The 69,671-nt window shown below is 36.5% G+C and overlaps 7 protein-coding genes, 1 long non-coding RNA gene, 1 other non-coding gene and 1 pseudogene across 17 annotated transcripts in view; 5 read left to right on the top strand and 5 right to left on the bottom strand.

Moving 5' to 3' along the window:
- Nucleotides 1-7,056, bottom strand: part of LOC147279799 (regulator of nonsense transcripts UPF3-like) — an 8,493-nt gene extending 1,437 nt beyond the window's left edge. Inside the window, exons 1-10 of the mRNA XM_086251656.1 lie at nt 6,653-7,056; nt 5,739-5,845; nt 5,314-5,409; nt 5,088-5,186; nt 4,852-4,931; nt 4,567-4,680; nt 2,115-2,262; nt 1,772-1,848; nt 311-755; nt 72-184 (exon numbers count right to left, since the gene is read on the bottom strand). Of these exons, the coding sequence (XP_086107782.1) occupies nt 72-184; nt 311-755; nt 1,772-1,848; nt 2,115-2,262; nt 4,567-4,680; nt 4,852-4,931; nt 5,088-5,186; nt 5,314-5,409; nt 5,739-5,845; nt 6,653-6,795 (1,422 nt within the window). The 5' untranslated portion in view covers nt 6,796-7,056. The remainder of the gene's footprint in view (nt 1-71; nt 185-310; nt 756-1,771; nt 1,849-2,114; nt 2,263-4,566; nt 4,681-4,851; nt 4,932-5,087; nt 5,187-5,313; nt 5,410-5,738; nt 5,846-6,652) is intronic.
- A 1,999-nt stretch (nt 7,057-9,055) lies between these two features.
- Nucleotides 9,056-18,697, top strand: LOC147279798 (RNA-binding KH domain-containing protein). 6 transcript variants are annotated; one of them, XM_086250392.1, is made up of 9 exons: nt 9,056-9,203; nt 9,435-9,545; nt 12,626-12,711; nt 13,483-13,622; nt 14,249-14,383; nt 14,466-14,582; nt 14,863-14,901; nt 17,876-18,019; nt 18,098-18,697. In XM_086250392.1, exons 2-9 carry the CDS (start codon nt 9,448-9,450, stop codon nt 18,254-18,256), a joined length of 918 nt encoding a protein of 305 aa, XP_086106518.1. In that variant the 5' UTR covers nt 9,056-9,203; nt 9,435-9,447; the 3' UTR covers nt 18,257-18,697. The 6 variants fall into 6 exon arrangements, with proteins under 6 accessions (XP_086106518.1, XP_086106521.1, XP_086106517.1 ...); XM_086250391.1 differs by having other exon boundaries at nt 9,084-9,319; XM_086250395.1 differs by lacking the exon at nt 12,626-12,711.
- Nucleotides 18,698-20,922: 2,225 nt separating this feature from the next.
- Nucleotides 20,923-29,765, bottom strand: LOC147279796 (uncharacterized). 2 transcript variants are annotated; one of them, XM_086252269.1, is made up of 3 exons: nt 29,592-29,765; nt 28,376-28,643; nt 20,923-21,199 (listed from the first exon to the last, which is right to left on the bottom strand). In XM_086252269.1, exons 1-2 carry the CDS (start codon nt 29,605-29,607, stop codon nt 28,402-28,404), a joined length of 258 nt encoding a protein of 85 aa, XP_086108395.1. In that variant the 5' UTR covers nt 29,608-29,765; the 3' UTR covers nt 20,923-21,199; nt 28,376-28,401. The 2 variants fall into 2 exon arrangements, with proteins under 2 accessions (XP_086108395.1, XP_086108394.1); XM_086252268.1 differs by having other exon boundaries at nt 29,532-29,744.
- Nucleotides 22,998-23,835, top strand: LOC147279797 (uncharacterized). Its single transcript, XM_086252073.1, has 2 exons — nt 22,998-23,730; nt 23,780-23,835. The coding sequence occupies exons 1-2, from the start codon at nt 22,998-23,000 to the stop codon at nt 23,833-23,835; spliced, it is 789 nt and encodes a 262-aa protein (XP_086108199.1).
- Nucleotides 29,766-31,618: 1,853 nt separating the features above from the next.
- On the bottom strand, nt 31,619-35,194 carry LOC147279795 (elongation factor 1-gamma). Its single transcript, XM_086249802.1, has 8 exons — nt 35,143-35,194; nt 34,970-35,007; nt 34,380-34,529; nt 34,237-34,297; nt 34,109-34,161; nt 33,856-33,957; nt 32,618-33,134; nt 31,619-32,196 (listed from the first exon to the last, which is right to left on the bottom strand). Exons 2-8 carry the CDS (start codon nt 34,976-34,978, stop codon nt 31,817-31,819), a joined length of 1,272 nt encoding a protein of 423 aa, XP_086105928.1. The 5' UTR covers nt 34,979-35,007; nt 35,143-35,194; the 3' UTR covers nt 31,619-31,816.
- Nucleotides 35,195-44,941: 9,747 nt separating this feature from the next.
- On the bottom strand, nt 44,942-45,047 carry LOC147279794 (small nucleolar RNA R71). Its single transcript, XR_015123722.1, has one exon. It is a non-coding gene; the product is annotated as a small nucleolar RNA R71 (small nucleolar RNA).
- Nucleotides 45,048-47,070: 2,023 nt separating this feature from the next.
- Nucleotides 47,071-50,721, top strand: LOC147279793 (elongation factor 1-gamma-like). Its single transcript, XM_086249612.1, has 8 exons — nt 47,071-47,186; nt 47,284-47,328; nt 47,857-48,006; nt 48,089-48,149; nt 48,223-48,275; nt 48,437-48,538; nt 49,300-49,813; nt 50,203-50,721. The coding sequence occupies exons 2-8, from the start codon at nt 47,320-47,322 to the stop codon at nt 50,580-50,582; spliced, it is 1,269 nt and encodes a 422-aa protein (XP_086105738.1). The 5' UTR covers nt 47,071-47,186; nt 47,284-47,319; the 3' UTR covers nt 50,583-50,721.
- Nucleotides 50,722-51,588: 867 nt separating this feature from the next.
- LOC147279792 (putative xyloglucan galactosyltransferase GT14 pseudogene) lies at nt 51,589-54,014 on the bottom strand (annotated as a pseudogene).
- Nucleotides 54,015-59,174: 5,160 nt separating this feature from the next.
- LOC147279791 (uncharacterized) lies at nt 59,175-60,994 on the top strand. The gene is made up of 4 exons (XR_015123564.1): nt 59,175-59,381; nt 59,469-59,514; nt 59,968-60,039; nt 60,666-60,994. It is a non-coding gene; the product is annotated as an uncharacterized LOC147279791 (long non-coding RNA).
- Nucleotides 60,995-66,169: 5,175 nt separating this feature from the next.
- NAGK (N-acetyl-l-glutamate kinase) lies at nt 66,170-69,099 on the top strand. Of its 3 annotated transcripts, XM_086250358.1 has the most exons (4): nt 66,170-66,489; nt 67,220-67,271; nt 67,437-68,705; nt 68,788-69,099. In XM_086250358.1, exon 3 carries the CDS (start codon nt 67,653-67,655, stop codon nt 68,682-68,684), a length of 1,032 nt encoding a protein of 343 aa, XP_086106484.1. In that variant the 5' UTR covers nt 66,170-66,489; nt 67,220-67,271; nt 67,437-67,652; the 3' UTR covers nt 68,685-68,705; nt 68,788-69,099. The 3 variants fall into 3 exon arrangements, with proteins under 3 accessions (XP_086106484.1, XP_086106483.1, XP_086106485.1); XM_086250357.1 differs by having other exon boundaries at nt 67,437-69,099; XM_086250359.1 differs by having other exon boundaries at nt 67,220-67,285; nt 67,437-69,099.
- The last annotated feature ends 572 nt before the right edge of the window (nt 69,100-69,671 follow it).

Below are 69,671 nucleotides of genomic sequence, written 5' to 3'. Positions count from 1 at the left end.
TTTCACTGCTTAGAGCACAATGAGTAGAAAATAAGATACCAATTGTGCAAGTTAGAAACAAGTCCAAGCACCTCATGGGAGCCATAGCCTCTCTTCGAATGTTTTCCTTCACTTGAAGCTGGTGAGCCATCAAGATCCTTAACACCATGTGTTGCTCCACGGCGACCATGATGTTTATGGGAGCCTACATAAATTATAAGCATTGTCTAAACAATTACTACATCTGGAAAAATGCACCAAGCATTGTGGTACTGAATTGTTATACTACAAAAGCACATATATATATATATATATTGAATAATAGTTGCACCTTCTGAAGAATCTAACTGTGACTGCATAGGCTGAAAAGCAGATGACAAAGACTCGTCACTTGCAGATGATCCATCTAAACGATGAAGTGGAGTCCATACACCACGATCAGGTCTGTCCCTATTCCTTGTTCGTTTCTCCTGCTTCTCACTACAAATACCATGAAAGTCATTCCCAACAATCTTAAAATCTGGAGCCCCATTTGTATCCTTTAAAATCAATTGCACATGGGACCGCGGAGGTCGCTTGTCCCTATCTGAATTAGAAGTCTGGATTTGCTGCCCAGAATAAATCCCAGAATGACTCTGACGTGCATCCTTATTTAGAAGTATGCTTCTTATAATCCGCCCACTATCTGGACGACGCTGGTTCTGTTTCAGGGCAATTGAACCACCCATGTTTTTAGAAAATGTTGAACTCTGCTGCTGTAACATGTTGGCCGACCCCTGAACAAGGATTATAGACATGAGGAGATGCCAAAAGAGGCCAATTCTCTTAGAGTGCAAGGCCTTCAGCCAATCTAAATATATAAACAAAAAAATTGTTCTTTGCCATATTTAATAGATGAACATATTTTCTGCAGGATCTAATAGATGATTTAATTAATTAAATGTTTAAATAATTACATATTGATGTTGCATATTAATGCACCTAGACTAAAATGAAGATAATAAATAACTTCATGCAAGCTAAGTGCACTGCTTGTTTATACAACCCAATCAATGATAGTAATTTCACATATCAACTCAAACTGCAGTGAACAATAGTCAGCCTTCACACCAACAGAGCAGTTTATGGATAGCTGTGATCTAGCGTAGAGCTATATATCACTACTAGAACATATACAAAACCTCAATGCCAATTTAGTGATGCAAACTTGGGGAAAATGTTTCTAGACGACCATTTAACTAACATAAGTTTTCAAATAAGGTGCTGCTAGATTAATAAAGATAGTAATATTCCCTATTAATAAAGCCCTCTAGGCTCAAAGTGGAAATGTTCTAGTGAGACAACATTTCTCTCAGGGAATACATAAGATTGAAATAAGGACAGGTGGGGCAATGACTTAAACAAGAAACCACCAAGAACTATGAACTCAGGATGCTAGATTGACCCCCCCCCCCCCCCCCCTCCTTTCGTCTCCCAGCCCAAAAGAAGGGAAAAGTAGAGAAAAATGTTGAAACCTAGTCATCCACGCTCACTATATCCAACTTAAGAGCATATACTCCAGTCCAGCCAAGAGCTTTGTACATGTCTTCATGGCTACAGTCTTTATGGCCACTATTTTCCACATTCACATCTGAATCTAGCACCAAATTATATCACCATGCACACAAACAAGATAAAGTTCACTAGTATGGATATCTTTAACTCATCTTCTATGCGAATACATGGAAAGTAAATATATACAACAAAAAGTGAACCATTATAAATGAGATGGGGCAGGAAGAAAGAGGTTTACGTGAGATATCTCCCCCCTCTCTTTCCCTTTCAGAAGGAGGACTTTCTTTTTCCCAGCATCATTAATGCCAGAAACTCCTGAAATAAAAGAATAGGTGGTAAACAAATTTAAAGAAAAACACAACAATAAAAACTTACTGGTAGAAAAGAATAGGCAATTCCAGAAAGCAGAAAATATCAAGTACATAAAAAATGAAAAGTTCAATAAAAGACAACTACTATAACAATTCAGTACCACAAAAGCCCAAACACAAGTGCATGAGTTCTAGCGTGTGCAAGTCATATGCAGGGCAGTTAAATCCTAGCCATCAGAAAGAACTTTAAAAACCAAACCTATACCGTACCACTTTCCTCTTCCAAAACTTCAGTTCCAGCTGCAGAAGCTGAAGTGAGAGACTTTTCAGAAGGCTGCAGATCATCACGCTTGGGAACCAGAATGCATGTTGACTTCTCTTTGGCACTGCTGTTTTTTCTAGCATCCTTTAAAACATACTGCAATCAGACATGACATATTAACTACCTTAAACCCACAATTTTGGCTAGTAATCAATTAGTCTTATAGATACCCAAATCTTTGAATGGAACTAGGAATTGGGAAAAAATGAAAACCCAAGAAAATATTGAACGCCTCATGGGCCTGACACCTACGAGAAAAATAAAATAATGCAAAGCCCATGATTAAGATGAAAACTTTCTGCATGAAGAGGATAACACATGAATTTCTACATTGGTACAATATCTTCCAGTTTCACCCATAATTCTCGCACCATTGTAGATCCATCTTACATTAATCAAATCGAGAAACAGTCATATACACAAAATCTAAATTCAATAAGCACTCTCTTATCTGGACTGCCTTTTTTAAGTTGAAACTTGAAACATCTCTAAAAAACACCACAATAAACCTATATACAAACATTTCAAATCTTACTCTTGGATTGAGTATTCTTTCCTAGAATTCATTGCACAGTATGACTCAAACATTTGATACTACTGATGCAGTAGCATCAGCTTGGTTAGAAAACAAATATCATGTGGAAGCCCAAGCCCAAGCCTAAGCCCTTTAGCCCAAGTATAAGTGTCTAAGTGTAACAATAAGGCATTCTGGTCCAAAGAGAATTGCGCATGGTGGTGTAAGAGACAGGTCAAAAAACTAATAAATGAATAAGTCAAAGAGTCAATCTAGGAGTTCAAGTCTTATTAAGAAAATGTATTTAGATCCTAGAAAGACTCAATGTCATTTTAAGTTTTCTAAGAGTCTACTGTTATTTAATGATTCATTTAGTTCTTTTCTTTTTTATAGGAAACACATCTTGTATATAGATGTGAAAGAACCATTACAAGTAGAGACTGCAGAGTGAACCAGTAGTCCACAATAACAAAGATTCTCAAACAAGGCTAGGAAAGTAAGCTACAGAGTGTCGCCAAAAAAACCACAAACCAAGCAACAAACTAATCAAGGTACATCCAAACAAAACACAAAATCCTAAGAAATAGCAACCAAAGCGAGGCCCAACATCTGGTCTTGTCCCACAAGAAATCCACTTCCATCCCAACTTTTCCCTCAAAAGTTAAACTGTTTCTTCCGTACCAAACCACCCAGAAAATTTGTAACACGCCTCCACAACACCTTACCCCACCCACCACCACCAAAAGCATAATAGCTCTCCACAAATAAAGAAGCAAAAGATTATGGCACCACCCAACTCACTCTAGCGACCTGAAGAAGTTTATACCACAATCTCAGCAGTCAGTACCACTGGACAAACAATGAAGAAAAAGGTGATCAATATTTTCGGTTGTCCCTTTACACATGATGCAGCACTGTGGGGAAAAGCATGCAAAAGGCCATTTCCATTGTAGGACCTCACAGATTTTACTCCTGTGAGCAACAATCCAAGTAATAAATTGTGCCTTCAGAGGTACTTTGGTGTTCCATATCATCAAGAATGGAACAGCAGTGCGGACAGTGTGGTCATCAGCTAATCAACTGAAAAAAGATATACACGAAAAAATACCTGAAGACTGGATATGCTGACTTATTATTTAATGTGTGTATTTCTAAGAGGCTTTGGGGTCCTATTTCAAGCCTTAATAAAAGGATATCTCTAGTAAAGCAAATCAGATTTTAGATTAATGAAAATTATGTGTTGTTGAAAGTCTTGTTTCCTTCAGGCTTGATTCTTGACATCTCCTTTTCTTTCTCTTCTACTCCCTATTGTTCTCCATCTCTCTAATTTCTCTAAAATATTATTTTTCTCTAAACCACTTATGATTACTAAAGTTCGACCATCTAAAGCCCAGCATAATCCTGAAACAACCCACCTAGTGTTTTCTTGTATCTAGCCATATATGTTTCCACTTCAACATCACTTTTGTTAGAACATCTGGTGGATGCTTGCTCACCTCTAATGTAAATTTAACCATTTTGCATTAATAGAATATTTATCTATTTCTTATCCAAAATTTTCTATACAATTTACTTACAATTAGAGAGGTTGTAGTTATTCTTTAACATTTCATTGGAGACTAGTTCAGGTGTGTCAGGTACAAGACCGTTAAATTTATCTTACCAAATTGGGTCGTACGACATAGTTAAATTTACATGATATTGTTTTACCAAATGAGCTAAAAATTCGAAAACTGCTTAAAAGCATTATTCCAACTTAAATTCCATCAAAGCTAAGGTCACTCAACCAGTTAATGTGTTTCAGAGAAAAGCAACAGAACATATAATCATGACTTCATAAACTGACTTTCGCTTACATGAACTTCATATGCATAAAAAAATAGTACCATTGTTGCAGAATTCCTTTTCCTCTCAGAACCTCGTTTGGTTATAGGTAAACTAGGACTGCGAGCTGATGATCCACCAGCTCTTCTGCTCGTTTTACCATTAGACAGTGACCTCTGTCATCAAACATGGAAGCATGTTTAGAAACTCATAGATTATTATCACCCAAACTCGAATTATAACAGCTTCTGACAGCACTATGAAATTAAATACAATAATAGCATGTAATACTGAAATCACACATAAATTTTTAAACTCAATTATATCTCCAAATCTTAAAAAAATACCCGAGATCCAGCCTTGGAAGCCCTTTTCTGACGAACAAAGTCCATTAAAGGCGTAACTATAGGAGTCTCCTTTCCAGAACCTGTAAAAGAAAATAAGTAGAGAAGAAGGTGAATCAATTAATATAATGCACTAAATGAAAATTTCAATCTAAATGTTCTAGATGTATTGTTTTTCATTGACATTTGCTAATACTATATGAGTGCCAAGGGTAAATAAAGTGATCTGTATAACTAACCAACTCGTTCTGCTTCTCTTCTCTCCAATTGTATCTCTGCACTAGGAAGATTCTCAGCAGGCTTTGCAAGAAATTCAAGAAACTCCAGATATTCGGGATCTAGATGTTCATCAAGTAAATACTTGTACTTACTAACAGGAAAATGATTGCATAGATAAGTCCACATGCAACAAAACATAGATGTTCAATTTTACTTTAAAGGAAAAACATGTTAAATAATTAGTACCTCTGAATATAGTTCCTTCACGAACATCCTTCTTAGACCAATGTTTTGGAACACGTTGTGAAGGAGCATACTCAACAATAGTTTTAAACTGACTGCCTGAAAAAGAAAAAGAAACACTTTCAGAATTCCATGTCTCATATAAAATTGTGGAAGGTTCCTGCTTTAAATAGAAAATAAATGAAGAACAAACATGAGAATCCCAGTTAAGTCTTTCAAAAAGACTCAACAGTTCATATATTTTCTGAGCTGCAAGTAAATTACAAGAAAAAACTTCATTACCCACCCTCAGTTAGAAGTGTATCTTAGCAGAAGAAAATAAATTACAACAAAAATAAAACATATATAAGTATGGGTAAAATATAAGATTTCTTGCAAGATAATTGATGTGCCTAATCAATCTCTTCAAAGGCATGCTCAAAAATTACCCTTCTCATTAACAAACAGATGCCCATCAAAGAATTCAGCAAACTCGACAACATCCTCTGGCCTCTTCAAATCAATGTAGGCTCTAGAATAGGACTGGTTCTTTTGGCTGAAATATTAATTCAAGAAAAAAGAAATTAGATAATCTTCTATCTTACAGAACTTACTTTAAGCATTTATTTAAAAGAATTGACTTACTTTAAACACTTCTTTGCTAAGCTATGACAAGAAAAATTTGCATACCATTATTTGATTACAAAGTTAAGCCATAAAAGGAAGATTGTTAGGACAGGGTTCCCTGCAAATGCACTTGAATAGCTATTTATAAAAGTTAAAAATATTCCCCCCGAAAACAAGCAGCACTGGGGTAAATGATTCTTGAGATACCATAATAAAGTGAGAACTATAACTGGAAACAATCCCTAAGAATATAAATAAATGCAAGAACTTGGAGTTGTCAAAACCCCAGTAGCAATGAAGCAGTATAAATCATGCAACCTGAAATGTGAAAATACTTCACTTAGTGATGCCAAATATAACATGTTTTTTTTTTTCCAATATAAATAAATTTGTCAAATTTTCCAAATAAAAGATGTTATTCTTTACAACACGTATTGCATTTGCAAAAATGTTGCTGCAGATCATGGGAGCAAACAGAACAACCCACCCAACACTCCCATCCGATACAAAGTCAACATTCCAAGTAGCACGAACCTATAGTACTAACAAACCATGACTTGATAGAACTAAAGCAAACCCACAAACACATACATTCCCAATTTTACTCTCTTTACAGCAGATTTACGCAAACCCATCAACAAAAATCTGAAAACAAAGCCACAGCGGCGAATAGAACAGCAAATAAGTCTAAATTCAAGTAAAAGCAGACAAAATATTTGTTATAAAGAGCCCTAACCTTCTCTTTCCAGGACGGAAAGCGACCCAGTTGTAGCGACTAGCAAACACAGCGTCGATTTGTTCCACAAGTGAGGCTTGCGAAATCGAAGGCGGCAAGTGCCGTAGCACCACCTTGGTTCGATCCAACTGGCCTTTCATCATTTCGCCCCCAAAACGAAAAACCCTAGAAACCAACTAAAGCTTCGTAGATTCGAACGGTTTTCGCAAATAGCTTAAAAAAAAACACACAAAAAGTCTCCTTTAAATTACATCTTCTCGGCATGTGAAGGCATCGATCGAGGTCGATCCGAACCCTATTTCTCAATCGAACCCCCATTCGCCAATCGCCATGCATGAAAAGCTATAGACGCAGAGTGAGTACTAAATCGGTTGCGTCTTGTGCTTTTCAAGACTCACTCTTTCTCTCTTGGTTTTTGAGTACGAACATTGATACAGTGGGAGTGTATATGTATGCATACGTGGGTTTGTTACTAAACGACATCTGGCGGTAGCGTACTACGCATCGTTTTGACTTTTGATTCCAAACCGTTTAACTTGCATTAAAGATAAGGAAGTGTTTGGTATGGTACTATTGAATGAACAAAAACTGCTGCAATTACTTCTTTTTCTTTGGGATTAATTATAGCAGTGATGTTTTAATTATACAACGATTCTTGCTTAGGTCTTTTAATTCAATTTCATATTCTAGGGTATTTTCAATTTGGCGTCTAAAATTTTGACGGGTTCCAATTTGTTATACTTGCATGAAAAAAAATTAAGACCCATGTTTAATGACATTTCTAATTAAATATTACTAAAAATGACATTTTAAAAAAATGTGTCTTTGAATATAACATTTAACTAATTAATAGTGGTATTTTAGAAAAATGTGTCATTGAAATTGTTACTAATGATTAACATTTCTCAAACCTTTAATGTTGTTGACTTGTTCGAATTTCACGCCAATAATGAGCCATGTATTCTGAAGAAAATTTGAGGACGAATTTTTTTGAAGAAAGGGGACTGATGTAGAACGAGACGTAGCTGGAGCTTAGCCGAATGAAGGTGGGTGCTTGTTAGAGCAAGATTATCCTGCAAGTTTGGTTTGTATTTTGGTTAAGTCTAAATTTATTTATTTATTCTTTATTTTTCCAAATTTCAATAGGATTCATTCTTTTTAAGTTTAAAAGTTTTATGTTTCCTAGTTAATTAAGACTTTCTATATAAACCAAAGCTTATGATTGTTTTAGGGACTTATTTTATTAATAAAATAAGAGAGTTTTTCTCTTCTATGATGGACTTTTGAATTTGGCTTCTAGGGTTTTACGCTTGTGAACCCTTTCTTTTAGCTTTCAGTGCATCAACATAAATTTAACATGTTGATACAATTCGATTTTATGAGTTATACTATCAAAAAGGAAAAAAAAATCTATAAATACATAATAAAACAAGCTTATTAGGGTGTGTGGAAGCCCCATTTTCCACTCGACTCTTTGGTCTTAAGCTTAAGAATGCTGATTTTAAGAATGAGTGATTATCTTTCTCCGACCTTTATTGCCCAATGCGGTCCACTTATTAAACACGATTCTATGGTTGGTCCGCAACCCGTAGATGCCAAAGGCATTCTTGGGGTGATCTCGTAGTTCGTACGGGGTGAAGACAATGGGGTCGGTCTATGGATTTTTCTTCTTTTTGCCACATTTCGCTCAAAGAGTTGAAGGGAGATAGTGCATCAAGCTATTCATGCATAAGGGCCAACTTGATTCTCTTCCCCAGGGATCCCAAATGAGGGAACCCTAGGAGAGCCGCCAACTCCAACTATCGTCCATGTACGATCCATACTAGATCTGACCAACTGCCCATTCTACCTCCTCTACGTTCTTGACAGCCTATCTTTGTCTCAGTAGAGTATTTTAGTAGCATATTTCGGTCCTCTTCCCCATTACTTAGAAAAAGTGAGTCACCATTTCAGGTACAAGATACTATCATTACTGCATAGACAATTAGACATCCAACCCATACTCGCAACGACCCAATTGCAAAAGCGGAGCTCTACCAACTGAGCTATATCCCCCCACCCCCGAGCCAAGTGGAGCATGCATGAAGGAGTCAAATGCTTCTTCTATTCTTTTTCTAGACGTAGCAGTACCATCTAGAACTTGAACCTAACTCGTGCCGAAAAGTTAATATGGTACCAAAAAAAGTAATAAATAACGGTTTCGTGACATATTGATCAACTTATTACTATAAATATAAAATGCAAAAACAATGTCTAGTCCAACAAAAAAGAAAAAAAAAAGAAAAAGATAATGATCCAGAAAAAAAGAAAAGAATGAGAAAAAAGAAAGAAGGTTCAATACTCAATAGAGTGAGTGGTAGTTACCCTCTCTAGAAAAATGAGTGATTTGATTGAATATAAATACAGCGAAGGGATCCATAAGGCTCGTATTGTAGTAGGGCTTTTGTCTCTCTGTTCACTTCTCTCGCATAGACTTCCCACTTCCAATAAGGGGCAGAATAGATTTGAATCTCTCTGCCCCCACCTCCCTCCTCTCTCTCCTCCCCATCCGGTAGGCCTCTCTAGACTGACTTTATATATTGGTTGCCTTCTGTTGCTGGGTTCTGTTTTTTTGTGTGTTTTCTTCAAAGTGGGTTCTGTTTGCTTGTGATCATATTGCATTTATCGGTATTTTTCTCAACTGGGGTTTGTTCATTTCACCTACATAATGTTACGGTATTTTGTGTGTTTTTTTTTCTGAAGTGGTTTGGTCATTTTGTTGTTTGGTTTATTTATCATACAGTAGTGCTTGTGTGATGGGAGAGAGAATCCCCCCTGGGAGTTACTTCCAGTACCCACCTCCTGGAGTCCCTGCTTCTCCACACAGGTCTTCTCTCCATGTGGATCGAGAAAGGTCAGTCCAGCGCTTAATTTTGACGTTTCTATCTCCTTTTGGTTCCTTTTTAATGGGTTTTCAATGATATGTGTATTTGGTGCTTCCATACTTGATGTTTGCTGTCAGTGGGTCAGGGCGCTTTTGCATTAATTTTCAGGAATACTTCTGTTTTTTTTTTTTTTTCAATTTGATATTCTTCTGAGAATTGATGTTTATTTTTCAATTTGATATACTTCCCGCTTGTGCATTTTATTTTTCAAGAATTGATGTGTTTGTCACATATATGCGTCTGTTCTATGCTTTTCTGATGTATTTGGGTTTCATTTTGCTAATCTTTCATTTGTTACCTTTGGAGATTGTTTCGCAGGCATTTCAGACTTTCTTTGAAATTAGACAATGTTTCTAAAATTCGACCAAAAAAAAAACTGTTTCTGAAATGCCATAAATAAGATCCATAAAGTCAATTTCTTTTACTGTTCAAGAAAAAAAAAAAAGGAAATGGAACAAAGTAATTCCTCAGGCACTTGTTAACATAGGTAAGCTTTAAAGGGCGAATAAATCCTGGTCTAATTTGAGTGCTTGCATATTGGGATGAAACCACAGAAGTTTGTATTTCACTTTATATGAACTGCTTTGAAATCGTGTTATGGTGCTACTATTTCCAAATATTGAATGGAAGCTTATATTAAAGAAGCTCTCTTTCTTCAGCGGGAATATGCTACTTAGTGGCAAACTCTTTTTGGCATAGCAGGTGAGGCCGATTTTGCAGCATACTGTCATGCTCACCTGCTTTGTTTCTGATCTTTTAAGTAGGAAAGAGAAGATAGAAAAAAGAGGTAAAAATTCAAAGAAGAGGCATCCAAGAGAGTTCGTATTTGCCTAGTTGGAACTCAAACTGCTCTTGTATTTGAACATCACTGCTGTTGATTGTTGTGCATTTTGCTGTTATTGTGTCAGATATTCATTCCCCTACGCCCCAGTGTCCATATTTTGTTGTGGAAAAAATGATAATTGAAGACATGAAGAAAATTTATGTCCTTCAGTAATTTTGTTTTTTGAACCAAAACTTGTTTTAACCTGATTTCAAATTGTTTGGCCTTAAAGTCTTTATTTACTTTTGCGTATCAACATTTTTTTATTTGTGCCCTTTTAAGTTTTCATACTTTGAAGGATATGTCAAACTGATTGGCTTCCTATGTTATGATTTCAATTTTGTAGTAAAATTGCTACACGTGGGATGTGGGGTAGAGAATTGACCATTGAAATATATGGGACTAATCTTTGGAGGGAATCCACGAGTAGTTTTTTTTTTTTGGGGATCTACCGGTGGAGAAGACATGGGAGGTTGGAAGAAAGCTTTGGTATCAAGGGACGATAGGTTTACTCTAATTCAATCAGCTTTGAGTAGTGTTATGATTTATTATTTGTCAGTCTGTAGAATTTTAAAAAAAGTGGCAACAAGGTAAAAAGGAATTGATGAAGAATTTTTCTTGGGATGTGTGGACAAAGGGATGAAGGAGCATTTATTTAGTTGGGACATAGTGTCTAGGATGAAAGAAAAAGGTGGTTTAGGGGTTGGGAAGTTGGTAAAAGGAATGAGACTTCGGAAATGGTTATGGAGATTTTTTTTGTAGAGGGATTCATGGCATGATCTCATTAGAAACAAATGCAATGGACAGGATTCGAAGGTAGTGGGTAGGTGTTCAAGTCGTTGCCCATGGAAAGATATTTCTCAAGGCATTAATTCCTTTGTGTCTTGTTGTTTCGAGGTGGGAAATATAGAAAGGTTGTTTATATTGTGAAGAAAATTGGTTTTTTTTTTTAAATTTTTTTTGGGGGGGGGGGGGGGAAGTTCTTTATTCATTTATTTTCTTGTTATTTAGACATTTCATAATGTTCATTGGTCAAAAAAAAAAAAGAAAAAAAAAATTCATAATGTTCCTATTGGTAGTATGTGTGTAAATCCTCATTTTCCAGCTAGTTGGGAGTTTGGTTTTCACAAAATTTAAATGACTGAAGTTGGGTAACTTTCTTCTTTGGTCTCCTTAGAAAATATCACTTGATTCCTTCTAGACCTGATATGAGGATTTGAAAGTTGGAGTTTTTACAAGTCCCTTGCAGGGAAATTGTATGACAACCCATCTCTTTCGCATTTCTACCTGTTTTCTATGATTTGGAAGGCTAGGGTATGAGTTCTTGCTTGGAGCATTGCTCGTGGTAAGGTTAAAACTTGTGACATGGTCCAAAGGAAAATACCTAATGCTAATCTTTCTCCCCACTGGTGTTTAATGTGCAAGGGAGGCAGAAAATACTGATCATTTGTTTCTTCATTGCCCAATTGTGTTAGATTTGTGGTGTTCATTGTTCAAGGAAGCTAATTTGAGTTGGGTTTTTGCCAGCAACTTCTGCTTTTGGAAAAGCTTAAGGTTTTTGGGAAGGCAAGAAGGGAGATGGAGTGATGGTGGTGTTTTTGTGATAAAAAGAAATAGAAGGATTTTTTAATAGTTATTTAGGGGAGGGAGAGAGTGCAGGTCTTTTGGGACAAAAGTTCAATTTTGGTCTTCTTTATGGACTTCAGTCTCTTCAGAGTTTAGGGAAATTTTTTTTTTGTTGCTACATTTTACTGATTGGAGGGCTGCTGTTATGTAGAAGGCAGTTTTAGTCATGCTAGTGCTCTTCTCTATTTTGTTAGCTTTTAGATTTGGCTTCCAGTGGACGTGCTGTCCTCTGTAAGCATGTTTGTTCTTTTACTCACTCAATAACCATAAAAAAAAAATGATAAAATGAAAAATTGCCTCATTAGACCTGCTTGCATGCACATATCACTTTGTGCATACAAGTGAAGATGTTTGAGCATGTTGCTCATGCCCTTGGAAATCATGGGCAGTTTCCAACAAAACTTCAATTTGAATTTGTAAAAACAGGAATTCAAAGCATAACAAGGTCAGGATGTCTGCATATAACTGTGAATATTCTGGTCTAAAATCATTAATTTAATTTGTACTTTTTGAACGCTAATCTAGTAGGAAACACTTTCATGCTACTGCTTTTTGGAGCATGCTAGGAATTGACACATGATTTGACTGGTATAATGGCAGATATTTGGCTGAACTGCTGGCAGAGAAGCAAAAGTTGGGACCATTCATGCAAGTTTTGCCCCTATGTAGCAGACTTCTAAATCACGGTTAATAAAATCTTTTGCCCCTATGTAGCAGACTTCTAAATTTTATTTCTCATTAAATCTTGTCCTCTCTTGTGAAATAAAAACATTCTTTTTTAGCTGGAAAAGTTTTGGCTGACCTTTTTCTAATGAAATAAAATAACTTCTACTTATTAAAAAAAAGGATTGGCTAACATATGATCAAGTTATTGTCCAGAACAGGTTTTTCATGTTTGCACAGTCAGTCATGTACTAACAAATCAGTTTGGAATTGAGTTCCTGACATATGTGCGAAGTTGGCTATATGTTGTTGCATTGGTTGTTCCATACTATTCAATAAAGAAAAAATGTTTCTTCTAATTATGGTGCCCCATGCATGTGCGACAACTACTGATACCAAATGTCTGACCAAAAGAAAAAAGTACTGATACCAAATGGTGTATTCACAAAAATTTAGAAAGAACACTAGAGTAAAGATGTCTTGTTCCTGGATGATCAAGCTGTAAATTATCTTATACCTATGCCAATGATTATAGTGTCTGTTTAGAACCATAGATGAACTACTTAGATGTCCTTGAAAAGGGTTTTTGGGTGCTGGTAACTGTAATTTATTTGCAATACGAACATCTATTGGAAAAAATTAGTGTCTGTGCGCTCTTATACTCAATGTTAAGTGTGTTGGTTGGGAACTGCATTTTCATGTAAAATTCTTAGCTATGTGTAGGCTACACTGTAAACCTTCTGATGTTTTGTGTTATGTGCTCAAGCATAATTTGTTCTTTAATGCCACTGCAGAGATCAGACGGGTATCAGTCTTCAATCAAACTCTTGCAGATCATGAAAGACATGAGCATGAGAGTCCATTTAGGTCATTAAGTCAACCTGCAAATGGCAGACCAATGGATTTGGAGGGATGGCCAGGAATGCAAATGGAGGTAATACTATTTGTAGTCGATGCTTATTTTGTATTTTGACTTTCTTTTTTCCATTGTTGTTGTTGCTTGAGTTTATTTATCACCGCTTATTTGTTTTCAAGAGTTCTAAAAGCTTATAAGGGGTATTCTTTACCTATTCATATTTGCCTACATTCATGACAGTATTACTTTATCATTTGGCAGGATGTAATGTAATATCAGGATGACATGTGTGTAATCTAATATGAGAGTTTTTATCTATTTATTTATCTTTTTATCTGTGTTTAACAAGCCTGTAGGACTGTATGCCACAGCCATAGTCCAGTTTGTAATGTTTTGGTGGCCCCATCCAAACCAAATTCTCATATGATACTGTTGATACCGCCCCACCATTTTTAGTTCAAGCACTGCTGCATATAGTGCCATTCGTTTGACCATGTAGGGGAGAATAATGGGGCAAGTACTTACCCCCTTATGCAAACACATGTACATCCATGCACACATGCTCATAACTGAATAAAACACTCTTGCATGGAGTATGACCTAAGCTTTTCAGAAGCTTGGTGGGAAGACATGGTCTGGGTATTGCTTCTGTCGTGTGTGGTTGTATGTGTGAACCTTCATTAATGAAAAATTTCATCCTGTAGGAAAATGGACATATCCCGAGAATGGCCCCAGTTCAAGCTCCCTCAATGGGTTGGCCTGGGGTGCAAGGAATTCCAACCACTCCTATTGTAAAGAGAGTTATTAGGCTTGACGTTCCCGCGGACAAATATCCACATGTAAGCAAGGGATTTTTGATTTATGTATAATAGATTTTGACCCTTTCCTTTAGTTAGCAATTTTTGACTCCAAGCTTGGCAGTACAATTTTGTTGGCCGAATTTTGGGGCCACGTGGGAACTCCCTAAAAAGAGTTGAAGCCATGACAGACTGTAGGGTGTACATCCGAGGCCGGGGCTCTGTGAAGGATTCTGTAAAGGTATCATTAATCTTTTTCTTTGTTCTTTACAACAAATTACTTGGTAGGACAATGTAATTAGGTTGAAGCATATTAGTTGGCATGGTTTAATGAAAATTTAAGTCAAAATTTTCTCAGCTACAATCTTTTTTAGAGGCACCAATACACTTATGCTACAAAATATATTGTTGTTTTCTGATTGTATGTTCGGGATTGGTCATAATTATTTCATAGGTATCCTATGTTTTTGTCCCATTTACCTCTTTATGTAATCTTCTAATAAGGAATTGTTAAATTGTAGGTGATGCCACAAATAGCTCTTGTACACGTTCATCTAGTGGTGATGTGCGCTTCCTTTTACATATTTATGTGAACTATGCTCTCAAATTTTCAAACATTAGAGTCCTAATTAATCAATTAGCTTTGACAAAAAAAAGTCAATTAGCAATTTAGAACCAATTTCTTATTTTAATCAAAGTTCTGTAGTATTACATATATTGGATTTGTTGTCTTAGTAGGTTAACAATAATCCTGCATGTTGCATTACCCAATGTTATTATGTTCTGGACTAGAAGAGGGGGGGAGAGGTTCAAGGCTTAGTTGAATTGTGATGGCGTAATAAATATAATTATTGTATTAATATAAAATATAATTGTTAAAATATTCACTTTGGTGAGCACTCCACTTTTTAATGCATAGTTTTATTATGTGATTTTTATCTTACAAAAGGACAACCATATTTAAATTAGATCTTCTTTCTAAATATTAGCAGGTTTGATTATTTTTTAATAACATAATTTTATCTTTTTCTTCTGAACCCTAGATAGCAGATAGTTTCGCTTTTTGGAATCTTTGGATCCTCAATTTTCACTGCCTTCCTACTTGTATATCTTTTGTTACTGTACTTACCTTCTACATATTTAGTCCTAGATCACTTATCGTACAGCCTTTTTTGTTTTTCTCTATATCTTTAATTTGGCATTTACCCTTGTTGGTGTTTCATCATTCAAACCAATAAATTTGGAAAAGACATACTTTTATTGTTGTCTTGTCTGTTCATTTATAATCAAGGCAAAAACACGACTTAGTGTTTATTTCTGATGTAAGTCTACTCTAATTGGATATTTGCTTGTCTATAGTCACAGCTCTATCATACATGTAATTTATCAACTTAGTATATCTATTCGTTTTCTCTCTCCTTTTCCAAGGTCCACCGTATTATATCCCTAGGTACCTTGTCATAAGCTTTCTCCAAAGATCATGTGAAGATCTTTCTTCTTCTCTCTATTTCTCCATTAGTTTCTCACTAAATAAATAGGTTACATTGTTGATCTCTGTGGCCTGAATCCAAATTGATTTTCAATATGATTGCTTCAGGTCCTGGTCGAAATTGACTTGTAAAAAAAAGAGTTGATGTTCATAGTGTGATTCATCAATCTAATTCTGGGGTTGTTTGTACAACTTTGGATATTCCCTTTAGTCTAAGGCTGGTATGGAACTTCCCAGAAGAATCAACCGAAAGGCTCCATGGGAACCAAAAAGACTCTGCAAGCCAAAATTCTTAAGGATCCCAAATGGGACTTCCACATTCTCAAAACATCTATTGTTTCTTTCCCTCCATATGCACGACTATATACACAAAGGTGGTCGTTCACTTAGTCATCATAGTCTTATTCAATAATTTGTTAGCTAAGAAATGCCCTCGCCTAAACACTTCCACCCCCCAATGGGAATACATCCTAATCCTACGAAAAAAGTTGCTTTTCTCTAATCTCACTAGGATTACTAGGTTCTTCTTACATACAATTCTCATTCAATAACTTCTCAAATAAACTTTTTTATCGTTCTCTTACTTCATCATCCTCTACTAAGACTCTTAGGTCATCACTGATCAAGCACTTAGCATGATTAAACTCTTTAGTTTTCTTCTCCCTTAACTTAAGCAAGTTTGTATATATTCCTCGCCCAACCTTCCATGCCCAATTTAGAGTAAAAATCATATATGTACTACACTTAGCGTCCCGTACTATTTTTCGTTCTTTGCATGTTTGTATTTTTCCATGCTTTCATCTTTTCTCCTTTAATTTTTGTGGAATTTTACATAACATACTTTTTGTTTTTACTACAGTTTGGACGTCTTCATCCCACTACCAAGCTTCCTTAGATAAAGGTCTGCTTCCTTTCAACTCTCCAAGAACCTCTTTTGATATTCTTCAGACCCATCCAGCCGACCTATTCCACATTACATTCGTTTCATCCACAAATGCCATGGTGCTTCTTGTAACATTTTATTCTGGAATAGTTCTAACTTCTCTCCTTTTAAATTCCATTGTCTAGTTCGTGGACTTCAAATATCCTTTCTCTTCCTCACAGAACCTTTAATACACATATCTAAAATCATCAATCTATGTTGTGATGCCTCCTGGTGTAACCTTACGATCTTTGTAGCTTAGTCAATGTGCTTTCTTGTTCTTAAAAAAAAAAAAAAAAAAAAACCATTTTGATTCCTATGTAGTCAACTTTTGAAGTAGTCATAGTTCATCTCCCTTTTCAATTAGGTATTCCCAGTGATAAGATCATACACCACTGTTAAGTCTAGGGTAGCCTCCTTAGCATGATTCCTAACTCCAAATTCTTGTTCTCATGCGCCGTGTCCTAACCTCCCCAGTCCTATGAATACTTCCTCTCTTTCATGTGTTCCTTGAATTACACCCTCCATCTGTTCCCATAATTGTAGCTTATCAGTATCATCTAGTCCTGTTTGGCGGTGCAGACACTGTCCAGGACAATTGTGATTAATATTATGTATGGTTAGAAAATGACCCAGAATGACATGTAGAGGTGATTAGGAGATAACTATGGTATATAATTTAGCTCTTAGGAGAAACCAATTCTTTTATCGACAGCTAGGAGATTTATAGTGTTTCCCCTTTCATATGACTATAGTAATCATATGACTTGGGCTTTACCTGATTATTCCTAAAGAACTTGTGTTGAATTCAACAGCTTGGCTAAGCTTTATGGTCAAATGCCTAACACATAAACTAGTATCTTTATTATTTTTGGTTCCAACATTTGAATGACAATGAAGTGGGCCTTTTCTGAATGGCACTGCGTGCTACAAATGGAAGGTTGAGTATTGATTTGCAAATGCTGTTTATTTTGGTTATAGTTTTGCAAACTTTGTTAGAGTTATTTTGTTTGAAAATAGTCATGGTTCCTAATCGTGTTCTCATTTTCTTTTATTTCATTTGGCTGCTTGCATATTTTACCTTTTTCCGATTCTCATGATGAGCCACTTATTTTACCTCTAGGAAGAGAAATTAAAAGAAAAGCCTGGATATGAACATCTTAATGAGCCGTTGCATGTGTTAGTGGAGGCTGAATTTCCAGAAGATATAATCAATGCGCGCTTGGATCATGCAGTGGCAATACTAGAGAACCTTCTGAAGCCTGTGGTATGAATAGGATTAATCATCATGGAGTTTTGACTCTTGTTCATTTTCTTTGGACAACTTGTAACCTATCTCTTGCAGGATGAGTCCTTTGATCACTATAAGAAGCAACAACTAAGGGAATTGGCTATGCTCAATGGTACATTGAGGGAAGAGAGCCCAAGTATGAGCCCGAGTATAAGCCCAAGCATGTCGCCCTTTAACAGTACAGGAATGAAACGAGCCAAGACTGGAAGATAACTCCTATAAGTATGCTGATGATTAATAACTGTTTAATCAAACAGTAGGCTCTGACTTGCTGAAGACGCTATTGAATGAATCTTGATAATGTTGACTGCCAGAACCTTGGGAGACATATGTTAACAAGCCGACGGTTGAATTAAGTTTGGATTCTTTGTTTGACGTCTCAGATGGATCAACTGCTCCTTTTCTCTGCAAAATGCTTCTACATCCAGTATGATATTCTTTCATGTGTTATCCCTTAGAACATCAAACACATTATTCTTTAGTTACTGTAACTTATAGCCTCTAGCTTATAGGCTCTCGTTTGATTAGTCTGATCTGCCAGATGCTTGTACTAGCAGAATCCTTGCATTGACGATTTAAGTGTTATGTTACATAACTTATATGCATATATGGTTACATGCTCATCATAAAATAAATAAATTAGTTTCAAACCAATTCTTGCTTTTGCCATTTTTTGGCTTGTATGTGGCAGTTTCACTGTTAGCTTCTTTTTATGACAGCCTAGTTAACCTGTTGTGAGGGATAGCGGCGGTGGTTGTGTTTTCACAGGTAAATCTCATGGATGGGGTGACTCATCTCTGAAACTTGAAGGGTCTTCAATTTACTCACCATCGCAATTTTCTCATGCACATAGGAGTGCATGAGGTATACACTGTTGGAATGCTAACGGCACATGCAAATTGTATACTGTTGGAAACTGAAGGCGTGTATTGTCATGCGTACTCCTATGTGCATAGGAGAACTACCCATACTAACCATCTTGATAATGTAAATCTTTGATGCTCCAGCTGCTAAGACTTAAGAATGGTTCATGCTTTTTGGTTGTGCACCTGTGTTTAGTTTAATACTTTCTCGGACCGAGTGGCCTGAGTTTCACAATGTTATGGGGCTCATTTTATAAGAGAATTGGTATGAATAGCATATCGATTGTCGCAGAAACATCCCAACAAGCCACTAGGCTAATTGCGAAACGCAGAAATTCTGCGCAGTTTCAATAGAAATTTAATTTTGAGAGCATGCATCACCTGTCTTGTGATGCAATGCTGTGATGGTCAATGCATCTCATGGCCCACATTCCTTTTTTGAGGTGCACAATAAGCATCATTTCAAAATACTTTTAACAAAAGAAGCATGGTTTGATACATTTTGCCAGTGCAACAAAAGTTATTTTCATTTGTGCTGTGTCCAAGTGCTGGAAAATTTTATAGTTTTGTTGGCTCTCCAGGGGCAACATGTCATAAATCTGCTAGGTCAAGGACTTAAAAGTCTTGGAGCATATACCTAATTCACTGACCCCTTTTCCTTTTTTAATCCTTCATTTTGGCTAAGGTGTTTTCCTCTTGTTCACTTCAGTCTTTTCATTTGCATTTCATATGTTGTAGGGTATCAATATACTTTGTAGTACCCTATTGCCCATTGCCTATTGCCTTGCCTTTAAAGTAAATCAAGATGGGAGGTGCCTATATCTAAGCGAGCTGGCTGATTTTGAACTTTTTTTAATTTTTTTTTTGGGTCCAAAACACTTACAATTACCCTTCTCAATGGTGCTAAAAGATGGACATTCCTAAGGCTACTATCAGTTCAAGAACCTCAATTGAAATGACCATTCCAAAAGTAATGGCCACATAGTTAAACATTTGGGTAAACTGCTAAAATACACAGCCTCTATTGCTTAATTCGAAAGTAATCAAATATATCTACATGATATATATTTGGTCCAAAGCTGCCTAATCATGGAAATTATAAAACGATCACACTGAAAGAGAAAACATGAATCTAGTGTGCAGCTAAATAATTTGTAAGTAATCAATTACATCTCTAAGATAAAGATTTACCCCAAATCTTGTAATATCAAAACTTTCCAAAAGTAAACACTCATTATGGATATCATAAAATGATCACCCTGGACGAGAAAGAAAAGAAACAGCTTTAAACCTTAGAACTGATTCTATTAAACAGGTTCAGCGAACCGAAAAATTATTATCCAACAGGTTCTTTATAACAACCACCTTTCTGTCCCTTTTTTATGGGATTTGGGGGGTGGGGAAGAATATCAGTCTCCAAAATCTCCACCCAATATTTTTCCAATTGACAGACATCCTGGACTGCCAAATTGTGCTGACCATCATTTTCAAATAACCTTCGGACTGAACTTTAAATTGTTCAACCAAAGCAAGAAAACCCTTAAAATTGTTTTACATTTTTAAAATAGGTGCATAAAGCAGTAGAGCCATGCCAAATTCAGAGAGACACCTTGGACTGCCAATTGTGCTGAACCCTTAAATTGTTGGACCCAGAAAAAAAAAAAAGAACCCTTAAATTGTTAACCATCAAATTTTTAAATAGTTGCATAAAACAGTAGAGTTCATGCCCATAACAATGATGTCTTAATAAAGACATTATAAATTTCCATATTTTACTCAAATGCCAAAGGCTTAGCTTTAAAACACTCAACCATACTTTTGATGACAGGTCTTACAGGCACAAACACACACAGGGCAGAATGATGGAACAATATTTCTATCAAGCACAAGTTTATGTCATCTTATTCATGCCAGCCAATGAAAAGCAGATGGTGTTGATGACTCAAAGTTGCCTCAAAGCATATTAAGATGGCTCTTCTTGGACCAAGCCTCAGATCACTTGTCAAGACTTTGATGTCATGTCAAACAAACAAGTGAATAGAAAATTCAAGGTCATTTATACAAGCTCTAATTGTGAACCTCAAAACATTCCATACAAAATGGTAGTATCCTTTCCTTATCTCACATATCATACGAAATCATATTAAGAAAAAAAAAATGAAAAAGGAAACATTTGAACATATGATTACAATTTTCACAATTGACAAAAATTATCTAACCTCAAACCACAACACCAAACTGTAATCCTGGTTATCAGGAGAGTGAGATTTTCAAATACAAAAGCCATTCAAGCCTGCAAAAAACAAAAAAAAAAACCTAATAGTTAAGAACTTAAGATCATTAAAAATTTACCAGAATACAAAACAAAATTATAATTACATAAATACAATAAATCATAAAACAGGTACATTTTCAGGATACAACATGGAGGAGTGGAATGTAACTCAATTTTGTCATCATTAACATGTATTCTGGACTAAGACATGAGAGACACAAACGTATAATTTAGCCTATTCCAAGTTGATTAGGGTCCGACCCTTTTATAAAATTATAATACACTACTAATAATGGCTCTAACTCCTCCCTAAACACACTTTTAGAATTCCCATAGTACATTGATAACAGACTTTTAGTGTTTCTGCAAGACATTGATGGCTGTTTTCATATTTCTGAGTAATGTCTTAGTATTCACCTTAAAATATTATAAGAAACTAAAAAGACTCTTCGACCATTCTTTAAATGCCATGAATGCTTTGCGTCAATCCCTCCTACTTGAAGAAAACTCATCCTCAAGTTTTGAGCTTCAAAATACAGTCCTCCATTCCAAAAGAAAAGATATTTAGAATATCTGATACCTCTTAAATTCTTTGAGACCTTAAGTTTTAAATTTGCACAGCTTGAAATAACCTCGCATGAGTCTTCAAATGATTTGCAATATCAATTATCAACTAATCTAATATTAGGAATCAAATGAAATTCTTCAGTTCCGATGAAAGCAATATGCCCTGATCAAATGCCACAAAGAATCAACCGGATCCTGTGACTTGTGGGTTGTGTGCTCCTTTTGGTGACTTGAATATTTCACCAATATCTCATGATTCATCAATAAAATCTTCTTCAACCTCAACTCCAATATCTGAATCATCATATTTGTAATTGTCATAGATTGGTGGTCAATCCCAATTTACAAAACTCTCATAGCCTCTCATTAATTTAGCAAATAATTTTCCAATTCTGCTCTGATATCTCAAATCATATCTTCAGTTCTTGGTCAATTACACTCCTATTGCTCTAAGTTAGCGTGTATTAGTTAGCGTGTATTAGCTGTAATTAGTTGTCAATTAGCAATAAGTTAGCAGTTTTAATTGTATAGTTGACTTACCATCTTTGGTATTTGTATCTTGTATAAATATACACAGTATAATGAAGATTATTTCAGCCTAATTATAATTCTCAATTTGGTATCAGAGCTGATGGCTAAAGATTTTTCTTCCGCTGCCTAATCTCTATTCTTGCTGAAAGCAAACCCTAAATTCTACAAAATACTTAGAAAATACAAATACTAGTATTTTCTGTACCTACATTCATCTGCCCAGAAGACGACGACAACCAGCAGACGCCGACGCCACCCAGAAGTTGGCGACGCTGCTGCCCAGAAGACGACGACCAGCTGACGCCGACGCCACCCAGAAGTTGGCGACGCTGCTGCCCAGAAGACGACGACCAGCTGACGACGACGCCGCCCAGACGACAACGACGCTGCCCAGATAACGACGCCGCCGCCATCCAGGAACGCAGTCGATCCCTTCTGCTTGCAGCGCCGTCGTTCCTTCCTGCTTGCAGCGCCGTCGATCCTTCCTGCCTGCAGCGCCGCCGATCCTTCCACGATTCTTTCTGACGCCGATCCTTTGTTCCAACAAGTGGTTTCTGTTCTCTGCTTATAACAGAACCCAGATTGCACAGGGTCCAGAAGTTGTTTCTGCGTGGCTGGTTTTGTGATTTCTGTTTTTTAAATCAGTGACTTTTATAACTTCTGTTTTTCACCCTTCTGGTTAACAGAATTAAGCATATCTGATATGTCTGACGGAAAAATGACTCCTGACAGCAAGATGCCAACTGCTGTGACCATTCAGGATAATTCCTCTCAAATCCATATGAAATTGGATGGTACAAATTATCGTGTTTGGTCAAAAATTCTAGAGATGCATATTGCAGGTAGAAAAAAGAAAGGCTATATTACTGGAAGGAAAGTTGCGCCTGCTGTTGATGATTCGGCCTATGATGAATGGGAAGCTGAGGATGCTATGGTAAAATCATGGCTTATTAATTCCATGACACCTAACCCTATGTCTCATTTTGTTCAGTGTGGAACATCAAAGGAGGTTTGGGATGCTGTTAAGAGGAGCTATTTGGATGTCTCTGATTCTTCTCAAGTTTATGAACTGATGAAGAAAACTTTTCAGCTACATCAAGATGGTCGGACTCTCACAGAATACTACAATGAGATGAACTCCATTTTTATAGAGTTAGATTATCGGAGGCCTAATGACATGGAGTGTACGGCTGATATTGAAAAGCAAAGGAAGCGCATCGCCGAAGATAGAGTTTATATGTTCCTTGCAGGTCTTGATCACAGTTTGGATCAAGTTAGCAGTCGGGTTTTGGCGACTTCTCCTTTGCCCAGCCTGGAAGAGACATACTCACTGGTTCGTCGTGAAGCACAACGACGGGTTACAATGGGAACTGAAGTTTCTTCTGAGGCATCAGCCCTGGTAGTCCAGAAGGGTAGCCTTCGGTCAGCCTCACCTCCTGCTCCTACTTATGGTCCATCTGACCCTCTTACTCGTCGCTGCACTCACTGCAATGGTACCAGACATACCGTCGACGTTTGCTGGAAGAAGCATGGCTACCCGGAGTGGTATAAGCTGAAGCAAGCTGAGAGGAAGAACAAGAAATCTTCTCAGGCTGCCCTTGCTGACACATCTCTTTCTTCTGCTTCTCATGTCTCACGAGTGTCTTCTCAAGGAGGTAATTTTGGTTTAGCCTTTATTTCTTCTGCTAATAACACTTGGGTTATTGATTCAGGGGCTACTGATCATATGACTAGTAATTCTTACTTGTTTGATTCTCTAATATCTCCACCTGTTAAGTCTGTTCAGGTTGCTGATGGGACTCCCATGCCAGTTACAGGGGCCGGGAATGTCTCACTTTCTCCCACGTTCTCCATGTCTTCTGTCTTACTTGCACCTACTCTCTCTAATAACCTTCTTTCTATTAGCCAGCTTACCAAGCGTCTCAACTGTTCTGTAACCTTTCATTCTACTCATTGTGTGTTTCAGGACAATCTCACGAAGACGACGATTGGCATTGGTAAGGAGAGAGGAGGTCTGTACTACTTGGAGGGGGCCACGGCATTGCAATCCGAATCTAGTCGCGGCTTTCACGTAGAGAGAGAGAGGTCTGATAGGGAAAAAATTCTTTTATGGCATTGTCGTTTAGGTCATTCTTCATTTGCCTACTTAGAACGTTTATTTCCTAAGTTGTTTTGCAATGTTTCTATTTCTAGCTTAAGATGTGAACAATGCATTTATGCTAAAAATCATCGTGTTCCTTTCAAACTCAGTTCCAATAAAAGTTCGAAACCTTTTTCTTGTGTTTATACTGATGTTTGGGGTCCTTTTTCTACCCCGTCTGCTTCGGGTCATAAATACTTTGTTTCATTTATTGATGACTGCACTAGGGTAAGCTGGGTGTATTTGCTAAAGTCTAAGAGTGACGTTATCCATGTTATTCCTCAATTTTACAAAATGATTGTCACACAGTTTCATACTCAGGTTCAGGTTTTTCATTCTGATAATGGTCGTGAATTTGTGAATCAGTCTCTTGCTGATTTCTTCAAACTCCATGGCATCCTTCACCAGACAACGTGTGCCTACACACCACAACAGAACGGTATAGCAGAACGTAAGAACCGGCATCTCCTAGAGGTAGCTAGGGCCTTATGTTTTACTATGCATGTTCCTAAACGTTTCTGGGCAGATGCTGTCATGACTGCTGTTTTTCTTATCAATCGAATGCCTGCCCGTATCATTGACTACCAAACTCCTTTGAGGATGTTATCACGGTTCCACTCTATTCCTTCTACCCTTAATCTTTGTCCTAAGATTTTTGGTTGTGTGTGTTATGTTCATGTTCATTCTCTTCATAGGGATAAGCTTGATCCACGTGCTATTCGGTGTGTCTTTCTTGGATACTCTAATTCCCAAAAGGGATATAAGTGTTTTCATCCCCCTACGGGCAAATACTATGTATCTATGGACGTTCAATTCTGTGAACGAGTGTCTTATTTTTCTGGGGATGTGTCTTTGATTCCTCTTCCGGGGGAGATTAATAGTAAGGAAGAGGAACAATTATGGTTGGCAGAAAAAAGATTGTGGATTTCAGGTAAGGGGGAGGATTCAGCTACTTTGGGTGAGGGGGAGATTTCTAATACCCCAAATCTTATGGAGACTGAATCCGAACCTGAAGAAGGTAGGGCTGAAAGGCCAGCACAGTTGTTCCAAAAACACTATACAAGAAGGAACAAAGATGCTACTGCCGTGCCTCCTTCTGATTCCAGTACTTCTCTTGATGATACTACCATGCCATCGAATGACTCTTCCAAGATTAATTCTGAGGTACATGTCTCTTCTCCTATAACCTTTGATAATGATTTGGACTCTAATCCTATAGTTTCAGATTCTTCTTATTTGGATCCTACCACTGTAGCTTCAGATTCTGCTGACTTGAATTTACAAGTCGGTGGTCAGGGTAGGAAATATCCTCTTCGTGATCGTAAAGAACCTGATAGGTTTGGTTTTTCCAAGTCATCTTCTAATGTCATTTATCCAATGTCTGATTTCATCTCATATCATCGGTTGTCTAAATCTCATCTAGCTTTTGCCCTTCAGTTGTCTTCTGTGTCTGTTCCTAGTCATTTTCAGGAAGCCCTTGGGGACCCCAAGTGGAAGAATGCTATGGTAGAGGAGATGGAGGCTCTCCAGAAGAACTCTACTTGGGAGATGGTCGAGTTACCTCGAGAAAAGAAGACAGTAGGGTGTAAGTGGGTATTTACGGTGAAGTATAAGTCAGATGGGACAGTGGACAGGTACAAGGCTAGACTAGTAGCCAAGGGTTACACCCAGACTTATGGGATTGACTATCAAGAGACCTTTGCCCCTGTAGCCAAGATGAACACTGTTAGGGTCATACTCTCTCTTGCAGTTAATCTGGACTGGCCGCTACGACAGTTTGATGTGAAGAATGCATTTCTTCATGGTGATCTGGTAGAGGAGGTGTATATGGATCCTCCTCCAGGATTTACACCAAAAGGAGGTAAAGTATGCAAGCTGAAGAAGGCGTTGTATGGATTGAAGCAGTCGCCGAGGGCTTGGTTTGGCAGGTTTAGCTACTCAATGAGAAAGTATGGCTTTAGGCAAGCTTTGGCAGATCACACTCTGTTCTATAAAAGGGATGGTGATAACATTACCTTGCTTATTGTTTATGTTGATGATATGATTGTTACAGGCAGTGACATACGTGAGATAGAGAAGCTTCGGAGCTATCTGGCCAGGGAGTTTGAAATGAAAGACTTGGGAGTTCTAAAATACTTCTTGGGCATTGAAGTATCTCGATCCAAGCAAGGAATTTTTCTCTCTCAACGGAAGTATGTGTTAGATCTCTTGGCCGAAACTGGTAACTCTGCCTGCGAACCTGTGGATACTCCTATTGAGGTGAACCATGGTCTAGCTGTTTACGCTCATCAGGTTCCAACGAACAAGGAGAGGTATCAGAGGTTAGTAGGGAAGTTGATCTATCTAGCTCATACTAGACCTGACATATCATATGCAGTTAGTGTTGTGAGTCAATTTATGCATAATCCGAGTGATAGACATATGGATGCAGTGAATCGTGTTTTGGCTTATCTGAAATCCTCTCCAGGTAAAGGTGTTATGTTCTCCAGGCATGGTCACCTAGATATTGTGGGATATACTGATTCTGACTTTGCTGGATCCAAATTGGATAGAAAGTCTACTTCTGGGTATGTGTCATTTGTTGGGGGCAACTTGGTAACTTGGAGGAGTAAGAAACAGAAGGTGGTATCTTTATCTAGTGCAGAAGCGGAATACCGTGCCCTTCATCATGCGACTACTGAGCTTGCTTGGCTCAAAATTCTCTTGGATGAACTCGGGTATGGTCCCCAAAAACCGATGGTGCTCTTTTGTGATAACACAGCGGCTATTGAAATTGCTAATAATCCGGTGCAGCATGATCGAACCAAGCACATTGAGCTTGACAGAAACTACATCAAGGATAATTTAGATTCTGGTGTGATTGAGGTTCCTTATATTAGGAGTGCGGATCAGCTGGCTGATATGATGACTCATGCCGTGACTAGTGGTTCTTTCCATACATCGCTATCCAAGTTGGGCATGTGCGATATTTATGCACCAACTTGAGGGGGAGAGTTAGCGTGTATTAGTTAGCGTGTATTAGCTGTAATTAGTTGTCAATTAGCAATAAGTTAGCAGTTTTAATTGTATAGTTGACTTACCATCTTTGGTATTTGTATCCTGTATAAATATACACAGTATAATGAAGATTATTTCAGCCTAATTATAATTCTCAATTCTCTATATTAGCCTTCAATTTTATAGTATAAATTGAGTCTCTTTCATCAACAAGCCTTATGCCTTCATCAAGTTCATGCATAAAACTAACTACTATCTCTACAATCGAATGTGTTTCTTTAGTATGTTGTTCTTGGACTTTCACTCCGTCCAAACAATTTGCATCCCTTGAGTTGTTTAAAAGTTCTCATGGTCTCTCTCTGTTACTACTTTTCCCAGCCATTGACCGCAACAGTCACAAATCTGGAGTGTGGTTCTAGTACCACTTGACGTAAACAGAAAAAAGTTCAATTCCTGTTTTACTTAATCTCACACAGTAAGTAAAAAGGATGGATGATACTCCAAGCACCATACGAGACTAATTTCTAAAGGTAAAGCAAGAAAAAGGCTGTGGGATAGTTTAGGACCTGATAATATCTAAATTTATATTGATCAAGATTGGTTTCTGCAGACAAAGTGGTCTGCCCCTTTTATAGTACATTAATAATGACTCTGACTCCTCTCTAAACATTTTTATTGTTTCCACAATACATTGATGACTCTTTCCATATAAGTAATTTCTTAGTATTCTGAAACCCAACTTATTACAGTATAAAAATCTAAAGACTCTTTGTGCCTTGCATCACTAAGGCTTTACTACAGAGGTATCTACACTACACAGAATTTCGCAAAAATTGCTCATGCGAAGTTTGCATTGGCCATGTCTATTGCACACATAGTCATGCCCCTAAACCAATTTTAAAACAAAAGATATAACATTGCACATTGAAAAGTATAAAACGAAAAGATAGGAGGCATACCTTGACTTTAATTAACTCCAAGTATTTCAATCCCGAAGACCAAGTTCAAGCTCAAGCTCATCATCCTCTTCAAACAATTTCAAAAGACGGGCATACTGCTCTTCTCGTTTCTTCTTTTGCCACAGCTTGAAAAGGAAAAAGGATAACAACGCAGCTACTACAAGTCCAAAGAATATGATGACCAATGTAGACCCAGTGCTGCTTTTGGAAGTAGCATGAGTCTCAGCCTTTGTATCAATTTTGGAACTCGATGAATCATCAGAAAAGCCTGAGAAATAGGCCCAGAAGATAAAGATATCGTCTAGTTAAAATGAGAAAAAAAAATTATTCACTTCATATCATCAGAAAGGCATCATATATCTTTCATTCATCATATCACCTCCTTCCGTTAGTTAAAGGCACATTACTATGAGAGGTAATGATCTAGTCTAGTATAAGGTCTGCTTTTATGACTTGAAGTAATAGCACACAATTAAAAAAACAAAAATTGGTTTGTTTGTAGCCACCAAAGCAAGCCTTAACTTTGGATGTTGCAAAATATTAATTCTCATTTTCCAGATATTTGCAAGCCACTCTCAATCAAAGATTTCTGTTAAGATTGCAAAAACTATTAATTCAAAATCCAGCTATGGTATTTGGATACCACAAAATCAGGTAACCCAGATACACCATACACTTCGAGTTGACACACATTAAAGTATGTATTAAGAGACTTTCATAAATGGAACATGAACATCTATATTCTTTAAGAAAAAAAATTAGTGAAAATTAGTGAAAATTTAAATTTTAAAAATGTAAGATATTATCAATTTAGCATTTCATAATGACTATCTTGGGTTGCTTCGGGTGGGCTTTTAGCTATTTAACAAAAAAACAAAAAGAAATTGTAACTTTCTTTTTCAGTTTTCTCAGAAACCAAACATTCGAAATACGTGATTTGAAGCGGACCCAGAAAGCAACTAACAAAAGAATTCAAATAGCATTATCTAAAAATAACAAAATAATTGAACGAGCAAAAATCAAACATGTCTTCGTTGCCAAATACAACACAAATACAAATTCACATAAAATTAAAGAAATATCAAAACAAAACAAAATGGAATGGAATGTAAAGTTTAATAATTTACAAACTGATAAGAGATATCTGATGGCCAACCTCGAATGAATTGTAGAGAAATAGAAGCCAATAATACAAGCAAACTCGAAGATCTACAACCTGAAATTTTACTCATCTCTCCAAAACTCTCTGTGTGAAACTTTCCCTCTCTGAAGTTTTGTCTTTGGAGAGATCGCTCTTTCACAGCAACCCGGTTTGGCGTTTTGTTTTTTGTTTTTTAATTTTCAAATATTTTTTTAGATTTTATTTTCAAAACTGAATAATAACAAAAACTTTTCTCAGAATAACCAATCCAACCCACATGTCTTCATATTTCGTATTCGACCACGTTTGATTCTTTGAACCTCTAAATTTTTTTTTTTTTTTTTATCGATTACAAAATACTTACAACTTACATAATTAGACACTTACAAAGTTATAAGTTGATACGCGATATCCAAAATTCTACAATTAGGTACACAATTACATACTTTTATTAACACTCCAGTCAATTTTTCTGTTAATTGCTTATGAAGTTGACCCCACATATTTGATCAGCAATATGCCACATGGACAAAGAGTAATGCCACATAGTTTTGAGCCTCAAATTTGTTTTTCAAATAATGTATTAATATTTTATTCATGCATGCATGGCTCATTCAATAATACTAGTTGTCCCACATTTTTTTTCCTACATTTGTATCTCACCTAATGTATCATTACTTTATTGGAAGGGTATTTCCTTTTTCTTTTTTAGGTTGTATTTTTTAATTTTTAGTATCCAATGTATGAATGTCATGTAAGATAGTATAAAATTGTGGTATAAAAATGTGGTAAGTGTAGCATTACTGTTCAAATAATTATTAATTTTATAACATATAAAATACTGACACGTGTATTTAAATATAAATTTAAAATCCCTAACAATATCGATTTAGTTTCACCCCACCCACCCGATCTGACCACCTTGCCAGCCTCCACTCATCTCTATATATCATATGAGCATATACGCGAGAAACAAATGTTCCAACTTTGTTATGAATTCTGGAAAAATTAAAAAAGAAAAAACTTACCTATACACTTATGTAAAACCGTAAAGGTTAAAAGGAAGGAAAATGTTCAGTTGCATATGTTTTAATTAAAGTGTTTGGCATATTTATGATTGTTTGTTGATCAAAGCTCATTCTTTTATGATATTGACCACTCAAGTTGGCTATGTTGGCTTGAGAATAACTTATCTGTCCCTGTTATAGGGATATGTGTTATCTTAATTAGAGAGAAAAAAGAGAGAGAATGAGAGTGAGAGAAAAAGAATGAGAGAGATAGAGAGAGAAAGGGGGAGGGGATAACAGGTGGCATATCTGCGTTGTAAGTAAGTCCTTCTTTGTTGGCTTGCATGGCTTGTGCTATACATGCCTCATTTTTGGAAAAATTTTTCTATATAATTTCTTAGATTTGTTAAATAGCTTCATTTTTGCTTGATTAAATAGCTCATAGATTTGTTAAATGTATTTATGCTCTGATGAGTGATGACTTCCCGTGGATTGTATCAATTCAACTGATGAAAAGGAAGACATGAATCACATGATTGTGGAGTACAAGAGATTTTTCGGTATGACCGATACACCATCACGTGGTGTAGCCAATCCAACGTGTCATAATATAAGTATATGTTATTAATATTATACTTTAGGAGAGATAAACATACCGTCCAACAATACACTTATACATTGGATTGATTACACCATGTGACGGTGTATCTTACCTAACTCTCAAACACCAAATTTATGTTTCAATTGTATTCCTTATATTTGAAAGCCAAACAGTTTTTGAAACAAAATACTAGCGATGCAGATGCAACTTCAGTAACATATTCTCTCATCTTCTTCTGTGGTCCTTGCTGTTTTGTGGTTGCCCCTCCTTGTTTCTGAAGCAACTGTTGGGCTGAACAAACAGATACATCATACAGTGACATTTGATGCCAATATCACTAAGTGAACAGCGTCAAAACGTTCAAGAGCATAGAGAAAAACCTAACTATATAAATGTTCTCATCTGATACTCATTGTCCATACTGAGAAGTGACGGTTGTTTAACGTAACAAAAACCCCGTTGTGGGGCAAAACCATAGAGAATAAGCTTACATCTGATGACAAGATTCTATTATATAGATGTTTAATTCATTTTCCGAAATGAAATTGCAAAAACAAGGATTACAAATTTACTTGTCACTCAAAGGCACCAAAAAGGCTAGACTCCGTTATTCTGAAACAGGATCACATAAACAAACTATAACAAGAAAAAAATGGACAAAAATACACCCTTTCAGTTGGCGATTAGACATTTCACTTGAAGCACTTGGCATCCAAAAGAGGCTCTCCCTCAAATGGCTCCTGGTCTTCAATCATCTGATTGACACGCTCCTTTTGGGCTTCATCTGAAAGGTCAACCTTCTTCCAGTCATAGAGCTCCATGTCATAGCACTCTTCCATCACGAACTGAGGAATCTCCTGTCCCCGGAAGAGCCATAGCCCCTTCACCTTAAATGGTGGCCCTGAGCCAATCACTAGCATCTTCCCAAAGGCATACTTGCGGGCCAGATCCATCCGCTGAAGAAATCCACCGACCTTGTTCAGTGTCACAAAGGAAACAGTATTCTCATCATTGTACTTGTAATCACAGAACCAAAGAGAATATCCCTCAGGATCGTACATGTCCCAGAATCCTGTAGTAAACAAGAAACAAGGATGTAAGAATCTATTTAATGTTAGAAAATCCAACTGATATTTTCGACTTCTAATATTCCAAACAGGAACAAACCAACTGCATCCAAGTCATTATATGTCAATGAATATTTCTAAGTTTTGGTAGCTTAATCCAAACAGAAATTTCCAAAAGTACTACATGAAACAGAAATGCAATACTGAAAAACAATTCACATGGAATATGACATGTTAATTGAAGTTGTCAAGTCTGGCTTGTGTCGATATTCTAACAACATTACTGAATTGGGTCGATATTCTAACAACATTACTGAATTGGGTTTCCAATTAATTGAAAATGGGAAACCACATAGAAGGGAAAGACCAAACTATACCACCCAAATCTTAAGGGTGATGAAAATAATCAAGCATTGAGATGATTACCTTTAATAGCAACCTCCCGGAAGTTGCTCTTTGTGTTAGAGTAAAGCCTCTTCCAGTCATCCAATATCATCTTACTTGGGGGGAGCAGATCAAGAGGATTCTTGGGTTTTGGCTTTGGTGCTTCCTCCTCTCCCTCAGCAGCTTCTGCTTTGGGCTTTTCCGCTTCCTTTTTGGCTTCTTTCTTTGGCTCCTCCTTGGCCTTGGGTTTAGCAGATTCTTTGGGCTGCGAAGGCTTCTTTGCAGATGGAACGGGTAGAACAGATTCAGCCTGCTTGACCTCACCCAATACCTTTTTGAAGTTTGGTTGATTGACCATGGTCCAGAAGTATCTCTCAACATGAGGGAACTCTGAAGTGAAGCTCTTAGTCATCAGCTTGGTGAACCCCATAAACAAATTGCACGTCATGACAATATCAGCGAGGGTTACGGAATGCCCAACTAGGTATGTGTTAGAAGCAAGATGGGTGTTCAAAGCACCTAGTGCTCTCTTTAATGCAGAAACCACAGCTTCCTCGGCCTTAAACAGAAAACACATAAAAATCAAAGTCAAAGAGAACTCCACCGAAACATTTTTGAAAAGAAAAACTGAAGTCAGACAAACTCCAATGAACCATTAACGCAATTGAAATTACAAAAGTCATATCAAGGGGATTATGAACAATCTATATTATTTAGACTTTAAATAAGGTTATTTTAGGGAAAGAGAAGAATGCATATATACCAATAGTCATGGTTCATTTGGACCCACAGAGGTAACATGATTAAATTTTCTGACCGTAGTCATTACAAAGCGCAGGTTGTTTAGTGAAAAATAATTAACGTATTCCATTAACCTCTACACTGTTATCCTAAAACAAACATAGATCTAATCTTGTTTTTAAAATGAACGATCAACTCAAATGATGTGCAAAAAGAATAAAACAAAACAAGTGTATTTGATGATCAGATGATGCCATGTGAACACACTAAAACTCTCTTTTACAAGACTAAGAACATACTCAATAAGAGCAACTCATGTGCACTAAAACAGGTATTCCATGAAACTCTACAATGTGTCCTGTGAAGTAAGCAAAGTGTAGAGCTCATATAGTCTCTAGAATGAATAAATAACTCCAAATAAGTACTAAAACAAGGGAGCAAAAACTCTCTTTCATGAAAGATGAGAACCAAGCTCAGAGAAAAAGCTAGCTATATTGGGAAGAAACTGAAATGACACAATTCTACAATATGTAACTTACCGGAGGAAGGTACACGGCCCACCCCATTCTTGGTCTAAACCAACTAATTATGTTAGTATCTATCTCCAATGATCCAAAATCAATCCATTGCTCGATATGGGCCTAAAGAAGAATATACACAAGTAAGCATAATAATGGACAAGAGAATCACAAGCAGCTTATTTCAGCAGGGCTGAAAGTTATGATAAATAGAATAAACAACACTTCAGGTTCAAGAAAGAAAAACAACACAAACAGAAATTGAGTTTCTTACATAATCAATCAGAGAAGAACCATAGAGAGGATTGTCAGCCTTCAAGCGAGTAACTGAAGCAACAACAACATTGCAAAATTTCTAATACACCAACGAGAAATGTGAATAGACAAACAGAACAATCTTACCATAACGTGCAATGGCGTTACTCTCGAAGATGGGACCATCGGGTGTTTCCAACACAGGAACCTAGAAATATAGCCTAGATTCTTTAAAACAGAATACCAAACTAGCATTTCCTTTAGTATATAATAGTTACGCAAAAATCTACCTTCCCAATTGGGTTCATCTTGATAAATTCAGGAGTCTTGTTTCCAACACCCATCTCAAAGTGTGTAAGTTCGACTTTCACACCAGTATACTCAGCAGCAATGAGTGGCTTGTAAGCATTTTTCGTTGTATACCCTCCTGCATGCAAGACCTGCAGAGTGGATCAGACAGGCTATCAATAAAGGAAGATCACCAAATAATTGCTGATGACATATAAATGAAAACAAAACATATCAAAGCAATTTCCACAATTGATAACAGGTTCTTTTATCAAGTGAAAGCATAGCCATTCGCTGAATATGTTCAAATGGGATATCTAATATTTCATCAACATTATCAGATCAAAAATCCTTTAGTACAAAGTAAGTTCAATTTTGGAAACAAACCCATGTAAAATAAATTAAGAATACATGCAAAGTACCTCTGAAGTACAAGTTTACGGAAGACAAAAGAAAAAGGAAAATTCAAACACATATGATCTTAGAATTAAGAATTTTAAGATGAAAAGATAAGCCATGAACTGCAGTACAAGCAGAGACAATGAAAGAGAGATTTAATACAATTGAAAGTAAGAAAACAAAGGTAACTTACCAGAGCCATGGCTTTACACTTTAGCTCTGACTTGAGATCTGAAACATGCAAAGCCAAAACCAAATTCTCTTTTCAGTTATTGATAATAAATAGAAAGAAAAAGATAGAGAAGAGAAATTGTTCACTCCAGAAAATGAGTTTGAGAGACAAACAGACAGAAAGAGAGAGCAGACCTGCGAGGGTGGTGGAACTTTTTTCAGAGAGAGCACAGCTGCGAATGGGTGAGTAAGAAGAAGAGACGATATAGGGAAAGGGTTTTGACTTTTTGTTTATACTACAAGGGGTGACTGAAAATTACTGCGGGACTTGTTTGGAGTCTTTTTACATGCAGTAAAATGGCTTTTACTGTTTTACTTAATTCAGAGCGTTTTTGTAGTAATTTCAAATTTGACACGGTTTTTTAATAAATTACTCTCAAAACAAAAACCTCAAAGTTCTTAACTGTAAATCTACCTAAAATAATTGAGAAATTTTATTTAATAATTTTTTTAAATACCTCTTAAAATTTTTTGACCCCTAGCCCCAAAACTAACAATAATGAACCTTTTACATTTTTTCAGACCAAATTACCATTTTATATATGAAAATGTCGCCACAGTTCACGCTGTATCGACAAAAAATTCGACAAGTTGCTGCACCTTTTTCCTGCAACAGCCAAACCCTCCTTCACTTTCTTCTTGCAGCAGCCATGGAAAGCGACCTTCCTCACTAGCCAACGACCCATCATTTCCCCTTCTCTCCAACCCAAATCTGAAAAAAAAAAAAAATCGAAAACTCAAATCTGGGTGTTTTCCCTAAATGGTTTGAGAGGGAAGGGGAGAGAGAGAGAGACAGAGATGAGAGGTCGGTAGAGGAGGTGGAGGATGGTGGTGGGCACCGGCCAGCGACCCATCATCTTTCTCTCTATCTCTCTTCCCTTATTTTTTAACCCAAATCTGGAAAAAAAAAAAAACAAAACAAAAAAAATTTGAAAACTCGGATCTGGTGGAATGTACTATAGTCAGAAGAGGAGAAAAGATGGTCGAATTTGTGTGTCGACCAAAAATTCTACCAAAGGGTCATGTCTACCGCACTATCCACTAAGTGATATAGCACCACCACGTGTCGACTAAAAACTCAAATTTGAAAATTTTACATATTCTTCTTCTCTATTGCTGGGTTTTGATGGGTTTGATCTTTAAAAAAATCAACCATTTTCTGGGTTTTTTTTTTTTTTTTGTGGATTTTGCTGGGCGACGTGAGTTTTTTTTCATTGAATTTTGCTAAGTTTGTTGCAGCGGCGGGAGACGAGGGTGGTGATGTCTGGGGTGGCGAGGGCGCAGTGGTTGGTTGGGGAGGGAGGGAGGGGCAGTGGTTGGCTGGGGAAGAGAAAGAACCAAGAAAAAAAAAGCTATAGTAAAAAAAAAGGTTTTATATGGAGGGTATTATGGATATTTCAAGTTAAAAAAGGTTATTATTGTTAGTTTTGAGGGTAGGGGATCAAAAAAGTTTAAGAGGTATTTAAAAGAGTTATTGAATAAAATTTCCGAAAATAATTAGGATGCTTTAAATTGCAGCCTAAAATAAGAAATATTATTAAGCTCAAACCTAACTGGCCCAAAAATTAGGTTCCATGCCAAAATTTAAAAAATTAGGTTACTGTTCATCATGCGTACTGTTCACAAATACACTGTTCGCGGCGTAAATATATATATATATATTTTTTAAAGCTTCAAACGATATTAAGGAACATCATATGCATCTGCATACAACAACAAATTTTTTTTTTCCTAAAAAAAACTTCAAGCAGATGATGAATCTACAAGCGAGCATATGATGCATCTGCATTTCCAAAATGCATCAATGACCACATTCAGATTTCACTATATAATATCATTGCTCTTGGTTTTTTTTACAATTTACAACCTAAAATTTTTGCATCCAAAGAATCTAATAATTTAAAGGCACTCAAAATTGGACAACAGATTGTAGCCAACTACAAGTTACAACTAGAGAATCACTTAAAAAAAATGCAGAGAAAAGCACTGAAGAGGAAGTAGAAAAACACATGTTTTTTGTATTGGCAAATGAAGTTTTGGCTTTGCATCTCCATCTAAATGATTTGCACATCTTCCCTTGAAAGTCCAACATTCATTAGGTAAAAAATTTTGTAAAGAATAACCCCTACATATAATATAAAATATAAATTAATTAAAGAGAAAAATATTATTATTTTTAAACGACATGCAACAATATTTTTTTAAAAAAATAATCATTGCTTGCATATGCATATGATTCAAATAATATTAAGAAGCATGATATGCATCTGCAAGCAAGACGATATGCAGATGCATTTGCAAGCAAGCAAGTTTAGACCTTTCATATGCCAAAAAAGTAAAAACAGATTGGTTTAATTTGGAGTTATGAATGAATTGTCCAAAAAATTGTCTGATGTTCCTCATCAACATCCAAAAAATGCTTCCCCCAAAAAAGGTGATCAATGTATTGATATTAACTCCTCTCAATTGGTGCTTTTGGATCTAAATATCTCTCAAACCAAGGGAAGGAAGAAGGATTCCAATAGACTAAAAAGTGGTATTGAGATAGCCATGAACAAGAAAAAAAAAAGTGTGCTTTATGCCAAATCTAGGACATGACAAGAGAGTTCGTCCTTCAAACCCGAAAAGAAAAAAGATTGACTTAACTAACTCGTGTAAGTTGAATTAATTTTGTGTTTAGTTTATTCTAATGATAGACTTTTTTTACTTAAATTTAATTGTCATTTTTAACTAATGTTTCAGGGAATGGGGAAGCACAAGAGTTGGGCCAAGATATGGAGAGTGATGACCATGTTGAAATTTAAGGTATGTTGAATTTTTTGTGTTTTTACTGTTGTTTATTGTAAAAATTTTGTTCATGTTCTTATATTATGTAGATTCCTGGAAAAGAACTACCTTGTAAACTTCACTATCCTGTGAAGTTGATCATAGGTTACAAATTTCTTTATTGTGGAAGTCAAGAGAAATGCATATTTTGTGTTACTAATATACATATATATGTTTCTGATTTTTTTAGAAACTTTATTTGGAGGTTTCTTGGTGTTGTGAGGTTTGTTGATTTTGGTCTATTGATGCAATTTTTTTGGTTTTTTGGAGACTTCCTGATGCAGAAGAGTTGTGTTGATTTTGGTTTATTGATGTTGGAGCTCTCGTGATGTTTTTTTTCTTTTAAATTTTGTTGGAGGCATCTTGTGATTAGTATGATTGGAGATGCATATTGTTTCTTGTATAGTAATGACTCGAACATTATTAGTTCTTTTATAGAAATAAATTGTTTCTTGTGTAGTGATAGTTGGAGATGCATTCCTGCAAATTGGTTGTTATAATGCTCAAAACAATTTTTAGTTATATTTTGTAGATTAATGAAGCAAATTTTGATTGGTTGTTATCCTTTTTCTTTGGTTGCTGATGCTCTTCATTTACCATATGTAGTTGTGTGAATAGAATATGCATCTAACTTGCTAGGTCCTTTAGGTCTAGAGTTCAACTGTTGTAACCTCTTTTGGGTTATTTTCAATCAAAAAATTACTGAACATCATTATAATAGGTCTTAAAATTGATATATAAAAAAATTCTTCCATGATACCATTGTTGTTTTGTTAACTCGTTTTTAGCTAAGGTTGGCCAAAAGCAACACTTTGGTCCATTTTCGTGTAAGTGCGGGGTGTGCCACCGTCAAGCCAAGTTTTGGCTCAATCGGAATGTGATAGTGATTGGGTTGAGTGACTGCGCCTAAATTGATTCTTATCAAGCGATTGATCGGCCAAGCCAGGAACCACTCTTGGCCTAGGTTCTTTTCTAGCCTTGGGGACAAGGCTCCTAAAGGTCTAGTCGAAATCGGAATCCGACTCACTAGTTGGCCTCCTTAGAATTACGTGATCGAACTCGTGCACAAAGTGGTGCAAGTGTCCAAGCAAAACAAAGAAACTATGGATAACAAAATATAATGAAACTCAATACGATCTTGGCCAACCAAGTTAACTTCAAGATCCAAAGAAACAATGAAAATAGCAGGCATTAGATTGAGGGCAAATGAAAGAAAAATTACATTAAAGTTGAAATCAGGACAAACAATGTTGCATGAAAAGTAAAGAACAAAATTAAATCGATACCACAGGCCTTTGGGAAAGATGATGGCAGAGTTACAAACCTAGTGAACTAGAACTATTGAAAACCTAAAAGTGCCTTGAACGGTATTAACTAAGTAAAATCGAAAGCAAAAGAACTTTGAGAGATTCTTGAGAGCTTGAGAAGTTTGTGAGTTGATTGTTGTATGTTGAATGTCCTCTTTTTCTCTTCTGAATGCGTCTATATATAAGAGTTATGATAGCAATGGGCCATTACTTGGCCCAAAATTCCCTCTAGATTCCTTGAACGGATGAGTTTTGAACTTTCTTGAATTTAGGATTCGACCGGATTCTTCCTTGATAACCATGTGATCTTAAGCATTGATGGTCGATCGGAATCCTTTCTAAATTTGAACTCTTTACTTGGACGTCTTGGCTGCTTGATTCATTCAAGACTCTTGGATTCGAGCTCTCCCTTGGGCGGAATTCTAGCTTAAGTAGAACTTTTTGGTGGATGAGAAATCCTTATGTAACTTGGACGGAGCCATTATTGGCTAAGAAATTCCATCAAGAAGCTTTTGGGCTTGATCGAACTCTTTGAGGCTTTAAGCTTAATAAAAATTCAGCCCAAGCTTAATTAAAATAAAATGAAACGACCCAGCTTCAAAACTAGGCTGGAATCACCTCTTTTATTTGATACAACATAATGGATTGGACCACTCAATAAAATATTTTGGCCTTTCACTCACTCAAGTCGAGCCACTTTCATGATCTCTTGCCAAAATCCGGCCTCCAATAGGCCTTTGTAGCCACTCACAAAATATTTTTGCCCAGCCTCTTGTAGTCAATTTCGCCTGGCCTCATGTAGGCCATTTCGCCCGGCTTCATGTAGTGGGCGAACAACACTTTCGAAACCAAAGGCGAGGTAGCCTGGATAGATTTTAATTGATCACTTTCATCATGCTCACAAGGTCGGGCGATCAACATAGTTGATATTTGAGTGAAATAATCATGTAAAGAGGTTGGGTGATCAAAACATAAAAAAAAAGGGAAGGAAAGTTGCCCGAGCTATGTAGAAGGTATTTTGGTGTGAAAATTGATAGAGCAGTTGGGCGGACGGAAATAATGAGAAAAAAGCAATCCAGGCTAACCAAAGGATACATTGTGGGTGGAAGCAAGGAGTTAAATTTCGAAATTTTCGACGAAATTTCGGCGAAAATTTCGTTTTCTAAGGGTATGGAAATTTTAACACTAGTTCATCAATTTTTCAATCATATTTCGCTGAAATTCGATAATTTCGCGAAATTTCGCTCAACCCAGCCATCTCTCGATCTGTCTTCTCCTTGCTGGCGGTTACAAACCCAGCCGGGGAGGGAGGATAGAGAAGGGAGAGAAGAGAGAGAAGAGAGAGAAGAGAGAGAAGAGAGAGAAGAGAGAGAAGAGAGAGAAGAGAGAGAAGAGAGAAAAGATCAGATTGGGGAAGGAGAGAGAGATTGGCCCGACTGCAGGAGAGGGAGGAGAGATAAGAGAAAAATATATCTCATTTGTCATATGTGACACAGTGGCAGTGGCTGGGAGAGAGAGTCATGGGAAGAAGAAGAAGGAAAGAAAAGAAGAAGGAAAGAAAAGAAAAAGGAAAGAAAAGAAAAGAAAAAGAAAAAAAAAAGAAAAAAAAAAAGAAAAGAAAAGAAAAGAAAAAGAAGAAAAAAAAAAGAAAAAGAAAAAAAAAAGGAGGAAGGAAAGAAAAAAAAAAAAAAAAAAGGTTTAGGGTTGATTGAAGTTTGGGGTCTTTGGATAATTGAAAAGAAAAAAAAGAGTTTGGGGTTTCGTTTGGCTCTTTTGGGGTTTTGTTTAGTTATTTTCAAAACCTAAACCATAATAGATTTCTATATATAAAATAATTAAAAATATTCTAGCGAGCCTAAATCCTAATATCTTACACCATATCTCAAAAAATTTAGAGTATATAGGGATTAGTATATAGATTATAGAGTATAAAGAGTATCAGGGTATATAGAGTATACAAAGTTTAGTATTAGGTTTTAGTGTATAGATTATAAAGTATAAAGAATATACAAATTTTATTTATTCATTATACTAATTTTATTTAACAGTATTTGCCTCCAGCGCGCATTATATTCATCACATATCACATGAAACCTACCATATAATTTGGTTTTTTCAATGTTTTTTTTATCAATGTAGTAGATAATATGTTAAATAAACATATGGTAAAGTTTCATTCAAAATTTTCGTATTTTGATAGCAATTTCCGTTGTTTCCGTCGAAATTTCCATCGAAATTTCCTCGAAACCCGAAATTTTATTCCTTGGGTGGAAGTAGCCTGGATAGCCTAGAAGGAATTTTAGTAGAAAACGAGAGGAGAGAGGCGGGACAAAATAAGAAGAAGGAGGCCGGACAAAACAAGAAGAATGAGGCTGGACAAAATATTTATTGGCTTTGGATAGCCAACTTTCATATCTCTTTTCAAAATAGTCTGGGCCCACTTAAAAGTAAAGACCACTTTTTGGTCTATAAAAACATGTACTTGGCTAGGCATAATATATATACTTTTAAGCTAAATATCTAACCATATATAATAATAATAATAATAATAATAATATATATTAGTGCATATACATAGAAGGCAATCTTCTTTTGTACTATACATATATATATGTATATATTTGTATGCACTGCACACACATGGGTAGCTAAAAAACCAATTGGCTTTGGCACTTATTAAGTCAACTATTCCTCCCTCTCTCCTCAATTTCATGAAGTACCACTGCAGCCATCCCCTCATATTTCCTTTACTTCAAGCAGATACCACTGCAGCCTTTTTTTTTATTTTTTATGATTTCTCTATATCAAATCAACAACAAAGCCCATCTCTCCACTAAAGCCACTTGATTAACCAGATATACATATATCATTTTCTGGTCTTAGATATATTGAGACAAACTTAGCCATAAAAACTCATCCTATTATCCCACTTACGCTAAGCAAACCAGCCACCTACATATGCACTTTATGCAGTAGCCCATGCTTGAGTCATTTTTGCTCACATCCCCCTAGCAGCACGACCATGCTAGTAACATATTTTCTCTCTTGCAACTTGTGATTTTGGGACCCCATAGCAACCCTTTTGAGCTCTCTTAGTTCAAAGAAAAACGACGCACATCATGTGTTTGATTTTATTCCTCACCTAGGCCTTCTTGCTGAAAACTCAATTAAAAGATGTAGGCCGGCTTCTCTATTTTACCCATTCTCTTCTCCGATCATCTTGTCATGGTAAATGCCAATTTATGGCCAAACATGTTCAAAACCAATTACAAGAATCTTTACTGCTCATTGAATTTCAGTTTAAGATGTTTCAATCCATGCTCTAAAGATCCCACTAATTGCACAAATTCATACAATTGGGCAAAGAGATTAAAAAGCTCACTCTCAAAATACTACACATGTTGCCACAAATTTACTATGTCTTGGCCGCTTCCTATGAAACTTTTCTTCCTCATTCTCTAATATGTTTTGAAAAAAAAAAAAAAACAGTTAAGGACTTTATAAGTTGTGAAAATAATATGCTATAATTTCACATTCAATTTCATGAAAAGTCATCTTATATGAGGACCATCTAAATTTTTAAAAAAGATAAAAGTTAAATAATTTCAAGCATGAACATGAACAGTTGCACAAAAACCCAATCATATTTCAAAAAGAAAAAGCTTCCCTATAATTTTTATTTTTTTTGTAAAGGTCATAATTGTTTTGATTAGCTTTTCAAACACACTAAAATGATCGATGCTTGTAACGAACTGAAAAATTGGAAAGAATTGTAGACTTGAATAGATATAATTTTCCTAAATCTAGGGTAAAAAAGCATTGTTAATTAACAGAGGAAAAAAAAATGCTCATAATTAAATTGGCATTTTGCAATATTGTGACACAAAAAATTAATCAATTTGTTAATCAAACAAGGGCTTGTTTCTCAAATATAATAGATTAAAAAGACAAAGCATGCACTCTCCCATAATCAAAACCCAAATCATGCTTTTACCCAAGAAAAAAAAAAATCAAAGTTAAGAAGTCTGTGATACCTATCGCATCGCACCGTTGATGATGCTTCTTGATCAAAGTTAGTCTCAATCTCACTGGGCTTGGAGAAATTTTGGTTAGGCTCTTTTATGCGTTTAGATTAGAGAGGATAGAGAGAGACAAAGGGAGAGAACACAATGCCACTATTGCTATTTCCATGTTGAAATTGGATTTTATTGGAGTTTGTTGCAACCTCGATTTCATTGGCACACATGAGAAATTTTGCTGAAAATTTTGGGCATAGATGAGCTAGAGAGGATGCAAAGACAGATCAGAAACTGAGAGACAAGGGAGAGAACGTTTGTTTTTTTTAACTGAGATAACGTATTGATTTTAGAGGAGAGAGAAAGTTGAAAGCAATTAATGATATGAGAGAAAAGATGTGTAAAGTGTCAAATTGTTATTTTATAGGTGTACTTTATTTAAATTAATAAAATTATATTGATATATTAGATTTATTGTGAGCCATTGATGATGTTCTGATCTAATGGTAAAGAAGTTATGTCAAATTTGTAGTGTCATGGATCCATCACCATCAAGTAGTTATATGCTTTATGTGTTTGTCAATATTCCCACATGTGCTTAATGACTCTATCATGGTTAACATATGTCTAGCTATATATGCAATAATCAAGCTACTATGATACATGCGTAGTTAACTGTTTAATACGAGATAATCAATGTATTAGTTCATGCCTTAGGGGAATAATTGTCAAGAGTGTCCAATAATCAAGGCATTTTGTGTAGACAAATTTTATCACATGTGTTTGAATTGAATTGTTTGACGCTATGATGGTTGTACTTTATAATTAGTGGTGGATTCTAATTCCCAGCTATGCAAGTGTGTGTGTGCTTTTTCAACCCTAAAACCCCCTATCCGTGTGTGTGAGTGTGTTCGTGTTTCTAATTTGCAAAGTTGAGTTAATTCATTGGTATTAGTTCCATTCCCTGCAAGATCAACCTCATACTTTGTACCCATTGTTATAAATGCGATTCGTGCACTTGCGAGTAAACTTAGAATTTAATTGAAATAATTATTCTAAGAAAATAGCAACAAGTTTTTGGCGCCGTTGTTGGGAATGGTAATTAGTACCATGAATTATTTTGACTTGCTATAAGAATGTATCTAGTTTTGGTAGATTTAATCTTTTGCTTCTAGTTAGGTTTGTTAAAGCTGTTTTTTATTTAATTTCCAATTCTAACCACTTCTTGTTTCTTGTTTTAAAAGGTACTTATTTTATGAGCTATGACCTTGAGGATAGGTACATAGAGGCAAGAGAACAAACTCTTAAAGCTACTAAGAGACTTTCAGCCTTTTCATCTCCAAGAAGTTCAAGTGAATGTAGTGAGTTCGATTCGAGTTAAGAAGAAGTAGCAATGGCCGACAACACCAATGATGCCACTTGACCCTTAAGGCATTTCTCATCATCATCATCATTGACCACAAAGCCTTCGTGCATCGTTTACTCCACCTTAGGCAATGAGAATTTCAAGCTGAAGAGTGAGATGATATACTTGCTTCCGAGCTTTCATAGTTTGGTTGCAGAGGATCCGTATCTTCATCTAAAATAATTTTTAGGGGTGTTTGAGACTACTAAAGTAAGAGGAGTAGATGATACTCAAGTTTGGCTACGCTTGTTCCCGTTTTCACTAAAATATAAAGTAAAGAAATGGTTATTCTCGATCTCTTTCGAGTGCATCAATTGCCACATGGGATGATCTCACTAGCAAGTTTTTGAAGAAGTTATTTCCAGCTTCCAAGACAAATGACATCCGCAAGCAAATTCTCTGTTTTGTGCAGAAATCTGATGAAGCTTTTCATGAGACGTGGGAAAGAGTTAATGAGTTATTGAATTCATGTCGTCATCATAACTTGGAACCATGGTAGCTTGTTAAATCTTTCCCACGTCCCATGAAAAGCTTCATCAGATTTCTATACAAAACTAAGAATTTGCTTGCGGATGTCATTTGTCTTAGAATCTGGAAAGAACTTAAAAAATTTGGTAGTGAGATCATCCCATATAGCAACTACTGCATTCGGAAGAGAGAATAACCATTTCTTCGCCTTATCTTTAAGTGAAAACGGGAACAAACATAGGCGGACTTGGGTATCATCTACTCCTCTTACTTTAGTAGTCTCAAACACCCCCAAAATTTCTTTTAGATTGATGGAGATACATATTCTCTCTAACCAAACCATGAAAGCTTGGCAGCAAGTGTATCATCCCACTCCAGCTTGAAATTCTCATTGCCTAAGGTAGAGTAGACGATGCACGAAGGCTATGTGGTCAATGATGGTGATGAGAAATGCCTTAAGGGTTGGGGGGCATCATTGGTGTTATCGGCCATTGCTACTTCTTCTTGGCTCGAATCATACTCACTAGACTCACTTGAACTTCTTGGAGATAAAGGGGTTGCAAGTCTCTTAGTAGCTCAAGAGTTTGTTCTCTTGCCTCTATGTATCTATCCTCAAGTTCAGAGCTAATAATATAAGTACCTTTCAAAACTGAAAACAAGAAGTGGTTAGAATAGGAAATTAAGTAAAAAAAGCTTTATTAAAAGCTAACTAGAAACAAAAGACTAAATCTACAAAAGTAGATACATTCTAATAGCAAGTCAAGATAATTGATGGCACTAATTACCATTCCCTAAGAACAACGCAAAAAAGTTGTTGTTGTTGTTTTCTTAGAACTAATTATTTCAATGAAATTCTAAGTTTACTTGCAAGTGCATAAATCACATTTATAGGAATGAGTACAAAGTACGAGCTCGATCCCGTAGGGAATGAAACTAATACCAATGGATTAACTAAACTTTGCAAATTAGAAATACAAACACACACACACACACACACACACACACACACACACACTTTTGCATAGCTAGGAATTAGAATCCACCACTAATTATAAAGTACAAAGATCATGGCGTCAAACAATTCAATTCAAACAATGTGATAAAGTTTGTTTACACAAAATGCTTTGATTATCGGACAACCTTATCAATCATTCCCCTAAGACATGAACTAATAGATTGTTTATTTCGTATTAGCCAGTTAACTACATATGTATCCTAGTAGCTTGATTATCACATACCTAAGCATATGTTAGTCATGATAGAATTATTAAGCACATGTGAGAATATTGACAAACACATAGAGCATATAACTACTTGATTATCGTATTACATGAACATCTATGAATTCTAACCATCATGAATACGCTATTAGAATATTCACTTGTTGAAAATTTATGGACTTGATTATCGCATGCACAATTCCCCAACAATACTAGATGCATCAACCCTAAGGTAACCAATTAAAGAGAACAAACAACTAGCATGACATTCAAATAGATGATAGAAATTTATCACATGTAAACATCAAATGAAATCACAAGACCTTTGGGAGAACTCTATGAGTATTATTTTATTGTTCAACACAATTAGGGTTTCATTCTCATCCTAACATAGCAAAAACTAGATAATATTAAAAATTTAAAATATACAAGAGAAGGCTGTGTGGCTCCAAAGGCTAGGGTTCCCTCCTTGTTGCGTGTCACTCTCTCTCTCTCCCTCTCTTGAATTCTCAATTTGTGAATTGTAAAAGCATGCTGAATTATGAGGGAATGAAAGGTATTTATAGGAGTAAGAGGTGGAGAGTGATTGATAGCTTAGGAAAAGGAAAACTTGCACCAAAAGTAAAGAAACTCCCTAGGAATTTGCGGCAAAGGAGGATAAGGAAACCAGGGAAGTCACATGGGCTTGCGGCAACCTAGGCCCCATTCTCTCTTCTCTTCTTATGTTATGTGCATGGCCCATCCTTCCTAAAAATAGGCTGGGCTTAAATTGCATTTTGGTAACCGGAGTGAACTCTGACCCGGCCCATAAAAAAGCTGTAGTCATTTTCATTTTTCAGTCGCAACAAAAACCCTAGCCTGCTTTCCCTATATCGTCTCTTGCTCTCACTCATTCGCAGCACTTGTGCTCACTCGGAAGAACGCTCGCCCCTCGCAGGTGCTCTCTCTCTCTCTTTTGTTTCGCCTTCTGTTCCTTTTCTTTTTATTGTCATCAATAGCTGACAAGAGTGTGGTTTTGGCTGTGCATGTTTCAGATCTCAATTCAGAGCGAAACGTTTTTCCGTTAAGCCATGGCTCTGGTGAGTTTTTTTTTTTTTTTTTTCAATTATATTAAATCTCACTGGATTGTCTCTGGTTTTACTGCAGTCGATTTCTCATTCTTCTTAGTTGTCAATTTGTGTTTGTTTTTCATCTAAAAATTCTTAATTCTAAGATCATATTTGTGATAAAATTGTACCTCAACTCTGCCCAGTAACTGAGTAAGATTTGATTGCACTTGTAATTATCATGTATTTTTTTTTTTTTTGGCGAAGAAGTGTCCGTCCTGATGAGGATGCGGTTCATATTTAAATACTCTAAGTTGGGTTTGTCTCCAAATCGGACTTTCTTTAGGTTTTTTTATCTGACAGTGTTAATATAATATTAGAAATCCCATTTCAACATATGCAATTTCTGTGATTGGGTCTGCTACTATTCACTTAATATAAGAACCTGTTACCGTTTATTTTAATATTTGCGGAAATTGCCTGAATAGGCTTTGGTTTCAATTATGTCAATATCAACTATTTTTTGATGATCTTTTATATTTCTCAAACTCTACTTTGCAGGTCCTGCATGCAGGGAAGACGAACAAAAATGCTTACAAAACACTCATTGCTGCAGAGTATACCGGTGTCAAAGTTGAACTTGCACCCAACTTTGAGATGGGTGTTACAAACAAGACTCCTGAATTTATCAAGATGAATCCTATTGGGAAGGTAGAGTTTTGTGTAACTGTTATATACTAAGAGAAATGCTGGTTTGAATATATGTTTTAAAGAATCTTTTATATAATTCTAGGTTCCTGTGTTGGAAACACCTGATGGTCCCATCTTCGAGAGCAACGCCATTGCACGTTATGGTAAGATATTATGCCATTTTTTTGTTTACTTATTGGTGTATTGTAAATTAACACTGTTTATGTGTTGCTTCAGTTACTCGCTTGAAGGCAGACAATCCTCTGTATGGTTCTTCTCCGATTGAAACTGTAAGAAACTTAGTTTCTGTCTGTTGTTTTTCTTTGATTAAACTTGAAGGCTGAAATCAATTAGTATTCTCTGGTTTATCTTTTGCCTCAATCCTACTGAAATGAGCTGCTTGTGATGCTCCTGCCCTTTGTTATGCTTAATGTAGTATGTTTTCTCTTAGGCCCTTATCGAGCAGTGGATTGATTTCGGATCATTGGAGATTGATGCTAACATAATTAGTTGGTTGAGACCAAGAATCGGGCATGGCGTGTACCTTCCTCCAGTAAGTTACATGTTCTAGAATTCTTTATTTGTCTTTTTGTTTCTTCCCCATTTAGCTATTTTTTTACGAGTTTGGTTCTCATGAAAAGAGTATTCCTCCCCTCTTTTTAGCAATTTAGTTGAGTTAATTATTCATTTTAGAGACTAGATGAGCTCTACATTTTGCTTCCTTCAGAGGACACATTGAAGAGTTTCATGGAATAGCTGTTCTAGTGCACATGAGTTGCTATTATGAAGTCTTTTATCTTGTAAGAGAGAGTGTTGGTCTGTTCACTTAGCATGATTTGATTGCCTTAAATAATTGGACCTATTTATAGTTTTTTTTTCATCGTTCAAGTTGATCATTTATTATAGAGACAATATTAGATGTAAATCTTGTTTTGTTTATTGGATAGTGTGTACATATTAAAGGGATACAGTAATTACTTTTTCACTACACTAGCTGCACTCTGCACTTGCATTTTTTCAAGGGATTCTGCTAGGTGTTTTGGTCTGGAAATGCAATCATGTTATCTTCCTGTGTTCAAATGAATCTTGAAAAGTTGAGGGCACAAATATGACTAAACTGGGTATATATATTCTTCTCTTTCCCTGTTATAATGACCTGATTTACTGTCTAGATAATATAGAGTGCTTATAATCCCCTAGTTGTTTCAGCTGCCTAAATGGGGTTCATTGGAGTCTCTCTGACTTCGTTTATTTTAATCAAATGTTCTGGTGGAGTTTCTCTGACTTTGATTGTTATGCCTTTTTTTGTTTAAGGCTGAGGAAGCTGTGATTTCTGCATTAAAGAGGGCACTAGGTGCTTTGAGCACACATCTTGTTTCTAACACATACCTAGTTGGGCATTCTGTAACCCTCGCTGATATTATCATGACATGCAATCTGTTTTTGGGGTTCACCAAGCTCATGACTAAGAAATTCACTTCAGAGTTCCCTCATGTTGAGAGGTACTTTTGGACCATGGTCAATCAACCGAACTTCCAAAAGGTATTGGGTGAGGTCAAGCAGACTGAATCTGTTTTACCTGTTTCGTCTGCAAATAAGCCTTCCCAGCCCAAAGAATCTGCTAAACCCAAGGCCAAGGAGGAGCCAAAGAAAGAAGCCAAAAAGGTGCCACAAAAGCCCAAAGCAGAAGCTGGGGAAGAGGAAGAGGCACCCAAGCCAAAACCCAAGAATTCTCTTGATTTGCTGCCCCCAAGTAAGATGGTATTGGATGACTGGAAGAGGCTTTACTCTAACACAAAGAGCAACTTCCGCGAGGTTGCTATTAAAGGTAATTATTTTCAATGTCTGATTATTTTCACCTTAATTTTTTTTTTATAGTGTTGTTTGCTCTTTCCCTTCTATATGATTTCCCATTTTCAGTTAATTGGAAACCCATTTCAGTAAGTTTGTTTGATGATTGATACAGGCCCAGCTTGTCAGCCTCAATTAACACGTCATATTCCATATGAACTTTTCTTTAGTATTACATTTCTGTTTCATGTATTACTTTTGAAAATTCTGTTTAGATTGTGCTCAGAAAACTTAGAAATATTCATTGACATATAATGACTTGGATGCAGTTGGTTGTTCGTGTTTGGAATGTTAGAAGTCGAAAATATCAGTTGGATTTTCTAACATCAAATAGATTCTTACATCCTTGTTTCTTGTTTACTGCAGGATTCTGGGACATGTACGATCCTGAGGGATATTCTCTTTGGTTCTGTGATTACAAGTACAATGATGAGAATACTGTTTCCTTTGTGACACTGAACAAGGTCGGTGGATTTCTTCAGCGGATGGATCTGGCCCGCAAGTACGCCTTTGGGAAGATGCTAGTGATTGGCTCAGGGCCACCATTTAAGGTGCAGGGGCTATGGCTCTTCCGGGGACAGGAGATTCCTCAGTTTGTGATGGAAGAGTGCTATGACATGGAGCTCTATGACTGGAAGAAGGTTGACCTTTCAGATGAAGCCCAAAAGGAGCGTGTCAATCAGATGATTGAAGACCAGGAGCCATTTGAGGGAGAGCCTCTTTTGGATGCCAAGTGCTTCAAGTGAAATGTCTAATAGCCTACTAAAAGGGTGTATTTTTGTCCATTTTTTTCTTGTTATAGTTTGTTTATGTGATCCTGTTTCAGACTAAAGGAGTTTAGATTTTGGTGCCTTTGACAAGTATAATTTATAATGTTTTTTGCAATTTGATTTTGGAGAGTGATTTAGACATCTATAATACTTGGAAGACGTATGCATATTTTCTATGGTTTGCATTAGTTACCCCACACTAGGTTCTTGTTACACATTAAACAACCATCTACTTTTCGACATGGACAATGACTATGATTAATTTATCAGCTGTGAACAGTAAATAGTCAGTTTTTTTTTTTTTTTTTTTTCTTTTAATTGCTTGCAGCCTTCAGGGCTTTTGTACACAAGGTGATTAACATCTGATTCCATCTCGGCATGCTGTATTCTAGTGTAATTCCATTCGGGTTCGAAGGGATCACTCAAGTCTTGCATTCTTGCATCTGTATCCTGTATTATTGAAGGCCTCTTAAGTGAGACCATGTCCAAACATGTTCTTTTCCGTGAGGGGATTAATATCAAGTTAAAAACCATTAACCAATAAATGACCAATTGATCTGGAAGTAATCCATACGAATGTGAAAATATGGTCGGAAAAATCTCTAATCTCGCAAAGAACCGATCAAAGGGTTTATATAGCTATATATATATATATTAATATATGTATATTAGCTTTTGGGTTTGGACTCTAAAGGGTACTCATTTTTATTTATGGTAATGAAGAAAACCTCTACAATTTCATCACTTTCCTCGATAGGACTAGTGATTTTTCAACCATATTTTCCATGCCGCTCAAATTGACCAAAAGTTGAAAAAAAAAACAAAAATCATTGATCAAAACCAATTTTTCTAAATCGTCCATAAAAAAGTTGGATAAATAAGGACACATTTACATTATAGTACCAAATAAACACATAATTAAACCCCCCCCCCCCTAAACAAAAAAAAAAAAAAAACACATGCACACTAGTATAACTTCTGATGATTTGAAAAGGTACCCCTTTAAATGAAAACATATCCAATGATGCTGCAACTGAAACAAATATGTTACACCACAATAGTTGTGTTTGTATTTCTACTCTAATTTACTTTTGTTGTCTATGAATATTGAAGCTCCTGAATTCTCCCTGTCGCCTAGGCCCAGGCTGCCCAGGCATATCGAATTTCGTAGGGTTTAGTTCTGAAAAAGCATCACCAGGATCCTTACCCTCTTTCATGTCCCTCCTAGTTTTCTCAACTTTGTCAAGTACTCCCTTAACTGCAATGTCAAATGCATCTTCAAGTGTGTCCAATCTTGATGCCCCGGGATCTGCATATATTATTCTTGGAATCAACCTTATAACCTCTTCTCTCATTGCCAGTACTTGCTTTTTGGGTATTCGAAGCAATGCCTCATTGATGTTCACCTTTTGGTCTTTGATATCATTTTCTGATATGAACACTGAATATTTAGATGGGTTGTTGGGAAAATGCCACGAGTATTGCACATACGCCGAACCCGGATGGAAGAAAACTGGAATGCAGCCGGCCAAGATGGAATCAAATGTTGATCGCCGAGTGAATGAGTCCCCGGAAGGCTGTAAGCAAAAAACTGATGCTTGAAAGACCTTCATCACATTCAGGGGGTCATCACACTTACTTGCACCATGGTAGCAGCCTACAAGTTTGCATGTGGTTGAAGACTGACATTGGTTTATGATCATACCCCGGATATTATCTTTGAAATTAGGCCTTGGAGCACCAGCAAAAGAGAAGAGGTATGGCCTTTTTCTCTTTCTGAGTCTTCTCTGCCACCCAAACACCTCACTCTGCTTTGAAGGATGGAAGTATGTTGGGTATGGTATTGCTTGTTCATTGTTCCAAGAACTTGATTCAATTGACAAAAAGGTCATGTTCTTGGACTGGGGCAAAAACATAAGCTTGGAACCCCAGTCAGAGTCATTGTCTGTTGGTCTCCTAAAATCCCAAGCAATCCTCCCTCCAACCAAGAAATGGTCTCTGCCCCACATCTTTTTCCATTCAGGTCTGTGTGCCAGCCACTTCACCAATTCTAGAGAAGAAGCATCTCTCACTGATGTGTTGTAGTCCCACAGGTATCGACCTACATCAAGGCCAGCATAAAAGGGTACAAAGATTGCAGAGGCCAATGATGAATCATTGGTTAAACACTTGTACTGCTTCATCCTGTTATGAAAAATAACTTCTAATGAAAACTGGTTTGTAGCAAACCAAGCTTTCCCCAGTTTAGAATTGTGAATTCTAGAACCAAGACCCTTGTTTGACATGTAGGGACACATATCATTCCATCTCAGAAGTGAAGGGCAATTCTTGAGCAAGCCCTTGTTGAACCGGTCAGGAAGATCATAAACATAAATGTATCGACCCAAGCAAGAATCGGAATCAGAGCTTTGGTGCTTGGTACCATAGCCATGTTGAGAATTATTCTTCCCAATCCCAATATATACAGGTGGTGCTGGATTATTAATGACAGTAATAGTTTCACTTCCATTAATTTTCCAGTTGGAGCTGGTAGTATTATTTGCTTTTCTTCCATGATCAAAAGAATATGCAGGAGGACTAACCCTGCTAGTTACTTGAGCAGTAGTAGTAGTAGAATTTGTTGTGATATTAAGGGTACTCAGCCGACTGATGTTCTTGGTTTCATTGGATGTTAATTCAGTGCTAGTATGATGATCATGATCATGATGAAGAGGAGGAGGAAGAGACTCAGTAGAATGATGATGGTGGGTGGTAACAATTACACTTTCAAAGTTGGTGATTAGAAAGGTGACCCCATTAGAATTTCTTCTAGCACTTAGAGCTGAATAGTCTGATAAAAGCAATACCAAGCATAAAAGAAAGGAAGCAATTAGTACAAACCAGAGTTGAACATGGCACTTTCTGGCAATCGATTTCTCCATTAAAAGCTGCTGCAGCCACTTCATTATTGCTCCAAATAATACAAGATTAACAACAATAAGAGCATAGCAAGAGGGAGGAAGAGAGAGAGAGAGAGAGAAAGAGGAAGATTAGACTCTGGGACACTTGTATTCTATGAAGCAAAAGAAGAGAGAAAAGAAAAAAGTTGTAAGAAATGATATGTTCAAGGAAGAAAAGTAGATATTAATGGAGGATATATACTGAAGGTAATAGGTTGAAGGGTTGAAGCTCCTATTCATTAAGGTAAAGAATCATGAAAGGTAACTATATATTCAATATATGATCCAACCTCCCCCTAGTAAAGATTCATTCTCGATCAGTATCTTCTCAGGAAATCCTATATGAATAAATTTCTAACCATGAGCAACACAGCATGGTAAGAATCATGGAGTTGTATTTCTGACCATTGGATTGGATTTTTGGAGGATTCATTTGGATTTGTGAGATAAAAAGAATCATGCATCATGACTTGACCTTAAACTTCTTAATTTGAGGGTTGAGCTAGACAGCATAAACATCCAACTCGTAAACAACCATGTATATATCATTCTGGTCATGGCGGTTTGTTTTATTCAGTATCCTTTACTCTTCACTACAAGAATTTTCCATGTATAAACAGATTTGAATGTTCCGACCAAAAATAAATAAATAAATATGAATATATATTTATGCATGGTTGCGTGTATGTATAAAGGTTCACATCTGTTTGTCAAGTTTTTTGTGGCCATAGATTATGCCTTAAATGTACATATTAAACAAGCTAGGAATCCCATTCTGATATCCTTCCTGGATCACAATCATCTATTAGTCAAAATTGAAAGTCAACTGTGTAAAAGGATATTTTTGGTAGAAGATCAACCAAAGTTATATAGTATTACACTAGAAAAATACTATTTATTCCAACTTTTTGTCTCCAACTTATTTTTTGCAACTAACATAGCTAGTGCCTACATACCGCATTATCGCATTTATAGAAAAAAAAAAAAAAAAAACACATCAACTAATTATTAGTCTAATATTTCTCTTTTACGATATTCATTCATCCTCATATAAAATAATATTAAAAAAATCACCACACTACATTATCATACGTCTAGCACTGAAAAAAATAGAGTGCCGCTATTCGGATCTAATTTTTTTATCAGTAGCCCAACAATTCAATGACACGTTAATTTCTAATTTTATTCTAATATAAATTAACTGGGACAAACATTTAATTTAAAATTTTAAAATATAATTAACTTAATCTCCGCTATTACCATCACAAGTATATTGCCTTTGAGGTCAGGAAGGAGAGGAAAACACTTTTTCTCCATTTAATTTATTTTGCTCACTCCCAGAAAGAATTTTTTTTTCTCTCTCAAAAATACTTATCTCCTTGATCTATTACGGCGTGGTGAAGAGAAATAAAAAAATCAACTTTTTCTGCCTGACAGTGATCTCTTTCATGGCAAGCCATTGTACAGTGAAGAATCAAATGGAAAATATGGCATCTTGCTTGACTTTACTGACTGCGCGCTGGGCAACAAAGATACAAAGAAAAAGAAACAAATTAATAAACCCCATTTTCACCCCCCAAATAAACTCATAATATATCATTTGACACCCAAATCTTAACCCTGCACATCACTGCTAATCTTGTACACTCACTTGGCAGACGTAGCAATAAGAACAAAAACGAAATTCTCTCAAAGATGTACCCATGATGGTTTTGGGTTTGGGAGGTGGTGTGATTAGGGGTGGGTCGGAATACCGCTATAACCGAACCGCACCCGAAAATCGACGCGACCGATCCGCCCAGCAACCGCTCCGACGAGAGCCGACGCATTGGTTGCGGTTTTCTAACCGATCCGACAGGGGGCGGGGGCGGAGGCGGAGGCGGCTTCTAAACCCCCACACCGTCGGTAAACCGCACCGACCGACCCTTCTTCATCTTCTTCTTCTCTCTTGGTTTCTGGCAGCAAGCAGCTTCTTCTTCTTCTTCTCCTCTCCTGGTTTCTCTTTTTTTTCCTCTCCTAGTTTCTGGCGCGTAGCAACTTCTTCTTCTTCTTCAACCTGCAACCTCGCCGCCGAGATGGACGACCTTTCTTCTTCGACTGCTGCAACCTCGCCGCTGCGATGGACGACCTCAGATGCCGTCGCCGCGATGGACAACCTCAGATGCCGCTGCAGCTTCTTCTTCTTCTTCAACCTGCAAGTCCTGCAACCATCGCACAGCCACACCCAAACAGAAAGCTGGTCGGTTTGGATCCATTTCGAACCGATCCGATCGTCACTTGCGGTTTCACCGACAGTCGGTTCACCGACAGAGTCGGTGGCTGCAGCGGTTGGCGTTTTGCCCATTTCGACCCTTGTCGGTCGGTCGACGGTATGTGGCTGGCGGTTCGGTTACCGACACCGACCCACCCCTAGGTGTGATGATGTTGGGGTTTGGTGTGTTTGGTGGGTGTAGTGAGTAGAATTGATAGGTGTTATGTTGGGTTTTAGTTAGGGTAGTTTAGGAAAACATGTTGGGTGTACTAATAAGTTTTAACATTATTTAAAATGAAGGTGGGGTGTAAAGAGTGTGTTGGGACTACTGATAAAAAGATTGGGTCTAAATAGCGGCACCCAAAAAAATATTATGGTTTTACCCACTCTATATTAATATAATATAAATGAATTAATAATACCATGCGGTGATGTTACAGTCACACTTAAAAAATTTTAAGAGGTTTACAAATAGAAAATTTTAAGAGGTTTACAAATAACTCATGAAGAAATTATTCTGTATTAATCGATATACTGCCATGTACCAATAATCAACTTATGTGTTATAATATGAGTGAATGTTATTAATATTATACCCTACAAATATAAACATGTCGTTTGATAATATCTTTACACGTTGAATAAGTTACACTACATAGCGGTATATCGGTTATATTTAATAATTTTTTCAGCTCATGCAACCCATATAAACCGCCTTCATTCATGCATGTATACTAGGCATATGGTTTTACTATATATCCCTAACAGTCTGCTAGCTATATATATAGAACTTACCATCTATAAACAGATTTAGAAGAATCAACTATAAGAGGGTAATTTTGATAGCATAATGAGTTAATGCATTAGATGATTCTTTTCTTAATTAAAAACTAAGGAAGACGATATTCACATTCCACTTTTCTCCACTTATACTTATTTTTTATTTTTTATTATTTTTATATCTTTTAATTACTTGAATTCCCAACTTTACCCTTATTATGTTATACAAGATTTTTAACTTTCATCTTTTCTCAATTGTAGAATACAACCCATAATTTGATGCTCACCACAAAATCAATCAATCTCCTCTTTGTAGAATCCATGGAGAAGTGTAGTATGTAGAAGTGACCTTGTCATGTCAAATAATGTAATAGGACTTTCGAAAAACAACCACTTTTATACCGTAGAGGAAGGGGTCTATAGAGGCTAATGGCTCTCCAAAATTCTGAAAATCAACATTTTTTGCCAAAATATTCACCTAATCAGACGCTAATAATAATGGTGGTTCTTTGTGGTTTTAAGAAAGGAAAAGAACAAACTAATAAGAACTGAGTAATGAAATTCTACTTACAATGGCTATTTAATTAAGAGGCAAAAGTCTTTAATCTCAAGGCCAATATTCGTCTAGGCAAAAGTCTGTAGTGGAAGTTGCCGCCCTTGTAGCCAATGGGCACGGGCATCCATGAGGATTCAGTGGTGTCCAAGATTGAGGTTCATCGTAATCTTTAAAATTGAGTATTTTCTTAGAGCATTAGCTGGTTTGTGGTTTTTACTATGTGAGTCATGATAAAGAGTAAGTTTGGAAATTTAAATAAAAGATATAAAAAAATTAAAACTTAAAAGAGGAGTGTAAGGGGAGAAAAGTGAAATGTGAAAATCACCTTCCAAAACTAAAATAAAGTATTTTTTGAAATTCGTCCTTTTTATAGAGAAAGGAAATTAAGGAATGTAAAAAGCTAATAATTAAGCTATCTCTATAGTGTGATTGTCTGATTGATTATGAAGCAGAGGAAAATTTTGGCCGCCACCATGTTTGAAGGACTGAAGGACTTATTGATACAAATGACGAATCAACTTAACTTGTAGACATGTCAAGCCAATCAAACTTGAACTGCAGTCACATTCGTATAAGCAATCAACAATGCTATCATAAATAATTTTGACAGTTACGCGCCTTACATTTACATTATTTTGGTGCGGCAACGGCAATAACAGTGGGAGTGAGAGTACGTGCTATGACATGGAGCTCTATGACTGGAGAGTGATTTAGACATCTATAATACTTGAAGATATGACGTATGCTTATTTTCTATGGTTTGCCTTAGTTTCCCCACAATTGGTTCTTCTTACACATTAAACAAGAATTTATGCCTTAAATGTATAACAGATTTGAATATTCCGACCAAAAATAAATAAATAAATTTGAATATATATATATATTTATGCATGATTGCGTGTATGTTTAAAATTTCACATCCCTTTGTCATGTTTCTTGTGGCCATAGATTATGCCTTAAATGTACATATTAAACAAGGAATCCGATTCTGATATCCTTCCTTGATCACAATCATCTACTAGTCAAAATTGAAAGTCAACTGTGTAAAAGGAAATTTTTGGTAGTATATATGGTAATATTTCTCTTTCACGATAAAAATTTCAAATTCGATTCATTCCTCCTCATATAAAATAATATAAACAAAAACACTGCACTACATTATCATACGTCAGTCTAGCACTGAAAAAGAAATATTATGGTTTTACCCACTCTATATTATAACATAGATGAATTAATAAAACCATGTGGTGGTGTTACAATCACACTTAATTTTTTTTAAAGAGGTTTACAAACAGTTCATGAAGAAATTATTAGGTATAACTGATATACTGCCATGTGGTATAATCAACCATTGTGTTATAATATGTGTGAGACCCAAAATTTTCAAAATTTATTTTGGAATTTTTTTTTAATTTCTAGAATTTTTCTAGAAATTTGTTTGGCGGAAAATCGTATTTTTCACCTTAAGCTTTAATTGTTTGACCAACTTTGACTAGAGTTTTGACCCAAGTTAGACCTTTAGAAGGTGGTACTTTTACTCACGAACCCAACGGAGCAAGTCTCGTATTATTCCGAGTCCGGGAGATTATTTTATGAATTTCCCAAAATTTCATTTTTAAAAGCATTTTATCTTAGTTTGTGGAGCTTGAAATTTTCAAAATTTTTCTAAAGGGCAAATTGGTAATTTGACCTCATAGTTAATTAGTACTAGTCGATACGAGTCCGTAGTATTTTTCGGGGTATTTTTCCGAGTCCCGAGCTATTTTTAATTAATTTTTGAAGTTGAGAAAAATAGGAAATACCAGATCGCGCCACGTGGCACGATCTGGGCCATTGGATCTCGCATGGCCCATCTGATCCGACGGCTGCATGTGCAACCAGCTGCATGGCCACTTGACACGTGGCAGCCTCTCCACTTGACACGTGGCGACGGTTGGTGGTGAGTCCACCCACTGAGTCAACGAGTTGACCGAGTTGACTCAGTCAAGCCTTCCTATAAATAGCAGCGCACCCTTGCTGGTTCTTCACCCATTTCAGCTGCACGCTTTCCAAGAGAGAGATTCTCTCTCCTCTCTCCTCCTTTCTCTCTCTTCTTCAATCTTGTTTTGAGTTTATCTTGAGTTCTGGAGCTCCGATCGACGATCCGATTTCGCCTACGCGATCGTGGCGACGAGCTCTTCAATTCTAGTAGTGTGAAGGCTATGTTTTGGTGAAGTTTAAAAAAAAAAAATCATTTCTGAGCTCCATAGGTAATTTCTTGATCCCTGTCGAATTTCTTCTAAAATTTTGTTAAATAAATCTCTTGTTAATTAGGCTATTTTAATCTTATTATTTAGCAAGTCTAGTAGTACCGAGACTCTGCTCGTGGGAAGTCTTCAACAGGTATACCTTTAACCCAGCTTATTTAATTTGCTGTTGTTTAAGTGGTGGTTATAGACGAAACACCGTTTAACTGTTGTTATTAAATGAACTTAATAAATATTGAGGCCATATCAGTGGTAACCAAATAACGTGATGACTAAGGTCAGTCCGTGAGCATACAAGCGTTGGGTACTGAGCCAGAGCTCCCTCAGTTTCCCCATGCACTGACCTGGTCACGTTGTAAGGTTCATATCTGATCAACCTCCTCGACAATAAATTAAAATAAACTTAGAAACCACACGGTCTGACATGACTGTCTGCCTCGGGGAGCAGGGTCATGCCGGATCAAGAATTTAGAGAAGCCTAGCAAGTTACGCTAGTGCCAAACCTCTAAATTTTACCTGGTCTTAACAGACAAGGTCGAGAGTACGTTTAGTACGTTCCTAATAGCTGTCGTCGGATTCGGATCTCCAGTTTCCCAACAGGTACAAGTGGGACCCAGACACAGGAAAGGGATCAGGCAAGGGACACACTTTGGTAAAGCAGGTAGGGGGAAAGTACCATATCCCGGTTATTGGATTTCCTGCCTATTTTCGTACTATATGTATATGAAAATGTCTTTCACAGAGAATGTGCATGATTTTTGTATGGCATATTTGTGTGATACCTTGGACGACCTGAGAGTAACGGGCACGTGTTGTGACCTTGGGTTTCGATCCCCTAAACCTCTGGAGGGATAAGTACGGACTGGTTAGTCGAATGTCCTTCTGGGGAGGCTAACCAATGTGGTATTACCAGGTAAATGGATACTCTCACCACAGTATCGAGGTGGTGGTTGAATTTCCGATACTGGTGGTTGGCCTGTATGTGATCGGTCGCAGGTATGTTTCTGAACTATGTCACGTGACAGGAAGGATTTTCACTGAAAAAGATGTATGAGCATGCAAAGGCTTTACTCACTGATTATTGGCATAACTATCTTTATCATTACTGGCTTTGGTTACAATATTATTGATATTGATACCCTGTTTTTGGGTGTGCATTGCTTTTAAATGTTTTCCTTGAAATCCTATATTTTCGAGTATTGTTTCAAACCTAACCAGGATTTTCCCTCGAGGGGAAGCGATGAACGTATGTGACGCTTACCCCCTACTGTACTCTTGTGAGTGCAGATAATCCAGTTGTTGGAGACCAAGATTGAGGTCGTGGGTGTGGCACTTGCAGCTTGTCAGTTTCAGTCTTGCTATCTAGTTTAGATCCTTTCTTTGGATCCGTGGTGGTGTTTCTCTTTCATCCTCGTAGGTGGCATATCCCAATGGCTATCCATGAGTCCAATTTGTTGCACCACTTTGTTGAAGACTGAATCACTCTGGCGTGGGTTGGACTATCCTGACATATCTGTTTATCTACTGTTTTATTATGTAGCATTAGGGTTAGTGTATTTGAAACATATAACCCTCACGGGTTGGTACTCTTTACTGTTATTTATAATATGAGGTATTTTCAGTAATTTCTTTCGCTGTATTTTTACTACTCTGATCCAACCCGGGTTCTTCAATAAAAAGGGCTTAACTCGTTTTAGAGAGCTTGGGAATATAATACTCGGGGTAAGGGGTATTATAGTCTCAGGATCTTTAAGACGGGTGCCGCTGTGGTGTTCCCAGTTTCGGGGCGTCACAATATGAGTGAATGTTATTAATACTATATCTTACAAATATAAACATGTGGTCTGACAATAACCTTATACGTTGGATATGTTACACCACATGACAATATATCGGTTATACTTAATAATTTTTCAAGCTCATACAACCCATATAAACCACAACACGCCTCATCGGCTGGAAGATTTGACGACAAGGTTTCCATCCAACCTTTGGAGCGGGTGTGGGCGTGCCACTAATCGGCTTGGCTTGGAATAGCTGATTAGAAAAACATAAAATATAAATGGAAAAAATAAAATGTAAATGCACCAAATTAAACCTAAGTTCTAATAAGCGATTGTGTGATAGAAAAAAGAATGGAAAACCTATATAGGTTCTTTTCTTGCCTAGTCTAGCGCTAGGACTTTGAAAATGAACAACAAAAATGTAAATGAAATAGCAACATAAATTTAACAAAGAGCTTGATGGGAAATATCATTAAAGTAAATTCAAACAACAAGATGTGTTCTTGAAATATCCAAAATACAAGGAAATGACATAAATATAAGGAAATACAATTAAAAGGGGCTTAAAAGGTTAGACAAACGAAAATAAAGAGAGATTTGAGAAATAAAAGCAGCTGGGCTGAATTGGGAGCAAAGAACTTGCTGAAAGTTTCACATTTTTCATGAATTGTTGGGGTTGTTTGGGGGGTTGATTGTTGTTCTTTGAAATTGCAAGTAGCTTCCCTTTTATATTCAATTTTTTATTTTGTCCCCAAGTTTTGTTGAGTGATGGATAGCCGTTGATGAGTGAAGAATGAGATAAAGAATTATGAGTCCCTGTTGAGTTACTTTATGCCCAGCCAAGAGGCTTTGGTCGAGAAAATGTACGTTGCTTCTAGGCCGTGAGCTTCATAAATCATTCCTCAATTTTGTCTTTTTTCTTCTACTAGAATCTTTTTTCAAAAGACTTGTATAGGCCCACCACAAGAGACTTTCAAAGTGCAATCCTGCTCATGATTTCGACCATGCCTTCAGCAACACTTATTGATTAATAATTTAATATATATATTAATCATGGCATTTCTTTTATTTCTCACCTTGCTGACATCTTACTAGAAAAGCACAGCAAGTCTTCTTTCTCAAAAAATATTCAGGCGGGTTCTTTGTGGTTTTAAGAAAGGAAAAGAACAAACTAATAAGAATTGGGTGATGTAATTCTACTCACAATAGCTATTTAATTAAGAGACAAAAGTCTTTAATCTCAAGGCCAAAATTCGTCTTAAGATATATAGTGGAAGTTACGACCCTTGTGGCCAATGGGCACGGGCAGCCGTGAGGATTCAATGGTGCCCAAGAGTGAGGTTCATCGAAAGCTTTAAAATTGAGTATTCTCTTAGAGCATTAGCTGGTTCGTAGCTTCTGTTCTGTGAGTCACGATAAAGGGTAGGTTTGAAAATTTAATTAATAAAAAATATATAAAAAGATTAAACTTAAAAGAGGAGTGTAAGCAAAGAAAAGTGGAGTGTGAAAATCACTTTCCAAAACTAAAATAAAGTATTTTTGAAATTCTTCCTTTTATAGAGAAGGAAAGGAATATAAAAAGCTAATAAGCTATCTCTATAGATTACCAGATTAAAAACTGGAAGAAATTTTTTATTATATTTTTATAATAGAACCTTCCTTATTGTGATTGATTATGAAGCAAAGGGAAATTTCGACGCCACCATGTTTGAACGACTGAAGGACTTATTCATACAAATTAATGACAAATCAACTTAATTTGTAGGCATGTCAATTGTCAAGCAAATCAAACTTAAACTGTCACATTCGTACAAGCAAATAAGCAATAAACAATGTTATCATAAATAATTTTGACAGTTACGCGGCTTTGTTTTTTTGTTACATAATTTACATTTACATTACTTGGCTGGACAAGGAAGTTTGAAAATATCAAGAAATTTCAAAATTATAGGAATTTCAGAAAATTGAGATTTAAAATTATAGAATTTGTTACATTTCTTATACAAATAGCTAACTTTTGAGCATGATGTAATTTAATGCGATTTTGGAGATAAAAATGGTGGTAGTGGTGAGAAGAGGTGATGGGGGAAGGGTTGATGTTAGTGCTGCCGATCTTGGTGGTTGGGAGGGGTCATTGTGGCGGTGGTGGTGGTAGTAGTGGTGTGGAAACCGCAATAGCACTGGGAGTGGGGTTTTATGGAAGAGAGGTGATGGTGGTGACAAGGTGGGAACCACCATATTAATAGTGATTATGGTGGTATATAGTTGTGATCACTTTTGGACTGAAAATGTAACAATTGACAGAATGAGCTATTTTGATACAAAATGAAAATTAATGGGGCATAATGATTCAAAATAAAATTGTTATTTTGAAATGACACAACCATCAAAATTTCGATAGTGTAGCTAAAGTGGAGTAGCAATTTTAGTCCTAAGAAGTGTTCATTTTGGAGGCATGTAATCACTTTGGACGTAATAAGATTAAAGAAGTGCTCAACTTAGAATTATCACAAGATTAAAACCTAATAAGTAAAGAACTTTAAAAAGAACTTAACCAAGCTTAAGGATCTTGGAAAACTTACCAAATACCGATCGAAGCGGATCGGAGAAACCGACAGATCGAGCTTCCTTGCTTCTAGCCTAATGTTTAATCGAGGACAACTCGACCAAACAAGAATTGAACACTAATAACTCCAAATAAATTTCAGAAAATTACTGTAAGCTTAAAATAAAATATGGAAAAATTCTAGGACGTCACACTGTATGAATGTTTCCAACAAAAAATTATAATCCCTAACACCCCACCTTTTTTGATTGTTTATAAGCACTATGTTACATGGTTAATGCACTTTTCTACAGAACTCTACAAAAACTGTATGGCTAACTTTAGAGTGTGTTATGAAATGATAAAATTTTTTGTAACAAAAAAAATTGGTTGATTCTTTTTTTAGGCTATGTGAATGGTGATTGTGCAGCCACAGACACCTACTGAAACCAGAATACAAAGCCAGCTTCTCTCAGTAGTACAATTTGTATAACGCTGTTAATGGAGTAGAGCATGTGGTCTTACAAATAAATGTAAGCGAAAGTCAAAAAATTCAAGAGCTTTCTTCTCCCTTAGCTATTAATGGAGTTTTCTTTTTCTTACCAGGGCTTAGCTACCTCTTTCACTTTTCGCATTCCAATTTTCTTTTACTTAGTAAACACATTAGCTTGGTCAGAAACATTGTTCACTTCATGGGGAATCCAGCTCCACTGAACCGAAAAGATGGAAGGTTGAATTCACCAAATCTTGGATAGGATGGGATAGATCCTTAGAATACCTTTGAATAACCTCTAAATTTTCGACACTCTTGTGTCAACTAAAATCGAAACTTCAGCTCCAATTTCACTCGTTACAGTAAGCTAAATCTTTAAAATAAAGCTTTTTAACATTTTATCCATGTGAACTTTTGGTTCAATCTCAGTTTATCATCTAAAAAAAATATGTCAATTTACCATATGAATTAAAAACTTGTTGCAATGTAATACTTCTGACTTATTTTATCTAGATTTTTGTTAAAACTAAGGGTGTTTTGATCTTTTTCAAGTTCTTATTGTTAGGAAAAAATGATTTTATTACACTTTACCTGCTACGATATATCATCTCTGGCTCATTTTGTTTTTGTTAAAAATAAAGGTGTTTTGGTCTTTTTCAAGTTCCTATTGTTAGAAAAAAAGACTTTTACACTTTATCTGTTTTGACACAATAGAAAATTGTCTTGAAAAGACCAAAACACCCTTATTTTCAACAAAAATTTAGACAAAATGAGTTCAAGGTGAGTACATTACAACAAATTTTTAATTTAGGTGGCAATTTGACACAATTTATTTTTTTTGGTGGTGAAGTGAGATTAGTGGTGGAATTCGATCGGTTACCAAACCAAGAGCTCCCAACTGACAATCGATCGAGGCCAAGCGGAATACCAACCTGCCAACTGCATTCGATTCGACGTTGGTCGGTTTTCGACTATGTCGGAGTCGAAATAGAGGTTTGAGAGAGAAGAAGGAGATGCAGGGATGAGAGAGAGAGATATTGCAAACATAGACAAAGAAGAAGAAGATGACACGACTCACCCAGTCACCATCGCACCCACTCCCCGGAGCTTCGTCGCTGCCAAGCCTGAGCTTAATGTCTAGTCGTCCACCTTCGGGGAAGAAGAAAAATAGAAGAATATCTAAAGAAGAATAGAAGAAGATGAAGCAGCATCAGTAAGAGAAGAAGAAGCAGCAGTTGGAGAAGAAGAAGATGAAACATGTCGGTTGGTATTGGTGTGCCGAAGGTTTGGGATTTTCAATCAATCATCATCAATGCATGTATTAAACATATAATGTTAAATCAATCATCAATACATGTATTAAACATATAAGTGTCATAGATTATGGTCTATATGATAAAAATATGATATGTATAGGATATAATACACATCAATGTCAAGTTCGAAAAGTAAAATTAAACTATATAATAGATAATTAATACATACTTCATTGATACTTCAGTTTATTGTAATAGAAAAGTAGATGAGTGTCCATAATTATTGTAATACATAATTAACTATATATTAGAGTGTCCATCTACATCCTGAAAGAGGTCATATTGGATTCAATAGTAGATGATTGTTGAAATTCAAACATAATCAAATAAAAAAAACCATTTCTATATACATTTTGTTAAATATTATTATAATGTTATTCCTATTAAATTAGAATGTAAAATTGAGATATTTAACTAATAAAAAACTCCTAAAAAAACTAGTAAATTTAGAGCCAACTCTCCTAATATTATCTTAAACCCAATATTTGTGATAAAGGTTTGAACTCAAATCCACTAATCAAAAACATATTATAAGGCCCAACACCTATCAATCTACCCATAATCAATTAATGAGATCCCTAAGCCCAAACCCATAAAAATCTGCCCAAACCAGCTTGTTTTGCCCGTTCAAACAAACAGAGCAACGAAACCAAACGTTCATGAACACAAACCAGACGCGAGAGAGAGAGAGAGAGAGAGAGAGAGAGAGAGAGAGAGACAAAGAGAGACAAAGAGGGAGAGATAGAGTGAGACAGAGAGACAGAGAGTGCGATAGAGAGAGACAGAGACAAAGAAAGAGGAGGAGACTCACCTTCACGAAGCAGACAAGTTCCTGCTCAAACAAAGAGTTTGGGGTTGAATGGTATGGGATTCCTTCTGGGTTTTCAGTAGGCTGTGTATTCAGTATTCACAGACTCCACAATAAGGGCTGATTCGATCACATACTCAACATTATGTAGGATGGGATGTAAAGGTATGTCAGATTCTTCCTATACAATTATTGGATTTTGATATTGTAATGTTAAGACATTGATTAGGTTTCTGAGTTAGTACATGAGTACGGAAAATTAGGGTTAATTTCTCATTCTTCCCCAATTTTTTTTTTTTTCAATTTTTTCCTTTGATTTTCGGTGATGCCGGCCCAATATCGGTGATTTCGCGATATTTACCGAAATTACCGTTGATGTCGGGGAAATATCGGGTATACGGGTGAAGATTTTGCTTCACTCCTTCTATCGGTGGCGGGACGACTCCAAAAAGCGACATTTCGGATTGTCGGCCGATATTTTGAACACTAGTTAGATGTCAATACCACTAACACTGGTCTTGTGCATCCAAGTGTTATTATTGTGGTTGAAATACGATGCTAATGACCTAATGACTTCATGTTCATTTAAAATTCCAAACAGAAATCCATTTTGTTTTGTTTAAGGTTCCCTTTAAATGCTTGTATAATTCATAATTTAGTATATTAATCTTTCATGATGGTTTCCTTTTCATTTCTATCTTTGTAGTTATTAGTGGAAACTTGATTGATTATAATTTATGGGAAAGAAGAAAATTGCTGAATTAAAATTACTAAGTCTAAAAAGTTAAATTGCAATAGAAAAAGCTTGCAGCATATGGTTATGTTCGTTGTATTGATTCTCTTCAATTTCTCTTAAGTAATCTTGTTATTAATTTTGTGGTTTTGGTTTCATCAGAATGCTGTATGATGAACGACTGATCTCAACAAAGAAGAATTTTTAAGAGCAGGTATCAACTCCAAAGTAATTGCTAACTTTCTTGTTTCCACTAATCTCTGCTTTTAAAATGATAATTTCTTGTGAAATGATATATATTTTTTCTTTCCACCATGTGTTCCGTTTATGTCACCCCCTTCCTTCATATGATTTACTGTGTGAGCATTGTCTTATGTAGATATTACCTAGCGGAGAAAGGAAATTAATCAATTATGCTTACATTGTTGGGATCTTAGTAGGAAGCCTTAAATCTATTCCCTCCCCTGTTTTCCCAGGCTGTTTCCGAGTTTTCTGTCAAACTTCCTTTCAGACATTTCTTAATAGGCTGCTACATCTCGCATTCTCTCTAATAAGTTGTAAGTTTATAACCTCAAAAATCCATTACCTCAAAAAAATGTTAGCAGCTAAAACCCTAATAAACCCCTCTCCAGCCCTTTCATACCCTTCCTTAACACCTCGAAAACTCCCTAACAACCTCACCTTCCCATTAACCCACTCCTTTCGTCCCAAACCTGGCTTCTCTCTCAAAATCAATAACTCAATCCAACAAACCGCAATTGACTCACAACCCTCTTCGGGTCAGCTTCGAGTTGACATCCTCTCTGAATCTCTACCCTTCATCCAGAAATTCCGAGGCAAGACCATTGTGGTCAAGTATGGGGGTGCAGCCATGAAATCCGAGTCCCTCCAGGCCTCCGTAGTCAACGACCTTGTCCTACTATCTTGTATGGGCCTTAGGCCCATTTTGGTCCACGGTGGTGGGCCCGAGATCAACCTTTGGCTCAAACGCCTTAACATTGAGGTCAGCTTCCACGATGGCCTCCGAGTCACTGATGCAAAAACAATGGAGATCGTCTCTATGGTTTTAGTTGGAAAAGTCAACAAAAACTTGGTCTCTTTGATCGACCGAGCCGGGGTCAAGGCTGTTGGGCTTTGCGGTTTGGATGGTCGGCTCATTACGGCCAGACCTGCCCCAAATGCCGCCAAATTGGGATTTGTCGGGGAGGTGGTGCGTGTGGACCCCACCATTCTCTGGTCAATTGTCAATGATGGGCACATACCGGTGATTGCATCAGTGGCAGCGGACGAGTTCGGCCAAAAGTATAACATCAATGCAGATACGGTGGCAGGCGAGATAGCAGCTGCATTAGGTGCCGAGAAGCTGATTCTGTTGACGGACGTAGCGGGGATTCTCGAAGATCGCAATGACCCGAGTAGCTTGGTGAGGGATATTGATATAAAGGGGGTGAAGAAGATGATAGAGGAGGGGAAGATTGGTGGTGGAATGATTCCGAAGGTGAATTGTTGCGTGCGCTCACTGGCACAGGGGGTGAGGACTGCTAGTATTATAGATGGTCGAGTACCTCATTCGTTGCTGCTTGAGATTATGACTGATGAAGGTGCTGGGACAATGATCACTGGGTAGTTTTTCATGCCAAAGGAAATGGTAATAAGAATGCGATGCAACTTGTTTTGTCTAAGACTCTGGTACTAAATGAACTCACTGTTGCTATTTTACTACTGGCCAGGTTAATTTCTCTTTGGTTGTAAAAGACAATGAAGCAGAGCAGGCATTCTTTGAGAGGGACATTTTGCTTTTATAGTGGTTTACTTGTTGGCTTACATAACAAAAATTTTCAACTCTAGTTCACTAGGTTTACCTTTGTTGGGGAAATGTCTCCCCCTCTGACTGTCAAATTAGAAATTTAAGATGTGGTTTTTGACTGAGGATACGATTCTTCAATTGGATCCTCAATTTTACTAGTCACATTGTTTAGTGGACCTTCAACCGTGTGTTGGTTGCTATTACCTCTTTTCAATAATGTTATCATTGCGGACCATCTTGTGTGAGTACAAATCCTTATTAATCATGCATGTGACTGTTCCTTTTAATGTTTTTCTTGATTTCTATAAATTATGGATCAAGCTCAAATTGACTACAATTACAACTAATTGTTTGCTCATTGTACTTCTGAATAAGAAAAATATTACAAAATCAATTGTTTATCCATGCATGAGACAGAGGTTGCAGCAATTTGTTCTGAAATTTAGCAAAAATGAGGCTTCATGCTACAGGCAAGTGTGCCCTGCATCATTATTCATGTAAATTAAAGATGAATCTTGATATTTATGAGGTTTCAGTTAGAAAAACAGGGAGAAAACAAAGTGTACTGATGATGAATCTTGATGCATAATAATTTTTCCTATAAGACTCGTTGGAACTTGTGTGAGCATGTGGAGTGTTGTCCCACATTGAAAAAATATAACCTTGCATAATTGATTATTGCCAATTGATTTATGATATTAGAGTCCGGTTCACTTACATGTATTAGGCCGAATAGCCACACGTACTTCACGTCACTTAGGGTCTTGGTTTCTATTTCTTGGGTTTGTACACCTCTCAATTGTTACA

This window comes from Dryas octopetala, chromosome 7 (assembly GCF_963921425.1).
Source record: "Dryas octopetala chromosome 7, drDryOcto1.1, whole genome shotgun sequence".
NCBI lineage: Eukaryota > Viridiplantae > Streptophyta > Magnoliopsida > Rosales > Rosaceae > Dryas > Dryas octopetala.
This window is presented reverse-complemented; position numbering and strand designations above follow the sequence as displayed.

Excerpts from the sequence above, each read along its gene's own strand:
- LOC147279795 (XM_086249802.1), bottom strand. Across the intron at positions 34,162-34,236 it reads TAACGCCATTGCACGTTATG|TTACTCGCTTGAAGGCTGAC; the intron begins GTAAGATTGTTC and ends TTGTTGCTTCAG. Across the intron at positions 32,197-32,617 it reads CCGGGAGGTTGCTATTAAAG|GATTCTGGGACATGTACGAT; the intron begins GTAATCATCTCA and ends TGTTTACTACAG.
- LOC147279796 (XM_086252268.1), bottom strand. The coding sequence starts at position 29,607 with ATGAGTAAAATTTCAGGTTGTAGATCTTCGAGTTTGCTTGTATTATTG. Across the intron at positions 28,644-29,531 it reads TTCTCTACAATTCATTCGAG|GCTTTTCTGATGATTCATCG; the intron begins GTTGGCCATCAG and ends CCTATTTCTCAG.
- LOC147279798 (XM_086250392.1), top strand. The coding sequence starts at position 9,448 with ATGGGAGAGAGAATCCCCCCTGGGAGTTACTTCCAGTACCCACCTCCT. Across the intron at positions 14,384-14,465 it reads CCGCGGACAAATATCCACAT|TACAATTTTGTTGGCCGAAT; the intron begins GTAAGCAAGGGA and ends CAAGCTTGGCAG. Across the intron at positions 14,902-17,875 it reads TTGTACACGTTCATCTAGTG|GAAGAGAAATTAAAAGAAAA; the intron begins GTGATGTGCGCT and ends TTTTACCTCTAG.
- NAGK (XM_086250358.1), top strand. The coding sequence starts at position 67,653 with ATGTTAGCAGCTAAAACCCTAATAAACCCCTCTCCAGCCCTTTCATAC.
- LOC147279793 (XM_086249612.1), top strand. Across the intron at positions 48,276-48,436 it reads GTTCTTCTCCGATTGAAACT|GCCCTTATCGAGCAGTGGAT; the intron begins GTAAGAAACTTA and ends GTTTTCTCTTAG. Across the intron at positions 48,539-49,299 it reads ATGGCGTGTACCTTCCTCCA|GCTGAGGAAGCTGTGATTTC; the intron begins GTAAGTTACATG and ends TTTTTGTTTAAG.
- LOC147279797 (XM_086252073.1), top strand. The coding sequence starts at position 22,998 with ATGACTCCTGACAGCAAGATGCCAACTGCTGTGACCATTCAGGATAAT. Across the intron at positions 23,731-23,779 it reads ACCTCCTGCTCCTACTTATG|ACATACCGTCGACGTTTGCT; the intron begins GTCCATCTGACC and ends CAATGGTACCAG.